Source organism: Urocitellus parryii, chromosome 13, assembly GCF_045843805.1.
Source record: "Urocitellus parryii isolate mUroPar1 chromosome 13, mUroPar1.hap1, whole genome shotgun sequence".
In the NCBI taxonomy this organism is placed as follows: Eukaryota; Metazoa; Chordata; class Mammalia; order Rodentia; family Sciuridae; genus Urocitellus; species Urocitellus parryii.
In genome coordinates this window covers 40,076,271-40,137,979 of record NC_135543.1, presented here as the reverse complement: position 1 = coordinate 40,137,979, position 61,709 = coordinate 40,076,271, and the positions used below count along the sequence as shown (strand labels likewise).

General features: G+C 36.3%; 1 protein-coding gene across 1 annotated transcript; it reads right to left on the bottom strand.

The window, feature by feature from the left end:
- Positions 1–18,354: 18,354 nt before the first annotated feature.
- Dsc2 (desmocollin 2) lies at positions 18,355–50,742 on the bottom strand. The gene is made up of 16 exons (XM_026400747.2): positions 50,526–50,742; positions 42,508–42,592; positions 41,032–41,231; positions 39,965–40,084; positions 38,280–38,435; positions 36,752–36,896; positions 35,464–35,630; positions 30,953–31,087; positions 30,297–30,482; positions 28,531–28,787; positions 28,269–28,411; positions 25,623–25,847; positions 22,030–22,266; positions 21,510–21,634; positions 19,957–20,211; positions 18,355–19,265 (listed from the first exon to the last, which is right to left on the bottom strand). Exons 1-16 carry the CDS (start codon positions 50,592–50,594, stop codon positions 19,068–19,070), a joined length of 2,703 nt encoding a protein of 900 aa, XP_026256532.2. The 5' UTR covers positions 50,595–50,742; the 3' UTR covers positions 18,355–19,067.
- Between the last annotated feature and the right edge of the window lie 10,967 nt (positions 50,743–61,709).

The window sequence follows — 61,709 nt, the reverse complement described above, 5'->3', positions numbered from 1 at the left end:
TGGACTAGAGGCTATTCATGTTTTGTTCCAGCTAAAAGGTGCCTACATTTTGCCCGTACAAGAGATCACGAAGACATGGTCCAGAAATGGTAGTTTTTCTTAAGTGTGGGGAAGGTTTTAACATACCAAGCCCCCATTTGTTGTTGTTGTTGTTGTTCCAACTACTTTTGAAAAAGGCTTATCAAATCAATAATCTAAAACAGATTAAAATTTTAGGCATCAGTAGAGCATCTGATATGAATTAGTTGTTACCACTAAGTTCTGAATTTTACTTTTTACTCCTGGATATTTAGACAAAGTAACTGATTTAGTTTTAGAGTTACATCGCTCTCATAGTTTGATGCAAGGGAATATGGAAGTTTATCTCTAGTGTTAAGATTTGTCTTAGCCTTGTATTAGCATGCTAAGAGGACTAGCATAACACAATAACACAATGAATCTAGTTTTCAATAGGATATTTCATAAGTTTTGGAACAGTGGTGTTGTGTGATGTTCCAATACTGAACATTTTAAATACAGAGGGCTAAGCATCTAATCTCTGTTCTGTGTCGAGCAATATAGCTTCTTAGTGTGGGCTGTCCTTCCCTCCTACAGTATCCCTTAGCACAGAGATCCCCTGGATTACCTCAGGAGGAAGGACCTGCCTGGGAGCCACTTAGTCCCTCATTTCTGGGTAGGGCCAACTTTTTTAAGGCTTGGTTCTTCTTATTCTCTTTAAAGGAAAAAGAGTAAGTTGACTAAATCCCATGGTAAAATATAGCAATTTTCAAGTTCCCATCAAAATGCTAAGAGTTGAGCAAGAAATTTTGTCCAAACTTTAAGAGACTTTAAAAATGCTAAAAATATCATTGGCAGTTTCTAAAGGGACTCAGGCTACAAAAACAAAGGAAACTTCTTAAGCAATTGAGTGCAGGTGACCATTCATATAAACAATACAGTAGAAGCATCAGAAAAGTTCTCCATTCAAGACAGAAGGAATTTGAATTTGTTTCTTAGAGGCCGGTTATCAGGGTCCACTTATCAGGGTCCACTTACCATCTTCACATGGGTACAGAATTAACCCTAAATCAATCTGTAATGTATATGAAGTGTTCTCCTGGTATAGGGTTGAGACCTTCTGGGAAACTGAGACAGCATGAAGGCCCCCACTTCACCCTGTTCTTGAAATCATGCCAGAAAGATTTCAGACATGTTGGCTGAGTAACTGGCATGAGATTATTAGAAGGGAAAGGCACAAAGGGATCATCCTTCCTGCCTTACAGTTTTATTGGGGATTCCAGGAAGTTTCCTGAATCCTGCCCAAGACCACCTCTTGACTTTTGACTGGAACATCATAGACTACTTCCAAGAGAGGATGGTGTGGTGTTCAGAATTGGTGTTTTTAAGGAAATTGAGTCAACTTTTTTTTTCTCAATTTTCTATTGTCCCCATAATGGGTTTTATTATGGTTCAGATATTAGATGTTCCCCAAAAGCTTATATGTGAGACAATGCAAGAAGGTTTAGAGGAGAAATGATTGGGTTATGTGAGCTTTAACACAAACAGTGAGTTAATCCCATGATAGAATGAACTGAGTGGAAACTAAGGGCAGGTAGGGTATGGCTGGAGGAGGTGGGCTATTCTGGACATGCCTTTGAGGTATATATTTTGTATCTGGCACTTGGAGTCTCTCTTTCTGCTTTCTGATCATTATGTTAGCCACTTCCCTCTGCTACACTCTTCCACCATCATGTTCTGCCTCACCTTGACCCTAAGAAATGGAGCCAGCCTTCTATGGACTGAGACCTCTGAAACCATGAGCCCCTAAATAAGCTTTTTCTCCCCTAAAATTATTATTCTCAGTTCTTTTAGTCACAGTTGTCAAAAAGCTGACTAGAACAGGTTCGCTATATGGGTTTTGCCTTAATTTCCTACCTCCTTAAAGCCCCCATCAACTTTTCCTTGTGAAGGTCTTGATGTTTTTGCTTTCAAGGTGATTTGGGGTTGTGACAAAGGAGGGTCCTGAAGGCTTGGGTACAAGACATGGTCTGTAATTTTTTTTTTTTTAATTAAGGGTGGGGAAGATTATAACATACCAAGGCCCCATCTTTTCTGTTTTTTTCTTTCCACATCTTTTTATTATAGTTGCACATAATCATGGTATGTGATGTTACATATTCATAAATGCATACAATAAAAAAACATAATTTGGACAATATCACTTCCCCCTGTTATGGTTTAGATATTAGGTGTCCCCTTAAAGCTCATGAGTGAGATATTTTGTCTCAAGTTCCATCCATATTTTTACAAAGGACATAATTTTATTTTTTTCTTTATGGATGAATAAAACTCCATTATGTATATAGACACAATTTTCTACATCCTTTCATGTGTTGACAGTCGCCTAGGCTGGTTCCATAGTGTGGCTATTGTGAATTGATCTGCCAAGCCCCCTCTTCTGTATGGTTATCTGTCAGATAAGGGGCCTGTGGTTTTCAGTCACCCTTCATTATCCTTTCCCCGCTCACCAATTCATGTCTATCTACATAGCTGCCCAAAAGCTTATGTTGAGAAAATGGAGAGGATGTTCAAAGGTAAAATAATTAGATCATGAGGGCTTTAACCTAATCTGTGGATTAATTCTTTTGGTAAATTAAAATTTGAATGGATTAATGGTAGGGTGTGGCCTTTCTTCTTTTTTTTTTCTACTTAAGTCTGAAAGGTTTTGGCAGGGTTTAGATTATTACTGTTTTTCTTGGAAGAAACAGTGCCTAATTATAGTTGTAGAAAATGAAGCTGTATCTGCAGGTTAAATCCTGTTTTCTAGGAAACTATCCAAATTCTTTCATCATTCTAAAATTTATTGTTTGGAGCCTTGTGAGGAATCAATGAGCCATATAGAGTTTTAGGGGTATTTTTCCTACAGAGAACTGTTTTTCTACATTGATTCTCATAAGATTTTTATATATGTTATGTAATGAAGAAGAATTCAAATTAACTGATGATTATGGAAACTGTGTGAGATAAGAGATCCACTACGATAATTTAAAATGATCTTTATTTTTCATTTTCTATCCTTCCCTCTTTTCTGTTCTTTTTCTCTGGTTTTTGGAAAAGAAAACATTCAACCAGCAAAGTGAGAAAGAGTACAAGATGACCCACACTTCCTCACTAAGAGGCAGTACCTATTGCTTTTGCTCCCTGTTTTCATTCCACACCCATCAAACCTGTGAATGTATGATAATGATACCCTTCGGATAATTTGTCCCTAAAATATCTCAATTTTCTTTCTGTTGCTGGAGCACAGAGGGTTTCAGAAAATTTGCAATGAGGTTCACATAGTAATCCCCCTGTTTCTACACTCAAGAAGACATCTAGTAAGTATATGTTTTTAACACAGTTAGGCATGGATTTGCAATTTTTTAAAAAAAAATATTATATTAAACTGAAACCAGCCCTTAAACTGGAGTAAGTAGGAGACCCACGCTGGACTCCCTGGCCCAGGACCACCCCTACCAACCTCTGCCAGAGCCAAGGCCAAAGTTAGCTTCAGGACTGCCCTACCAATGGACAAACCCAAGCTGGAGCCCAAGACTAGCCCACCTCCATCTTAGGACACTGCAGCCATCGCCATAGCCCTCCCCACACAGTAGCCTCCACCTTGGGACAACAGATAGGACCTGGAGACAGCTGCATCTTTAAATAGGCATCCCAACCTTTCAACATCACCTCTGAAAGTGGTTGCAGCCATCCTGGGACACCCCATCTGCTATCTTGAGTTATCTTCGCTATTGTCACCATGCATCTTAAGTTGCATTAGCATTGATCATGGGATACCAATTGGGGAATAGAAGCCCAACACCAAGGTGAGGTATAGGTAATCTGGAGGTATATTACAAGATTATAAGAAGCTGTAATACCTCAGATCTGCATTGCAAGAAAGGGGGACACATAGAAAACATGAAAAAAAGGCGGGGGGGGGAGGGGAAGTGCCCCAAACAAACCAAGATACTACAGTAATAGAATCCATGGAGGTACAGTTGATGAAATGTCAGAGAAGGAGTTCAGAATCTACGTAATTAAAATGATCTATGAATTAAAGAATGACCTAAGTGAGAAAATACAGGCAAAAATTGATCGCTCCAACAAAGAGATAGGGAGCAAATACAGGTAGCAAAAGATTACTTCAAGAAAAAGATAGAAATTCTGGGGAAAAAAATCAGAAATCCTTGAAATGAAGGAAACAATAAACAAATAAAAAAACTCAATAGAAAGCAGACAAGATCACTTGAAAGACAAAATATTCAATCTTGAAAATAAAGTTGACCATACATTGAAGATGATAAGATATCGTGAACAGAACAAACCAACACCAAAAGTAATAGAAGACAGGAAATATTTTTTAAAGGGCAGAAATCAATGAAATTGAAACAAAAGAAAAAAATTAACAACACAAAAAATAAATGAAATTGACAAATTTAGCCACCCTAATCAAAAGAAGGAGAGAGAAAACTCAAATTACTAAAATTTGCATTGAAAAAGGAAATACCATGACAGACACTATTGAAATACAGAAGACAATTAGAAATTATTTTGAAAATTTATACTCCAGTAAAATAGGAAACCTTGAAGACACTGACAAATTTTTTTTTAGTATGTGATCAACCAAAACTGAGTCAAGAGGACATACACAATTTAAAAAGATCAAATTCAAGCAAGGAAAAAGAAGACACCATCAAAAGCTTACCAACCAACAAAAGTCTGGGACCAGACAGATTTCACAGTTGAGTTCTATAAGACCTACAAAAAAGAATATAATACCAATACTCCTCAAATTATTCCATGAAATAGAAAAGGAGGGAACACTTCAAAACTCATTCTATGAAGCTAGTATCATCCTGATACCAAAACCAGGCAAAGACAGATCAAGGAAAGAAAACTTCAGACTGATAGATATCCTTGATGAACATCGATGCAAAAAAATCTCAATAAAATTCTGGCAAATCATATACAATAAGGTATTTTAAAAAAACAGTGCATCATGACCAAATGGGGTTCATTCCAGGGATGCAAGATTGGTTTAACATACAGGAATCAATAAATGTAATTCATCACATCAATAGACATAAAGATAAGAATCATATGATTATATCAATTGATGCAGAGAAAGCATTTGGCAAAATACAGCATCCCCTCATGTTCAAAAAAGTAGAAAAACTAGGGATAGTAGGAACATACCTCAACATTGTAAAAGCTATCTATGCTAAACCCAAGGTCAGCATCATTTTAAATGGAGAAAATTGGAAGTATTCCCTCTAAAAACTGGAAAAAGACAGGGATGCCCTCTTACATCACTTCTATTCAACATATCCTTGAAACTCTAGCCAGAGCAATTGTACAGACAAAAGAAATTAAAGGGATACAAATAGGAAAAGAAAAACTGAAACTCATTATTTGCCGACAACATCATTCTATACTTAGAGGATGCAGAAAACTTCTAGAATTAATTAATGAATTCAGTAAAGTAGCAGGATATAAAAATCAATACCCATAAATCAAATGCATTTCTATACATCAGTGATGAATCCTCTGAAAGAGAAATTAGGAAAACTACCTCATTCCCAATAGCCTCAAAAAAAAAAAAAATAACCCTTGGGAATCAACTTAACAAAAGAGGTTAAAGGCCTCTACAATGAAAACTATAGAATATTAAATAAAGAAATTAAAGAAGACCTTAGAAGATGGAAAGATCTCCCATGCTCTTTGACAGGCAAAATTAATATTGTCAAAATGCCCATACTACCCAAAGGACTATAAACATTCAATGCAATTCCAATTAAAATCTCATCATCATTCCTTATAGAAATAGAAAAGGCAATCATGAGATTCATCTGGAAAAATAAGAGACCCAGAAGAGCCAAAGAAATCCTTAGCAAGAAGAATGAAGCAGATGCCTCACAATACCAGATCTAATCTATACTACGAAGCTATGGTAACAAAAACAGCATGGTATTGGCACCAAAATAGACATGTAGACTAATGGTACTGAACAGAAGACACAAAGACAAACCCACATAAATAGAGTTATCTCATACTAGACAAAGAAGCCAAAAACATACATTGGAGAAAAGATAATCTCTTAAACAAATGGTGTCTCGAGAACTGAATGTCCATATTGCAGCAAAATGGAACTAAACCCCTATCTCTCACAATACAAAAAAACTCAACTCAAAGTGGATCAAGTAACTAGGAATTAGACCAGAGACCCTGCACCTAATAGAGGTAAAAGTAGGCTTTATCTTTATCACATTGGATTAGGCCCGTACTTCCTTAACAAGACTCCTAAAGCACAAGAAATAGAACCAAGAATCAATAAATGGGATGGATTCAAACTAGAAAGCTTCTTTTCACAAAAGAAACAATCAGTGAGGTAATGAGAGAGCCTACATTTTGGCAGAAAATTTTTGCCACACCCATGTCAGATAGAGCACTAATCTCCAGGATACATAAAGAACTGAAAAACTGAACACCAAAAAAACAAACAACCCAATGGGCTAAGGAGCTGAATGGACGGACCCTTCTCAGATATACAATTGATCAACAAATATATGAAAAAATGTTCAACAACTCTAATAATTAGGGAAATGCAAATCAAAACTACTCTAAGATTTCATCTCATGGCAGTCAGGATAGCAGTTATTAAGAATACAAACAACAATAAGTGTTAGGGAGGATGTGGGGGAAAAGGTACACTTATACTTTGCTGGTGGGACTGCAAATTGGTGCAACCAATCTGGAAAGCAGTATTAGATTCCTTAGAAAACTTGGTCAAAACACCATTTTGACTCAGCTATTCCACTCCTCGTTCTACACCCAAAGGACTTAAAATCAGCACACTATGGTTACACAGCCACATCAATGTGTATAGCAGCTCAATTCACAATAGCTAAACTGTGGAAGCAACCTAGATGCCCTTCAACAGAGGAGTAGATAAAGAAACTGCGATTTATGTACATAATGGAATATTGCTCAGCATTAAAAGAGAATAAAATTATGGCATTTGCAGGAAAATGAATGGGGTTAGAGAATATCATGCTAAGCAAAGTAAACCAACTCCAAATACCAAAAGCCAGATGTTCTTTGATAAGTTGATGCTGATCTCTAATGGGGGGATGGGGGCCATGGAAAAAATGCAGGAACTTTGATTGGCAAAGGAGAGGGAGGAGAGGGAAGGGGTTATGGGAGCAGGAAAGATGGTGGAATGAGATGGACATCATTATCCTAAGTACATGTATGACTGCACATATGGTGTGACACTACATCGTGTACAATCAGAGAAATGAAAAGTAGAGCTGCAATTGTATACAATGAAGCAAGAATGTATTTTGCTGTCATATATACCTAATTAAATAAAGAAATTAAAAATAAACAAATAAATAAATATTTTAAAAAACTGGAGTAAGTAGGCTTTTGAATTCCACTGAAGTTCAATTGACAATCCTTTCACCCCAATTCTATACCATGGAGAGGACCTTTGGATAGAAAAGGAATTATAACAAGAAAAGTTGCCAGCCAACTTCATATGCTATAGTATTACTAAGGTGGTAAAGATAATGACCAGAGATGAATGCCCAGAGGTTCCTCTTCCTGGTTTCCACTTAGCTCTACTGAACTCTAATTTAAATGAAGTAAGCTAAGTCTCATTCTCTGCAGTGATTCCCAAATTCCCTACATATTCCAGAAAGCCACTTGACATTTTCTTTTTAAGCCCCATTTCTGAGCTCTTCATCTTCCTTCATTAGCTCAGGTTAGTGGATGGTACATTTTCTCTATGTACTGTTCTCTGTGTTGCATCACCCCAGATGTGAAACATAACCTCTGTTTCCTAATTTCCACATAAAATCCTAAGTGCATGAGGCATCTAGTAAGTTGGATACTTATTAAAGTTTGGGAAGATGAAAGGAAAGATTGCCCACACTGGACATTCTGGTATTGGCTGCAGAGTTACACTATAGTAAAGGACAGTAAATTATCCAAAGGAAAAAATCTACCCTAAACCTTCCCTAAGAACAAGCTTCAAAGGGAAACAGTTGATTCCATAAAAAACAATCTGCCTCCAGAACCACATTCAGCATTAATAATGATGTGTGAGAGAGTAAAAGATCCCATCCCAAATACATTTTTTGGCACATTAAGAGGTGGTTTATTCAGAGGGTCTGTAGACCTCTGTAGGCAGAGGAATCGCTTGAAAAACTGTCCTTTTGTGAAAGAAATCTGCATCTATCTACACTAGAAGTGGTTTTTCTATCTGATATCTACCTCCACCCTTTTATACCTGGGAAAGAATTTTCCATAGGAAAAAGAGGTGGGAATCTGACTTCTGGTCCTGACAGAGATTATCACAGGTGGGTCTTACTTGAGAGATTCATCTGTATAACAACACAACCCTTGCCCACTGTGCACATCCTTCCCCCAACCTTGGATCAGTAGCCTGTGCCACCTTTCCTCTCCCCAAAGTATCCAAGCCCCTATCCCTTTTTTAAACTTTGTATATAGTTCCATCATTTTATCCCTCTTTGAATATCATCCTCCTGTGTTTAATAAAATCCATATACTCTTTTACTTGTTATATATTGTTCATTTCTTTTTTAAGAAATGATTTTTATTGGTGGTTTATGATTATACATAATAGTGGTACGCATGGAAAGTCTAGTTGGGGGTCTAGGTTCTTGGCCGCCTGAACAAAGAATTGAGTAAGACACACAAAGCAGAAGCCAGAGGATAGATTTACTGAAAGTGAAGGTACACTCCCTAAGGTAGAGTGGTACAGGACTAAGAAGGGTGGCTCCAAGGCCCTGGTGTCTGATCACGTCTTGCCTTATATGCTGAGCTGTGCCTCATTCCCCTTCCTATGAACCTGATTGAAGACCTTGCTGATTAATGATTCCCATTAGTTACTTTATTTTTGCAAAATTAAAATGTAGAATTTGTGGCAGATATTGCCATTGTACTGTGACTTACCATAAACAGGGACATGATGACTCCTCTCTCCATTGTACTCAGGCATGTATTTTGTACCCTGCCTCTACCATCTTGACATTCTAAACTACTATCTCAATAATGGGGTTCAATATGTCATGTTTGTACATGCACTTAAATATATAGCAGATTCACTACTGTGATCTATTTGTACATGTGTCACAGGAGAAGTGTCTCAGAAGAAGCATTCAAGGAGGAGTTCTCTGATAGAAGGGGAACTTGACCCAGGACCAGCAGGGTTCTTGGCATACTTGATAGAAAAGAATTTCAGTACATGACAATCAGAGGCATACACAGAGATTTATTTAGAAAAGTAGATACATGTTCAAGGGAGAATGTAGGCTATCTCAAGAGTAAAATTTGTGGTTTGGGGGTTATCAGGTCTTCTTGTAAAGAAAACTTCTTTAGAGGTGGTATGGAAAGTATGTAGGAATGGGATCAGTCTGGTGATATCAAGACTGGTTCTGGTAGTCTGATGAGTCTCTGGCTCCTCAGGGTGATATGGTCTTCATTATCTGATCAATAGCATTGGAAAAATCCCTTAAATTAGAGATTCCTCTAAGCATCATATCTCTATTTGCTCAATCTATTCATTGGGGTCATTAATTAACAGTGAACAAGTAGATTTGCAGTTTTCCCAAGAATTTGGGGAGTATCAGGTCTATAAGAAAGACTGACTTAAGGAGTGACTGCCCTGAAAAATTATAGGAAACTTCAGAATTAAAATATTATTTACTTGTCCTTCCTTCATGTCTCCTTTCTACCTATTTCTTATTTTCTTTATGCTACCTCACATGCACATAGCATAATTTGATAGATTTCATTCTCTGATACTTCTGCATGCCCTCCCCTCTTCTGTCCTTCTTGATCCCCTTCCTCTATTGGTCTCTCTTCTGTTTTTTATGAGATCCCTGTCAGTTTATTTAACAGACTAAAATTATCAGAACTTCAGAGAAAAAAAAAGGTAAATTTAAAACTTTCCTACAAATCTGGAAGTCCTAATGTCAGGCATAACTCTGTTTAAAATCTTTTTAAAAATCTTAAACCTAGAAACTATTTCCATAACTCTCTTTTCTGAATGATGGAGAAGCCCACAATATACCTATCTCCCAACTGAGGGAAACTCTCAGTTAATTCCTAAGGAATTTCTTACTGGTTTAAGCTGTGAAGGGATTCCCATTTCCCTTGGGGGGGGTGGGGGGTGGGGGGGCACAATTGTGTAGGCGCACGCACACACACACTTAACATTTGTAAGAACATTCCATTAATTAAGAAGACTCCTGGGGCTGGGGCTATAGCTCAGTGGCAGAGCACTTGCCCAACATACGTGAGGCAATGGATTCGATCCTCGGCACCACATAAAAATAAACAAATAAAATAAAGGCATTCTGTCCATCTACAAATTTAAAAAATATATTTTTTTAAAAAAGCCTTGTGTGGAGCCTGGCATGGTGGTGCATGCCTGTAATCCTAGCAGCTCAGGAGCCTGAGGCAGGAGGATCGCAAGTTCAAAGCCAGCCTCAGCAATTTAGAGAGAGCAACTTAGCAATACCTCAAAATAAAAAATAAAAAGATTTGGGATGTGGCTCAGTGGTGGTTAAGTGCCCCTGGATTCATTCTCTGGTTTAAAAAAAAAAAAAAAACAAAAAACAACAACAACAAAAAACTTCTATGGCACTTATTAATAGCACAACTCTGTGAATGTTTTATCTAGTTCTTAAGACTACATATTTCTTTAGAGCAGAAGCCTTATCTTAATTATCTTGTATATAGTGGATACTGAATAAATTTTAATGCCCAGTATTTACATAAAATTATGTTTCTGCTGCTGTTTTGAGTGTTTTATTTGTATGAACTTCTTTAATCCTCAATTTTCTCTGAGATAGGAGTTACTCTGTTTGCAGATGACGAGGCCAGAGGCCAAGAAGCTTGAGTTCTCCCAGGTAGTTGGCAACACAGCCCAGGTTGGACCTTAAGGATCTGACTCCGGCTACTCCAGAGTTCAGGCTCTGGCCCAGATCACCTTGTTATATTGTTTAAGGACTAATGGAGACCGGCGTATTATTCATTGGACAAAGATTTAAAGAAATAATGAGTAGCTTAGCTTGCAACAAAATGAACAATGTAATTGGTTTAAGGTTACATTTATTATGCAGATACTCTTTGAAGTATTTCTTTTGACATTCCTAATAAATTATTGCTGAATCTAAGCTGTTGGTGAAAAGTTAAAGATGCCAAACCCTAAATGTGTTAAAGTAAAATTTTAAGATAAAAAAAAAATGAGTGCACTTGAATATAATGTGAGAGAATGCAATATTTTCTTTTTTTTCTTGCTTCAGTTCAATCATTCCCTGTGAATGTGTTTAGGGTAAGCTTCATATACTAATATGGAAGGGTTTTTCTTTACAAATCTGTAAGACTTGGAAAACCTTAAATTCCGAACTTTTTCTTGTTCCATATTTCATTTATATTAACCTCTTCCTCAACTTTATAAATAAGATATGTTCATTATAAAATAAAAACACAGAAACACATAAAAGATATATTTCCGTGACCTTGAGATAATCACTCAATATTTTATTATATTACACATGGCCTTATGTTTATTTAAGTTTGGGATTGCACTGACCCAATAATTTATTCTCTTTTTATTAATACTATGCTTTGACTTTTCCATTCCGTTCAAAATAAAATAACTGCATGATATTCAATCATCATCATCCTTATACCAAAAATAATAACTGTGATTTATTAATCTTTTGATAAATCAAACACTAAGCCAGGGTTTTTTATTGTACATTTGCTTCAAAAGTTTATTCAGTGAGAACAAGCTGTGACACTGATCTGTATCTGACTACAAAGTCAGTGGCCATGATAATTATATCCATTGTCCTCAATTGTGGTCATTGTCTCACAATAACATATTATAAATCATTTAATTATTTCTCTGCCATGGGACATTTAGTTCAATTCTTCACACATTTAATGCCCCTGAGACAAACATCCTTACAGGTGTGTAGCATCATTCATTCTTCTCTTACTTCTTGAGATCAATCTTTTCCCTTGTTTGAATGGTAATTTTGCCTCAGAGTTTGTATATCAAGACCCTCAGACACTTTCAGCTCTGGCTTTCCTAGCCTCTAATTTCCTCAGGTTCTTGATTCCTAGAAATTTTCCAGTTGACCTCTTTCCCATGGAAATATATTTTAAGCAGAAAAGACTTGGTTCTGCCCCTATCCACCTCCCTGTTCATAGGCCCCTCTCTGAGTCCTGACTATACAGAAATCATTCAATGGAGATCATTTGTCACCTTATCCCACATGGCCTCCACAGGATGGCATAGCACAACCGAACAGCTGTCACCTCCTGGCCAGTCACCAATTTCATCTGGAGTTGACCTTTCTAGTCCTATTATCTCCGAAGATTTGATATTCCCACTTGGACTTTGGAATATATGCAACACAATGTGCATGCATCTTATGGACTAAGAGCAGCAATGTGGTAAAGTTAGTTCCTTTTTATTATGATTATTATGTGGCCTGGTTATGTTCCAAGAGTATGCCTCCAGTTCTCTCCCATATGGTAAATAGAAGCCATGAGGGAAAATATACTTTCTGAAATAATTTATTGAGGTTGTGGGATTTTATTAATAAGTGCGTATAAACTCTTACATTTCTAACGTTATGCTTAACGTATCTTATATATGAAGAAGCTTCTAACAGCAAACTTAAAACACTTTCTTCATAAACCCTCAAATAATCACATAAACCAATGGACTAAATCCCTATCAATGGTACTCATGCTTCAGAGTGTGCAAATATGATCTAGAAAATATTAAAAAGTGAAGAATTCCATTTCTCCCCCACCAGTCTGTTGTCTCTGGTTTTGATGCAATATGGAATCTTTATTTTAATAAACACCACAAGTGATCCTGATACAGATAATTGTGAACTGCACTATAAAATAAAATTTAAGCAAAAGCAATTTAAGTTGCTCCTAAGACATAAAGAGGCAGGGAGAGACCTCAGACCCCCAAATCTCAGAAACCCAAACCAGTGGAGAGAAAATTATTAACAGAAATTATCATTGTTATTAAATTGTAATAACAAGAATGCATAGAAATGTAGAAATGATACCCCCCTAAAGGGAAGAAACCAGGCACATAGCTGTCTGCTGTGTATGAAACGGAAAGCTTCCCAGCATTATCTGGACAGGTCTGTCCCTCATGTGGTAAGAGAACAGGAAGGTGGGGCCCATTGAAGCCTTTCTCTCTGGGCACACAGGAGTTCTGAGATGCCCTGCCACAGTGTCCTCCCCGTCTAACTCAGAGGAACCTCTTAAATCTGTTTGCCCCTTGCCTGATTTCTGGCTTCACAAGACAATTCTTGAGTTGAGGACAGCACCAAAATAATTAATGGCGAGGCTGGGGTTGTAGCTCAGGGGTAGAGCGCTCTCCTATCATGTGTGAGGCACTGGGTTCACTCCTCAGCATCACATAAAAATAAATAAAGGTATTTTGTCCATCCACAACTAAAAAAAAATATTTTAAAAAATAATAATTAATATAGCTTTGGCAAAGTCAAGAATCATTTCTTAAATCCCCCATGCTGTGTTCCAAAAGATGACACACAAGATATGGGCCCAATCTTCCTGTTCTTTTACCATATGAGGGACAGTCCCGTCCAGCTAATACTGGGAAGGTTTCTGTTTCATTCTTAAGTTGTTTTTTTTTTTCTCACAAGTGCTTCTTTAGTTAAAAAATAAATACATAAAATAATCACTATAGCGTTAGAATATGAAGGAACAGTTGCAAAAGTATTTTCATATTGGCCAATGAGGGGAAAAAAAGGCAATGTTGAGATCTAATCTTGGTCCGGTACCTAATACATTCACTCACTCATTCATCCAACAAATCTGTGGAGTGTCCACTCCTCTATGTGCTGGCATACAGTGAAGAAGACAGACAAGAGCGCTTGGTGGTTATATTTTACTGTGGTGCAGCTGGTTACAAGCAGGATTGTGCAATTATTGGTGGTAGGACTCTTTCAGCTGACCCAAACCACAATGCTGGGGAAGTATTTCTGCTGTCTGCCAAACACCCTATGCACCAGAAGGAAAGTGTTCCAGAACCTCAGGACTTTGCTTTCTTGTACAAAGTTGCAAAACTTCAACTCAGTATCTCTGCATTAGAGAAAGAATTCAATGCAGAATCTTATAAGCATTATGTCTACAATGGAACATTAATGCCAAGGGAAAGTAAGGTAGGAACCACCAAAAATCCTAGTTTTTCATCTTCAATAGTTTTTTTTTTTCATTGTGAATTGGTCAATCCAATTTTATTTCATCAAAATGTATTGACAGGCCAGGAGCAATGGTGCACACCTGTGAACCTAGGGAGGCTGAGGTAGTACACTTTCAAGTTCACAGGCAGGCTCAGCAACTTAGGGAGACCTTCAGCAATTTAGCAAGACCCTGTTTCAAAACAAAAAATAAAAAGAACTGGGGATACCTGGCCCAGTGGTAAAACGCCCTAAGGTTCAATCTCCAATACTTGAAAAAAAATGGTGGGAAAAAAATATTGCCAGATAGTATCGTAAGGATATGCATCTTTATTTTTTTTCAACCTCAGTGAGCTTCCTATATGAGGAAAGACACGCACACACACTTATACATATAAGTTTGTAAGTGAAAACTATATCAATGAATCTTCTCTAGACATACAAATTCTTTTTACAGGAGATGTATTTGATTGAACTAGATCTTCAAAAAGTCATATTTTTCAAAGGAAGAAATAAACAATAAGTGAGCCAGAACATTGCAGATGTAGGATCCAACATAAGCAAAATGGAGAGTATGTATGGAGGTGCCAACCACGTATTGTGGTCCAGTTAAGCTACCTGGACTACCACCTACCCCCTACCACCAGGAACTGTGTAAATGTGCCTGTAACCAGTTATACCACAGGTAGCTGTGTATGGGGTACAAGGAGATGGGGGTTTGAATGTGATTTTGTTTCCAGTTTATCCTCCAAAGCAAAAGTAGCCTGTAGGCAGTAGAACGCCATGATGATGTCTGTTCTTTGGGGGCAGTTGTATGAAGAAAAGAGGGAAGAAATTGGAGGCATAAATACCAGTGGAGCTGAGACATGTGGAGGGCTTGCATGGGTTACTGGTGGGAGCATAATGAAGAGAGGAATGGGAAATACATGAGATAGGATACAGGTCATCAGTAGGAACACCTGGCTTGGGAGGAGTGGGGCACAAGTTCACACACTACAGTATTAGTTGTTTGGCATCATCTGGAATTTTTTTCACATGTGTTGAATACTCACTATGTGCCAAGCATCATATAACATGTTTTACAGGCATTTGTCCACTCCTTGCTCAATCTACCATGTCAAGACCTGCATTAGAGTATGCGAGTATGCGGGTGGAAAGAGAAGCTGATTCATCTTGTGTCATAGAAGCACAGGCTTTATAGTGCATATTAGGAAGTGCATGCATGACTGCACTGGGAAAGCATTAAGTGACTGTCATAGAAATGAATTTTTTAAGGAATGAAATTGTGTTGAAAATTCGAAAAAACATTGTTGCAGTTTTGGACAACAAATCTGATGAGTTATGCAAAGAAGAGATAGAGATCAAAGATTCAAGTCTAAGTAATTAGGAGCACATGATTCAGATGGGAAACTCAGAAGAATCTGATCTGGTGTGTAGAGTAACGTATTTGTTTTTTACTTAATGAGCTTGAAATCCTAGAGGATTAACAAGAACCTCACAGAAGAGCTCAATTAGAGCTGTAAGTCTTCATAGATATCATGTATCATGTAACTTCTTAGGACTTTTTTTACTGAAGGAGGGTCTAAGCACATAGAAGAAAAAGTATTTTTACACTCAGGATGTTGACCAGAGCAAAATAAGTTGTCAAGACTTCCACCAGTTTCCCAGGAAAAGGGATAGAGATGAAGACTAAGGAGGAAGCCTGTAATCAAAGTCAGATTTTGCATGAGGGAATCAGGATCCAAGATAAAAAAAAAAAAAAAAAAAAAAAAAAAAAAAAAAAAAACAGTAAGTAAACTTATCTTAAGATAAGGATTTTTTTTTTTCCAAAAAAGCAGGAAATAATTATAGGGAGAAACCAAATAGGACTGTATTGAACTAATAACGCTTTCCTCCTGTAAAGAAGCACCACCTATTACTTTGGGGAATCCTAAGATTTGGCCTCCTTGAGGCAAAATATGGCTGATCAAAAATTGCATCACACTGACTCCTGATTTATGAATAAGATGTAGCTTTCTCAATACCAAGAATGAGAGACCTAGAAGCTATTATGAACCATGAAGTTGCCAAAGGCCATCACAGGTCAAATGCTGGTTGGGCTTCTGGGAAAGGTGAAGCCAAGTGACAAGGCAAGCAAACAGCTATAAAGCAGAGGGGGTACTAAAGACACATTGACAGCAACTCGGCACCAATTCCTATGAATTAACTCTTTTAATACTGACAGGAATCCATTCAAGTAGTCTTTTCCACCCAGCTCAATACAAGTGAGGAAACTAGGCAAAAAAGGTATAATGACTTCTCAAATTCTATCAAGAGTGTGTTGCAGACTTGTATCAGGGAATCTTACCCTGGAGTCTTTGCCCTTAGGGTTATTATGGCAACCACCAGAGAGACATAGACTTTCAAAAAGTGATTGCTAATGTTTAGCAAGACAGCTAGGAAAGCAGCTAAGGAATCTTAAATGTGTAATTTTTTTTTATAGGGCTCCAGAATTAGCACCCAGTTTAAGAAGAGGTTTTGTTTTCCATCCAAGTTCAACTTTGTAATTTCATAGTATCACAAACTAGGTCATCTTACATGGATGCATCTCAGCAATCTTTGCAATATATGTTCTGAACAGCTGAGACCCAATCTAAGACCCAGTCATCAAGCGATCATTATGAAGAGACATATTCTTGATTGACATGTTGTAAGATTTTTTTTTAAATCTCCCCACTATCCTATTTTAATTGATTTTTTTGTTAACATGAATTGGTTGTGCATTTGACTTATTTAAAATCATTTATCATGTGCCTTTTTAGGTGGACCACTCTATATGACTTTCATGCTTAAAAACCATTTTTTATTCAAGTGTCTTACAACCATCATAGGAAAGGAGTTCTAGTATATTCCCCACTTTAAAATGATAGAAATACACACAAGAAAAAAGTACGCAATTTAATCAGGACCCCAGCTTCACAGTTCTTATAATGGCATGAACATAAATGTGTTGAGACAAATAAAACAGTGCTCCAAAGATCTCTCTGAATCAAACTTGAAGTTCTAAAAATGTATAACAGGAGTCTATAAAAAGGACTCAATTTCTCTATATCAGAAAAGCATGGCCCTTTAAATTCATATCAGACCCAAAGTATTCACACTCATTTTAAAAAATTGCATAACTAGTAATACACAAGATTTTTAAACATAATTTATTAAAAATAATTCTGGGAAATTGTATTTTTGACTGAGTAGTAATGAAACTTTTGAAAAGATAGATGGTTACTGAATAATTATCCAATGCTAATTTTGAAAAATAATTGTTATAAGCCAACCTTGTACATTTAAGGCAGGCACATTATTAACAATATTAAATATTAGAAATATATTTAGAATGTCCATGTATTTGCACACATAAAGAATTCAATGAAGTAAGCCATAAATCTGAAATTTGCTTGGCTATTAAGTTTAATTTTGTCTTATTGTTTTAAAATTTAAGCTGTCTGGTTCATTTGTATATTTGCTAAAACTGTAACTGTGTAATATTAAAAAAAACAAAAAACCTTTACAAACAGATAGGACTAACCATCTTATCTTAAAAAAAAAATGCAAAATTGTCATCCTAGAGAACTTTCAAGATCCCTGTATTTTGAAGCTTATTTCAAACAATCAACACTATTTGGCATTTATAAACTGTATCCTTGCTTTAAAGATATGAACTATAACTGTGCTACCGCACACACTAAATATCCTCATCCCAATCTAATTACACCAGTCCTTTTGTTAACATAGAATGTTGCATCTAAAACATCATAACATAGTTCTACAGTTTCAATGGCAAAATTCTTTGTTGAGGAGGTAATGAAGCAATCACCAAGATATTCAAAACAATAAAGTTAACACACTGATTTTTCAGAAAAAAAAGAATACATATGCTTACATAAAACAAAAAGAATTCACTTTATACAAAAGGAAAAAGAGAGACAACTTTGAAAAATATCTGGATTCTCTAACCTAAGTAGAAGTTTTTGAAAAAAAAATAGAAGACAAATAGGAGAGAGAGAGAGGGAAAGACAGACAGACAGACACCACTGGGCATTTCAAAGACAAAAAATCTGCAAGAGCAAAAACATTCTGAAAGCACTTTTGAAACAAATTTCACTAACAGAGTCGGTAACAGGGAAATTATAGACTCAGTATAAGATTCTACATGGAATAAAATCTAAAAGTGAGCTCCATCAAAATGGAATTGTAATAACAATCAATATCTAGTTAGAAATCTCCCTGCCCATTATGAAGAAAGGTCATGCTACAAAATAAAGCAAGGTAAAGTATATACACTTTAGAATGTTTAGAAAAACAACAGTTTCCAAGCACCACACAAATAACTAAGTAATTAATTAACCAGAGATAATATTCTCTACATTCTTCTATTAGGTTATATTTCAAGTGGTCTTTAAATACAGATTTGAATGAATTAAATTTTATTGCATTATGAATTGGCTGTTGTCATTATACCCAAATGTAAACAATAATGCAAGTTTCCTGTTTGTAAATAAATGTACTTGGGAGCATGTAATCAAAAACTACATGGAAGTCCAAACAATTGTGTACTTATTTGGTTTCCCGTAAATATGCATTTGGCCAAAGAGATTGTGCAAAATAAACAGAGAAAAGTTCCAAACATAACATCTTCTGTTTTGAAAAATCCTTGTTTGTAACTAAAAGGAAGAGGAACACAAATTAAAAGATGATAAGCCACTGGCTTTGGTTGACTTAATGAGACCATGTTCATCTCTTTATGCATGCTTCTGCCAGTGTCCTAAATTTGGGCTCCAAATGATCCAAAAATTCAAGCCCATCTTCATCTTGTCGTTCACTGCAACAGCCCACAGAACCAGCTGACGATCCTTTTCCTTCATAGTTATACGTAAGGACATAGTCTTGAGCGTGCTTGTGACTGTCATCCTGATTACACTGATGCACTTTCTGTCAAGGGGAAAAACACAACACATTTTATTATTATTATTTTAAACACCAAAACGTACTAACATAAAAATAATTGCTTTGATTTACCTTTCATTGTTTAATTTTTAATCAGAGTGTGTCCTCTAATGGATTCCTACATATAAAAAATGCACATGATTGGTCCGTATGATCAAGAATCACACTATCAATTCAGTAATATAGCAAGTTTCTATTTGTCACACACAAGGCAGCAAGTAACTAGTGTTCATTTTAGGTAATCAGACATTTCCCCTTTCAAATATGATGGCGAAAAGTGAAAATGCATGTATTAAACTGAACCCACATGGATATGAGTTCAGATATCCACAGACAGGCACAGTGGTGAAGCACATGGGTATTGTCTTGTACTACACTTCTGGATTCTAAGACATGAGTCATCAGATGTGAAATGTTAGCACAAAGTCTTGAGAGAATAATTTAAATATTGTCACATCTGATTTCATGAAGAAGAATAAAACCCAAACAACATCTGAGGAAAAGTAAATAACTACTCAAATCGGAACCTAACTAAATCAGAATTAAGAAGAAACTACTTCCAATGAGCAGATTCATAATTAAATAAAAACAGAGATAGAAATAAACATAAAATCTTTATCATTATAAAGTTTAAGGGAAATTAAAATAGATTTGTAGAACATCTAGGGAAACTCACTTCTCCAAGTCGGGGCTGAGTGAAACTGTGCCACTCGGAGTAAGTGTATCTGCAGTTGTCCACCTCCACTTGTCCTCCCCTGCAGGAATCCAGCGTGTGATGATGCCCAACCCCCCGGCAGGAGTCCAGGGTCTGGTGTCCTTTCACCATTTCGATGGTCTCCTGCCCTCCGTTTTTGACTCCGGATCCCACGGTGCCACAGATTCCCTGACCAGAAGCACCCACAGCTTGAGTTGTGAAGCCATTTGTGGCATACTGAAATGAAAACAATTTGCGTTGGGGAAATTACAGAAAAGAATAATAATAACAACAACAACACACACACGAAAAAAAAAAAGGACAAAGAAAAATCAACATCATTACTGAAATTTGCCTTGATTTGTTTTGTGTCCTAGAAAGTAGTAAGCTCTCTGGGGACAGAAACTAAGCCTGTTTTGTCAATCCCGAGCACCTGACTATGACAATTGCAATATTAAATTTAGGGTCTTATCATAAAAAACAAGTTGCAGTTGTCAGTGGCACCTGGAAAAATTGGAAAGCTTGATGTATAATTCCTTCTTTAAAAGCTTCTTATAATATTGCACAACTTCAGTTGTTACCTCCTTCCTGCATCTCACACCCCAAAGCATCACTACGGTCTCATATATATTTGCTTTCATAGTTAAATTATGAAATGTTACTTTCATAGGTAAATCCATCCCCTTTTATCTGCCAAGGCAGAAACAGAAATAATAATCAGCCTTTTTGTTCAGCAATTCAGTTCACTTCAACTAAATAACAAGAATAATGTTGCTGTAAGAATCTTAGCTGTAATAATATATTCTTGCAATCCACATAAATGCAAATAATAAACCAAGCAGGGAAGATACCAAGAACATCAAAGCTCTGGCCACTAATGTAATTTAAGTTTTATTTCTTTCAATCCCTCCTTAAATACCTCAGGCTTTTATTTTCCAAATTTTTTTCTGCTCTGATCATTAATTACGCTTTTTATAAGGAATTTACTTGCTCCTCTTTCACATATGGGGCTAGAAAAAAGTCAGAGAAATGTTTGTCACTTGCTAGCACTGCTCTTTTGGACATTCAACCTCAGGCTCTTCTCTAACCCACATTACAGCCAGAAAAAAAATCCATTAAACTTCTTCCCACGATGATCAAAGCTTGTAGCAATTTTATTGCTGTTGCCAGAAAAAAATTTAAAACAATTATCCTGGCGATCTGTGACTAATTAAATGCAACATGTTTACAGCAGAAGCAGCAATTTAAATAGATGCAGAAAACTAGGCCTAACACTGAAACCATGAAACATCTGAAGTAGAAAGTACTAATGACATGCTAAAGGATTTTTACTATAAACTCACACTACATGGCCAAATCAAAATACCATGTGTCCTCAGAGGAATCAGTCATTTTTATCTGTTCCATGAGGGAGATGACATTTTATGGTAAATTACCTGATCTCAAAAGAACTTTGCTCAGAAAAGATCATTCTAGAAAGAATCTACATTATACTCTAATTCATCCTTTGTATTTATTTAAGACAAATGACTTACCACTTTGTCATCTCCAGGAGCTTCGGTGTTCGACACAATGAGGTTCTGCTGGGCTAAATCATCAGGCAGTTCTTTTGGTTGTTTGTTTATCACAGAAGTCCCACAGACTAATGTAAATAGTATACCTGGAGGAAGAAAGAAAGAACTCTACTTAAGTCTATCATAAGATAATGTGAAAGTATGAATTTACAATGATTCATACGCAAAATAAATCATAACTTTCTAGAGCATATAAGTGAGACTGCTTATGTCAAAGCAGTATACAAAAGTTTGCTCTAAATACATGTGGCAAGTGCATGCCACATGCTGTTATGTCTACACTGAAAGTTATGTCTATGTTAATTGAGGAGACACCAGAGCTACACATAAGTGCACTTAAAATATGCACTACAAATATTTATGTGTTAAATAGAAACTAAGCTATATGCAAACGATCAGCTATAGGTGAGAGTGCTGGTTATAAGAATGTGTCTTGGAAGTTACCTTAGAGACTGTTACTGAAATTCAAGAAAGGACTTACAAAATAGCAATGCTATGCCCAACAATATTGCCAGGATGGCCCACGTTCCAAGTTTTACTTCGCCGTTGCCAGTCCTTCCACTTGCGCGAAAGGTGCAGTCATTTTCGGTAATGCAGTTACATATAACAACATTCAGAGAAGTGACTGCAGAGAAGCCGAGTCTATCTGTAACCTGAATTGGTACTACATAGGACCCAAATGGAGGATCGTTCTGATAAGAAAGACTTGCCGCTGTATCTGAGAAAGAAATAAAACCAAACATTATAGAACATCGCTGATTTGTCCTGGGCAAAAATAACTATTTACGAAATAAAACCAAACATTATAGAACATCACTGATTTGTCCTGGGCAAAAAGAACTATTTATCAGACAGTTATCATATTTCCCTACAAATGGATATTCAATGGGATAGCACAACTGCTAGCAGACTGTAAATGTGAATGGTCTGAATAGTTCTAACCTACAGCCATTGCATATTGCATATAAAAGTTGGTCTTGAAATAATATATTTTACCTGTTCAAAAACAAACCCTTTTATCATAACTAAGGGGCATAAGAGGTTGGTTTTTATCATATCAGTAAAATATTCAGTTAAAACAGTCAGTGTATATTTCCTTTTCACTGACTTTATCAGAAAGGAATGATCTGAAATTCTGGGTATCTCCCTTTATTTTTTCTCATATACTGTGCCGAGTAAACACACACACTTGTGATTTATTATCAGAGACAGATCCTAACAACTTAGAACACACCTGACTTTGAACATATTAGTAGGTCATAGGTCACACTGCTGGAACTACATCTCCTGAAGGACACTGGGTCCACCTACACAGATTTTTGTTTTGACCTTTCTTTTTTTTTGTTAGATCAAAGGTAGAAAGAGATCTAGACCACAAGCCCAATTTTGGATTCAGAACCAAAGACATGATACTAAATATGGTTGTCACATGCCAAAGGACAATCCCTCTCTCACTTAAATGCCCAATCTGACATTCTGATTTTTTTTTTTTTTCGGTGCGATGTTTGAGGCTCTCAATGTAAATTGGATGTTTAGGTGAGAAAATTATTAAGATTTTAAGATAAACCATGGTTAACTTGTCAAGTTTATTATACAAGGAATAATAAAAATAATAAGACAAACAAAACCAAAACTCATGATTCACAGTGTGCTATGGTCTATTTCATTCATGATCTCATTTACTTTCTGAAATAATCCCACTTTACACATGAGTAAATTGATACTCAAACAGAATAAACAGTATGTTCAGATTTACAGAACTAATAAATGGTGAGGCCAGCATTTGACCATATGACTTCAAAGTCTTTTCTTGGTGTTTCTTAACTTGTTGTTTCCCTGGTTTGGGATGAACTCACAGACCAGTAACTCTAAAATAATAAAATTTGAGGGCTTGGAGTGTAGCTAAGGGTATGGAACCTTTCCGGCATGTGCAAAGCATTGAGTTCAATACTCTGAACTACAAAACAAAACAAAACCCACAAAGTTTTGGACAAACATACTTCTGCCAAAGTATGGAGATGTGTGTGTGTGTGTGTGTGTGTGTGTGTGTGTGTGTGTGTGTAGATTAATGGATCTATCTATCTATCTATATATGTGTATATGTGTGTATATATATATATATCACTGATAACCATATATATATAAATATATTTTGGGGGCAGGGTACTGTGGATTGAATCCAGGGGTGTTTTACCACTGCTACATCCCAGCCCTTTCTATTTGTTTATTTTTAGATGATATGCTAAGTTGCTGAAGTTCTCACTAAGTTGCCGAGGCTGGTTTCAAACTTGTGATCCTTCTGCCTCAGCCTCCTGAATCATTACAATCACCAGTATGCGACACTGCACCCAGCAAGTAGGGATATATATTTTTAAAATCATCATTTCCTATCAACATTATTTAAAACAATGATGTTATGACACCAAATGAGTAGAAAAGTCAAAAATCTAAGAATAAGGTCAATTCTTCTTAGGAAAGAATACACACAAAATGGAATACTGTTTTAAAGCCATCTTGTAGGTTCACAAGACAGGCTTCAAGCCACAGTCAGTAGCTTACTTATTTTTATGAGTCCTTCTTTTCCTTTCCCCATCCCATTCCACTTTACATTTTTCTCACCTTTCTTTTCTAATTTGTCCTAACAGGAATGTGAGAGTCAGTCACTGAAAAGGTGGGATTTAAAGATGGTCAAGGATATTTTAAAGCAAACTTCACTGAATTTACAGAGGTTCTTGAGTCATAAAAACTGGCAGAGCATGACATTGAAGCCAGAATTAGACAAGCAGATAGGCAAGGGTCAGATCCAGAGAATGGAGGGACTGAACTGTTACTTCCTTCAGAGCTCTCCTCCACCCTTATCAAGATAACCTGCCCCTGCTCCAACCTGTTGCTAAGGTAACCTCTCCCAGGGATCATCCCTCCTACAGGGAGTAGTTAATGAGTCCCCTTCCTGCCCAGATCACTTCACTTTGGCCCCTCCAGTCCATCTACTTCTCACCTAGTCACCTAGTCACCTATGCAGGAAGGAGAGAGATAAGGGGAAGGGAGCAGGAGAACAAAGGAAGCCTAGGACATATAAAAAGGCCAAACGCTCTCACTTCTGTGGATACCAGGATACCACCTATGGCCCTGTTCTCCCTCCCAGAAGAAATCTATGTTACCCCTTTTTAAATAAACCCTCTTTTATATGCTTGCCTTAGCGTGCCTCTCTAATATTATACTTCAACATGTGAGGGAGCAGGACTCGTCCTTGATAACCAGCAGTACCAACATCATGGTCCACAGGAAGGGCAAGCAGGAGATGGGGAATTGCTGATGTAGAGAATGACGGGAAGGTGAAAATGTCACCTTCCCTTTCACCATTCTTGTCACCAAAGACCATTATGGGCTGAAGTCTAAAGGAAAGACTGGGAACCAAGTTGAGGAAGGATCCCAAGAAAAACAACAGACACAAAATGGTCAGGAGTCAACACAGGGGTAGACAGGAGTGATGGCATGGTGGACACTGTCTCGGCACCAGATCCCCATGCAATGAAGGACTGCCATCAGCGTCTTCTGTGAGTATCCCTTTTACTCCAACTCATATCCCTTTGGGCTGCCTCCTCCACCCATGGAGCCATGACAGAGAACGGGGAATCGACATGGAACCAGTGTGAAAGGACCTGAGCTCAGACTCCCCATGGGATCAGCTCAGCTGTTACTGGTCTGCGCTGCACCTCCATTTCTCCTTTTCCCAGTCCTTCCTTTCACAGCTGATTTCAAGCAAATTTCTTAACACATATTCTGCTTGAGTGACTGCCTCAGACTCCACTTCCTAGAGGACGAATATGCAAAAGAGAGGGATTCCCTTATAATGTAGGATATGATTGTCATGTAAAGAATTCATGTGGATGGGTTCTTAGAGTGGGAAATGCAAACTCATGAAACTTTGCCTAAAGAAACTCTGGCATAGAATTACAGGCAGACACTGGAGAGGCCTAGTGCCCGCCCAAACTGAGAACTGCGTTATTCTATTTCATCAAGAAACATCTAGATGACATTGAAAAGAAAAGGGCAACGTTTCGAAACACATACCATTAATTTTCATCAGTCTCCACATTCTCCGTACTTCTGAATCGGAACTCCTAAAACTAAAATCAAATGGTGGGCCATTTATGGGTTCATCAGGATCAACAGCAACAATCTCCGCTGAGGACATAGTAGGTTTGCAGATTACTACTGTCTGCTTAGGTATGTATGGGCCATTATCATTCACATCTTCAAGTATAATCCCCAGTGTCCCTGTACAAGTTCTCCCATCTAGGAAAATCAAAGTAAAAATACATTTTTAATGTTTGAAGTTTTTGCCAAGAAATAATAATACACTGAAAATTTTTAAATACTTGTTGAGTACCTATAATGTATAAGTTACTGTCACAAGCACAGCCACAAGCTAAATCCTCAGGGAACGTTAAAAGAATATTATGGCCAGGTGTAGTATCACAGGAGGCCTTTAATCCCAGCAGCTTGGGAGGCTGAGGCAGGAGGATCACAAGTTCAAAGCAAGCCTCAGCAATTTAGCTTAAGCCCTAAGCAACTTAGCAAGACACTGTCTCTAACTAAAAATATAAAATGGGCTAGGGATCTGGCTCAGTGGTTGAGCCCCCTTAAGTTCAATGCCCAGTACTCAAAAAAAAAAAAAAAAGGAAGAATAAGAATAAGAATACTATATTCAAGTGGATTGCAGAGAATAACTACTATATTAGGTACGTTCACCCAATTCAAGAATTCACTACAATAAATATAGAAATCTTTATAGAGGTGAGTTTTGATTGGTTTTTAAGAGGAGAAAGGAAAAGAGTATGAACAATAGTACTTCTGGGATGTTTGAAAGCATGGGAAAATTCAAGGAGGTTGCAAAGCATGTTGAACACATCCCTGACCTAGAGAAAATAAAGGAAGAAGCAGAGAGCAGGGAGCAGGAAATTGAGAGTGGAGAAAAGGGCTGGGGATCTTTGAAAACCATACTAGAGAGTGTAGATTTCAATATCCATTTTTACAAGAAGCGCTTAAGGTTTTCCAAGAAAAGTTAATGACAGAAGATAAATATTTTGGAAAATAAAACAAAAATAGTATATGAAAATGCTCTAAGAATGGAAAATCATTTGCAAACTGAAATAATCACCATGGGTGTAGTTTAAGTAATTAATCTATATATTTGGCAAAAACTTACTGAGTAAGTACTCTGTACAAGGCACTACACCGACAAATCTGGAAGAGTCAAAGACAAAGCAGACAGAAATAAATCTGGGACACAAATTAGTAATGACGTTATTAGGTATGAAGTTGAAGAGCATGGGTCAGGAGTCCTGTCTCTCAATCAGTTATTCCTTCTAATTATTAAAGATGCCTTGAACACTGAGACGAAGAAGAGGAAGAAGAAAACCTGAGGCTCTGTCTCATAGGGAGCTATCAACATAGGAAAGCCAGAGGACCAGGCAGATCCCGGAAGTCATAACCAGCGACTGGACCTGCAGTAGTTCCAGTGCCATTATGGGCCAGGAATACTTGGGACTCCAGATTCAAAACTGGTCCTGAACCATGGGCCAGAAAAAAAGCAGGTACAAGCAACTACAAGACTGCTAGCCGAGATGGGGTACAGTAGAAGAGGAAAGAAAAAAAATAGAAGCAGAAAGCAAACCAAATACCTCCCATTTAATATGAGCCTGCCAATTAAAATTCCCAAAGGAGCAATGTTAAAATCCAACAAAATCACTGTTAGATTAATTCTATGTAAGACTTCTTTGAAGCAGGTATAGTTAGAATCTTCCAAGATTTAAAGAAAATGCATTAATTATTTAAAAAGGAAATTACAGCTCAAATTCCAGTAGAAATAAAATAGCAATATTCATCTAATGGGAATTCTAGAAAAAAAAGAATAGCAGAAGAACAATATTTAAGGAGACTAGTCACTGAGTATATTTCAGAATTCATTCAGAGAGAATTGGAATACCTAAATCATCTTCCAAAATCATGGCTGAATCCTAATTTTGCAAGTGAGAGCATAATAACGTATTTATTATAGTTAGCATATTTATCTTACAAAAGATCAAAGTTCAAATGTATGTATGGTAAAAGTGTATTTTGTGCACTAAATGAGTCTTACATATAATCACTCTACTCATATTCCTCTCAACTTTATAGGAGGCACAGAACATAATTTTACATTTTATATGATTTTACGGATTCATAGTGTTGTCTAATTTTATAACTATATCATTTACTGTGAGGATGATTTATCTTTGTATAATGTGTTTAATCACAATTCTAGCCCCTCAGTATACTGTTAAATTCCTGTAAAAGTTATAATTGCTTTCCAGAAGTGTGCCATGTGGCAATAAGTATGTTCTCCCTGTAATAAACTTTCCCAATAAAATGAAGATTTTAAGAGAAATGAGTAGATAAACTGAAGCTAGTTTTACCAAAGTCATTTTCTCAATTTTTCCTAATTAATATTAATATGTTACAGTTTCAAGTATGTCTGTGACTAAATTGCTTTATAATTACATTTAACCCTGGAAATGCTATTAGAAAGCAGACATGAGTTAATAAATTATAGCAAATCTCTCAATTACTTTATATGTCATTTTGGGAAAAAATTAAAAGTGTCTAGAGTCACTTTTGAAAATGGAAGTATATTGCCAAAGATGTATGTAGCAGGCTTAAAAACACATTTCTTACTTTGATCTGACGCAAGGACGGTAACGTTATATACACCACTTGGGATGGCCTCTGCCTCTCTGTCAAGGCTTCGGAAAACTGTGATTATTCCTGAATCTTCATTAATGGTGACCCACCCTTTTGGATCACTTATTTTCCTATACCTATTTAACAACAATGAATTAAAGGCATAAAAAGTATTATAAGTGAAATGACAATAAGTAAATTATAATTCTTTAGAACACAATAAATTTGGAGTGAACAATAGAACAATGATAAATACCTTATTCCAGTGCTACTTTTTGTATCTGGGTCATATGCTTTGTATCCACTGCTTCTTGTCCCTGCTGGTGCATTTTCTTTGATTCGAACAGTCTGGACTAGAGGGCTGCACTCAGGGCCCTCGTCCTGATTTTTCACATTAACAGTAACCGTTGCTGTACTCATGGCAGATCTTGAGCTAGTCTCTCTAGAATACGGAGCTTCATTAACTACTCCAATTTGTAGGGTCACCTGTTGTGTTTCTTCATAATTCAGTGGCTGGCAATTGAAATGTGTTGAAAATCAGATCAAGATATTTAAGAGTTGGCAATGTTGACAAGTACCAATCACTTGTTAAATTTGGAAATACGTAAGTACTATGTTGGAAACAGTCATGAGAATATGAAACATATATCTAAAATCATGGTGGTGGTAAAGAGAGGGGAATTCTTCAACTCATTCAGATTTGAGTGCAATTGACACAAACTAAACAAAAAACTCTTCCTCAACTACAAATTTAACACAGGCAGTATAAAAGGCCTTGGAAATGATTTCAGGAAGAATTTACTAAAATCGATGTTAACAAATAAGAATCCTCCTTTAGTGGTTTCATATCATAACCAATGTTCATTTACTATACCATTCCCTTTTTGAGGACAGGTTGTCTTACACTCTTGAGATGAATAAAAATTACTTGGACTTGGTTTGTGTAGAAAAACTGAGCCAAACTTCGTAAAATGTATTTAGGAGGGGAGACACAGATATAGAAAGTTTAAGTACATGACCCTTTCTTTTTCTATCTTTCTGCCCTCCACCCCCTTTCTTAAAAACTGGAAGTACCAAGTTTGATAGAAGATTTTATTGTATTTGACCTGATTTGTACTTGTAATGAAAATGAATAAAAAAAAATTTTTTTCAGGTTTTAGACTTCACAAAAATACATTTTCTTAGGATTAGGGCAAGGGGTGGGTAAAACAGAGACAGGATTCAAAAATAATTTTTTTTGCCGTTTTGAAAAATAGAAATTAACTCACAAAGCACAGCTAATTTTCATCACTGCAAGGAAAAAAATTGCCCTTTTTGGTCCATACTAATTGAGAATAAGTACAAACAGAAAGTTCTATAGATCCACAAGAGAATCGTGTTCTAGTTATTAAAAATACAGCAGAAATGTGTATGACTTTGCCCAAGGTCAAAATAGCTCAGTTTGTTTTATGTGCTATCTCTGGCTCCTGAATTAGCACTGAGTTCTCTTCAGATATAAAAAATGATATTAGAAAGAAGTCTTAGAATGGTTTGAATGGTTTAGGATTCCCATACTGAAACTGGAAGTTATGAATATATTGTATGCTGGATATATATGAACAAACCTACAGATAGCTTCTCTATGGGTCTGACTAGGAGTAACTCATTTAGAAAGTTTACTAAGTGGTGATTTCTTAACCCAGCTACAAGAAAGAATAGTCTAGAAAAGCTTGACTCTGTTCAATTAGCCTCAAAGCTATGCTAGCTTTTGAATTGTTGAGAGATATTGGTGACAAGATGGATACTATATCAAATTAATTGAATACATATAAATGGTCTTTTTAAGCCATGACTTTATAAAGATCACCACAACTGAATATATGTGTGTGTGTGTATGTGTGTGTGTGTGTGTAGGCATTTACATTTACCTCTGTATGTATGTTATTCCTGCATCTACATAATTTCTTTGTTCCTATTAAGCCCCAATATGCTGTTCCATAATATTATAAATTACAAACAACTGATTTACTAATTTATTATTACCTTAACTACACACAGAACTCCTTCATTGGTTTTGGGATCCGTTGCAATTCTAAAATTTCCATTTTCATTGCCCTTTAAAATGGTATAATTAGCTCTCCAATTAGGAGTATTAATTAAATCCTTATCCTCAACTGTAACACGCAAGATTTCCACATCAATTGTATTTTCTTCCACTGATGCCACATACTAAAAATAATAAAAAGAAACAAAATATTTCATTAGTTAGCCCTCAGAAAAATAAACCACCATATGAAGAAAGCTATGTTCTTCCAATTTCTTGAGAGTGTTTTTGGAGGTTCTACCAGGAAGCACAGCAACTCCTATACCCTTGACCCAAGACTGGTCCTCCTCTATCTCCTCTATCAGGAAAGGTCACCCCCTTCAACTAAGTGCACAGCAACTTCAGGAGGGATGCACGTGGTCAGGGAGGAAGGCCACATCTGCCTAGGCAGTCAGATCAGTCAATCAGTGGGTGACAGACATCATAGCCAGATCACCTTCACATCCTGTTCTTCCAATTTCTAAAGAATTATGTTGACAACACCAAACTAGTATGTCATTGTGGTACTTCATTTGAAATCATGAGGCACAGATGGAGATGTGCATATTTAACAGCACTGTTACATATTTGTCTTATATAAATACCATATACTTACAGAAGTACGGGTAAATGTTGGCAAGTTGTCATTCACATCTCCAATATTAATGATACAAGTTGCAGTTGTGTGCAAGCCAAAATATTGACCATCCATGTCTTGTACTTTTATTTTCAACTGGTATTTATCAATTAACTGAAAACAAAGAAAGAACTTAATTACTGGGTGAAAACAGCAACCTTATAAATGAAATCTTTGTTTATACTCTAAAAAAAAATTTTCCATTCGTTAATAACCTGAGGTACATTTAAATCTAATGGTACACATGTAATTAAGAAAAACTTGAAGGAACTTCAGTTTGTGTAGTGGGGAGGGAGGGATGGGGCTGTGGGAATGGGGAATGGTAGAATGAGACAGACATTATTACCCTATATACATATATGATTACACTACTGGAGTGATGTTGCACCATGTACAGCCAGAGGAATGAGAAATTGTGTATAATATGTCAAAAATGCATTCTACTGTCAAATATAACTAATTAGAACAAATTAAAAAAGGAATCTTCTTCACTCTAGTAATTTTCAATTTGTGAAAATTGAGTAATCTCATGTACTTTAATAGGAAATAAATTGATCTTATCATTCTGCAGTAGAAAAAAAGAAGGTCTATAGTTATAAGTACATTTAAAATTGTTTGGCAATTAATCAAAATCTTGCTCTTCTATCCAAGTAGATTCTTACATTAAAAATATATAGAGCAGTGACTTTTACAATAGTTCCGAAATAAACAAAATGAAATGTCCTCTTGAGAGAAAAGATAAGATTTTAGGGATTTACTTTACATTTTTTAAAAAAGATCATTCAATGAGTAAGAAGGTAAAGGTCTGGGGCAATGTAACATGGAACACAGAATACAGCTTTTAGGGTTTTTCATCAGATGTTACAAAAGGCTCATTTATTTCCTTAAAATATGTGCTTCTCCTCGTAATGGTTCCATTTATCATGAGTAACTGAGATACAGAAGGAATAAAACAGCAAGATTATAATAGCTTCTGGACTGGACTGGACTTTAGGAGACTTGGGTTCCGTTCTCAACCCCAAAACACAACATGTGCAATCTTGGGCAGTGGGATATATGTCTTTGCCTAGTTTTCTACCATAAATTGATTGTAATGATTATTTTCCTACCTAATGTATATCTTTTTCCAAGACAAAGTAATTTGTGAAAATCTATCCACCTAAAATGTTCACCCTTCTTTTACAAAGCCACCTTCTTCCCATAATTTGACACATGTAATTTTCTTGATTTACTCCTCCCTCATAAACTATGTGTAGACTTAAAAAAATAAAGGCCTATTTCGAATGAAACGTTTATAAGCCTTGTGCTACTATGCTTTCAACAGGAATTATATATTTTCTTTGCAGTGAACTTAGAAATGTTGGAAATAATCAATTGGCTGATAAAGAAATGAAGTTTTAGCCAGGTGGGGTGGCACATGCCTGTAACCTAGCAACTCAGGAGATAAAGGCAGGAGGATTTGAATTTAAGGTCCACCTCAGCAACTTGGTGAGACCTTACCTCAAAATAAAAAAGAAAAAAAGGGCTGAGGGTGTAGCTCAGTAACAAAGCACCCTGGGTTCAATCACCAGTGCCAGAAAGAAAGAAAGAAAGAAAGAAAGAAAGAAAGAAAGAAAGAAAGAAAGAAAGAAAGAAAGAAAGAAAGAAAGAAAGAAAGATGAAGTTTGGTTATCCTAAATACTCGTGATATATTCAGATGGCAGGGAAATTCTGGTGCATTAAAGTTATAGACAACAGATGAAACTGGAATCCTGAAGTCAAAAAGTCATTATAGAGCACTACTGGGTAAACTCAGTGGTAAAAAATGCTTTCAAATGATTCTACAAGAAGCATCTATTTAAGGTAAAGTACTTGTGTGATTGTTTGACTTACAAGCTGAACCAGCCATTGTGATTTTTAAAAATTGTTTTGGGATTTTTTTTTCCCCACAGAATATTATTTTTTCATGTAGTTATTTAGAATATTTGGAAGGTACTTTGTCAAATCACTTAACAAATAATTATTTTTTGTAAAGGATAAATTAGAGTTTTCAAGCAAAAGTAAGAACCTGGGAAAACTTCTATCAACCATTGAGATAATAATGGAAATCAAGAAGTTATTTCTTTAATATTGTTTAATGAAATACATGAACATTTGGAATATCTATATAATTCTGAACCAATGTTTTCCAAATGACTAATGATAGTAAATATTATACAACAGTGAAGTATCCACTCATAGTACGAGACAGATTAATGGACTTTATTGGAACAAAGTAAAAAAGTTCATTGATGAGACTTCAAAGTCTGCATTGCCAAAAATGTTTAGGTAAGAACCATTTATTAAGTTTTGATTTAATACTACAGAACAGACACAATTATCTTCAACTACTATTGAAATCTCCTATTTTCTCACGTCATATAACGTCAAATGTTCTTTGTACACTTCTGCTACAACTACCTATTTATTATGACAGAAAGCAGGAGATTGAGAATCCACTTGTCTTATATTAAGCCAAATAGTAAAGATATTTATTGTTTTGGAAAATTTACTTATTTTTATGCAAATTTTGCCTGTGTTAATATGTAGTACTTTTGTTGTTATTTTAAGTAAGTTAACACATATTTTAAACTATCCTTGGCTTTTAATATTAGTGGATTAAAAAGCAATAAATACAACCCACATAAATATAAGGTCTTCAGGATCTTCAACAATACTTAAGAATGTAAAGGGGCCATAGACCAAAAATTTGAAGATTACTGCTCTCATTCACAAGGGGATAAGGAAATAGAGAGGAAATGAATCTATAGGAAGCTTCAAGAATCAAAAAAATACCAGATAATCACATATTACTATGTTTTGAGATTAAGGAATATAAATTAGCACACAAGACAAATTACTATAAAAATTCAGAAGCATAATGTGGTGGAGAAGTAATAGTTGAATAAGTAAATGTATAATTAAAGGAGGGTAGTTACAGTGGAAACAGACAATATGAAAGTAAAATAGTCAACATACTTTGGAAAGTGATTTGATTGAGAGGGTACAAGTAAAAATCAAATAGAACTTTGAAAATATGACTCCCAGGTAACAATAGAAAATTATGAATAGGTGATTCATTAATATTATTTTATCTAAAAAATATGGGAAAGCGAGGATGTTTAGAAGATGAGTTAAATTTTAGATACATCAAAGAACATGTGAAACATCAAAATAAGGATTTCTAGCAGTCAATTGGACATGGCAACCTAAAGTTAGAGAAATGAAGTTTTCTTTTTCCATCTATGTAAGAAGAAGAACATTGATTAGACCCCTGAAGAGGGCATGAGATAAGAGGAATATCTCTCTCATAGATAACAAATTTCTGCATGTTACCAAACGGTTCACTTTTAATATTTGACACTCCCTATTATGTTTAATGCTGTAAGTATTTTTTTTATTTGAAATTTTGGTTCATGAAACATTAAATTCATAGGATTAAAAATTAAGATTAAAAATTAGCACTCTGGAAGATTAAAACTTACTTTAAATAACAATTTTCCTAAAAGTGGAGGGATAGATCAATGATAGAGCTCTTTCCTGGCTGCATGAGGCCCTGGCTTCAATTCTAATAATAATAATAATAATAATAATAATAACAACAATAACAATAATAATAACAACAATATTTTTTCTAATTTTTTTTTCACATCATACTTTTAAAAAACACATTTAGGGCTGGGGTTGTGGCTCAGTGGCAGAGCATTCACCTCACACATGTGAGGCACTGGGTTCGATCCTCAGCACCATTAAAAATAAATAGAAAAAATAAAATGTATAAAAAAAGAGAATATATCTTTAAAAAAAACCACACACTTAGAGATGGTATACAGAGATAACCAGATACAGGTAGAATGTCCTTTTCTGAAATAGTTGGGATGAGAAGTGTTTTGTTTTTCAGATTTTTTTAGATTTTTGGAATATCTGCATACACAGGATTTGATAACTTGGTGATAGGACCCACATTAACCCAAAATTCATTTGTATTTCATTTTTACATAGCTTGTGCCTGTGGGTTTTTTTTTTTTTTTTGGTTGTTGTTGTTTGTTTGCTTTGTTGTTGTTGTTGTTGAGTTTGTATATTTGAGGGCACTGGGGATTGACCCCAGGGGCATCTACCACAGAGCTACCTCTCCAATCCTTTTTTATTATTATTTTATTTTTAGACAAAGTCTCATAAGTTGCTGAGCCTGACCTCCAAATTTGAAAGCCTCCTGCCACAGCCTCCCAAATCTCTGGGATTGCGGGTGTGTGCCACTATAACCTGCTTACTCTGCACATATTACTATGCCTCTGTTTTGATGGTGATCTATCCCATGAGATCAGGTATAGAATTTTCCACTCGTGATCTCTTTTCGTTTCTCAAAACAGTGTGAATATTTCAGATGTCAGATCTTCAGATTAGGGAAAATTAACCTGTACTATGAAATAGCCACATTACAATCAAGTAGTACTTGTTAATAATTCTGTTACCTCTCTGTCAAGCTGAGATGACAATGTGGTGATCACCCCTGTAGATGGATGCATAGAGAAGAGTGTGGGTGAGGACGGGAGCTGCTCCAGGATGGAGTACCTCAGGCGTGTGTGCATTGTGTCGGGCTCATCTTTGTCAGTTGCAGACACCTGTCCCACGATGGAACCTAATTGTGAATAAAACAACCTATTTAATTGTCAAAGCTTTCATATAATCAAATTCTTACTGACTTCACTCTTCACATAACTAAAAAAAAAATTGTTTTCTCTGATATGCAAATGCTAATTCACAATAAGAGGGGGTGGCTAGGGAAAAATAGAGGTACTTTGGATTAGGCAGATGGGAGTGAAAGGGGGGAGGGGGTATGGAAGTAGAAAAGATTATAGAATTAATTGGACATTATTACCCTATGTACATATATGATTGCATGGTCAGTGTGATTCTACAACATGTACAACCAGAAGAATGAGAAGTTATACTCCATTTATGTATGTATATCTAAATGCACTCTATTGTCATGTGTAACTAATTAGGACAAATTTTTAAAAAAACAGCATTGCTACATTGTAGTTTGGTAATTAAATCTATTTAATTGTACTTCACGTATGAATTTATAAGTGTTGATATAACACCTTATGATCTTTGCATTTCTAAACTAAAATATTCTAATTATGCCCTAGCCTTTTTTTATTTGCAAGCTTATATTCAACCACATGAGCCAGTTTTCTTTGAAAATTGATGGTGCAGTTGGGTCTTTCTAAAGAAAAGCTCATTCTGATTTCCAGATAAAATGGACTGTTTTTGCAAGATTGAGAAAACGTTTGTATTATTCTCAATGACTTTCATAACCACCCCCAGAATATCATCACTCACTTAACCATTATAGAACACCAGTAGACACCTTTAGGACTATGTCCAATTACTCAATGACTCATTTTTTGGAGTATGCTCTCTTACAAGCATTTATTTGCCCTACTATAAAAAAAAAGGCAAAAAAACTTTTATTAACTCCTGTTTCTGAGGCACTGTGATTTCCATTCCATTTATGTTATGCTTCATTTAATCTTCACAGTAATCTGGCATACTGAAACCCCATTTTACAGATCAGGAAATTAAGGCTTGTCAAAACTAGGAAGCTTGAGCAAGGACAACTAATGAAAGGTAAAGTAAAATTCCACTCAGTGTTCCAACCACCACTATATACTGCTTTCTAGTGGCCATAGTGAAACTCAGTTCATGAGCTGAAATGCATTAAAATTGTCTTCTATCATCAAAGTGGATACTCACCAACTTTGCAGCTTTCAAGAATCATAAAAGTGTATGTTGTTTCTGTAAAAATCGGGGCATTATCATTTTCATCCTCTACTTTGATTATCAGAGGCAATGGATATTCTGGTGTATAACCATCTGGAGTTGTTGCAAAGGCAGTTAGCTGTGAATTGAGTGAAAATAATACATTTTGTGTGTATAGTGCTGGAGATCATATGCATTGCATATGCTAAATGCATGCTTTACCACTGAGCTATACCCTCAGTTCCCCAAATTATTCTCTAAAATAAAGTATGGCTTCAACTTGCTTGGACTTTAATTTGGAGATTGTTCAGAACTGCAATGTTTGTCTCACCACTTGTTACTGATTTTGAATGTGGACATAACTTTAAGGCCAAAAGAGGTTGCTAATTCCTTGGTGAAGTTGAGCACTTGATGCTTAAATTTATCTAATATAGAAACATAGATCATTTTAATTTCCTCACCATTGCTATATGTTGTTCATAAGTATAACTTTCTTGTTATTATTTTCAAAAAAGGCTTGAGGATTTTGTTTTGTTTGAAAGTTTTGGGTGCAAGGATTTTAATACAACTTTCTGGGTCTTTCTTAACTTAGATCATCAGGACTATAAATTCTCTAGGTGGATTTAACTATATATTATCTTATTTTCTACTAATTAAAACCCTATGCATATCAATGTTTATACTTAGATTAGTATTTTCCTAATCATTTTTTAATTTGAAAAGCAAGATTCAGAAACAGAACACATGAATGGCTATAAATTATGTATGGAACATATTCCATTCTTGTGATTCCATAATATGAATTTCAATTCTAATTTTTTTTCATAATAGATATCATAGACATAGAGCATCACAAATACTTAGAAGGTCATATCATAGAAATCTTAAACCTAAACACTTAATCCAAAATTTATCTATCTGGTGGGTTAATTTGATTTTCTGATGAATATTAATTCATCTAAAATAGATGTAAAATAATAAAAACTGAGTTAAGCAAGAGGACCAGGTCCTGTTGGGAAATAAAACAAGCATGAGGTCAAGTTCTCACACGTGAACTCACATTGCACCACAGGAAAGAGATACAGAGACTGGAGAAGACTGAATGAAGGACATTAAGCACAGGCCACACTCCTTACTTGATCCCATGGATCCTATTGCAATGGTTCTCAGGTATATGTCACTTCTGAGCCTCATTTACCTCCCATGTTACCTCTGTACTATAAAGAGGTTCACGAATCTTTTCTACCAACTCAAGACCTGTTCTCAAAATGATACTTATTTTTTTTCTTTTGAAAGAAAAACAACAAAAATCAAAAACAAAGAGTAAAACCATAATCCTGGGAACAATCTTATAGGATTGTCATGAAAATTCTTATGTTTCAAGTCACTGCTGTGCTATCAGATAAAGCCAGAGTATTAATGACAAATTCACAAAATAGAAAAGGGTAAATGAATTAGAGATGTGAGAAACAATGGCCAAGCTTAATAACCATTAATATAACACACAAACTTTAAGTTTTACCTCAAAAGATTCATATTGCTCACGATCTACCCGTTGAGTACAATACAGGTTTCCAGTATCCCTCTCCACATAAAATAAATTTAGAGGTTCTTGGTCAACTCCAGGCCCTTTAATGGAATAGTATATGGTGTAGTTTTGGGCTACGTCAGATTGGACCTAGAGAGTAGATATAATTATGAGACAAGTTTTTATTTCAGCACAACTTTTACCTGCATATTTGTACAATCACATTCTCAATTTTATCACAATAAATATTACCCTCTTTAATTTATGATTATACATATAAAAGCCTCATGATTGAGAAGTTTTAAGAAAAAGCCAAGAGCAAAATGATGTAGTAGAATCTTGGTTTCCAAGAATAACTAATAAATATATTAATGCTAAATGGTATGTATGTGAATCAATATTTAAAAGTTTTTCCTGTATTAGAAAACAAAATATTCTGAGCATGAAAAATTACTTGGCTATTTTAAAAAGAAAAATTTATTTTTTTATAAGTGACAAAATAAGAAAGTGGGTTTAAAGTATACTACTTCCTTGCTGAGTTTTAGTATTTGTTATAATAAGGAAGATAATAAGAGCTAAGTGAAAAAAAATATGTGAAGGAGAATAAAAATGGTATAATATCCAGGCAAGGGTAATATTTGGTCCTTGATTCATAAAAAATTTCTTCCAAGCTGTTTTCATTTTCTCTTTGAGATCTTGACTGTCATTATCTCAGGATGACTAACACAATTATTTCCTAACAAATTTTTCTCCACTTTAATTTGTTCTCCTCTGAGCTGCATTCAGTTTGTTGGTGGGGTATAAAGGAAGAATCTCCCTCACCATTTCAGAAATTAAAGGAAAAGAAACCCAAGTCATAGATTGAGTGATAGTGGCCACTAATAGTGGAAGAAGGGAAGAAGATTGACTGGGGTGTCCACTAAATGTTAAAAAGGAAAAGAGAAAATGTGCATTTGGTGGGATTTAAGAAATGGACTTGATAATGGAAAGGCAGATGTATCTTCCTCTTTCGTGGCATTTGCAATTTCATTCTTTATTATGGAAGACACCTGGAAATTTTTCTAGGCTGTGCCAAAGATCTGTGATTCCTCTGTTGATTAAAAAAAGAAATCATTAAAGAAATGTGCTTGAAAGAGCTAGATGGTTTTTATAGTTCGAGAGCTAGCCTCTGCATAACTCAAGCTACAAAAAAAGTGTTTAACGGTATAAAGAAATATATTTGGGGCTGGAGATGTGGCTCAGCGGTAGCTCGCTCGCCTGGCATGCGTGCGGCCCGGGTTCGATCCTCAGCACCACATACCAACAAAGATGTTGTGTCCACCGAGAACTAAAAAATAAATATTAAAAATCCTCTCTCTCTCTCTCTCTCTCTCCTCTCTCACTCTCTCTTTAAAAAAAAAAAAAAGAAATATATTTGTATCCATATGCTGAACATGTATACATATCCCCATGCAATCAAATATTCATATGATATCACTTTTATATGACTTTTTTTTTTTTTTTTTTTGCATAGCTGGGAACTGAACCCGGGGTCTTGTGTATGCTAGGCAAGTGCTCTGCCACAGAGGTACATCCTACACCCTGACACAATTATTTCTAAATAACTGCATGATCAATGTCAAATTTTGATGTTAATATGGAAACAATGGATTTTACAGCAGAGGGAAAATATACTGTACCTGTTGAAGAAAAAGTGGGAAAGGACCCAAGGAATTCTCCATCATGGAACAAGGAATAGGAGCCCATCTTCTCTTGCCACGTCTTAGAACTTTTTCTTTAGAATGTCTTCTCTTTTGTACCTCAATTTAGAAGATAGAAATACATCAACAAATAAAGTCAATGACCACTTTAGTCTCAAACATTAGAAGTCAGACACATCTTCTCTCATGAGGATTAGCTGGGGAGGTATAAGACAGTAGTGCTTGAAAACCAAATGGAATATCAACACTGCATAAAGAGAATAAAAAAAAAACAAATAGCTGCATAGCTGTGATGACAATAATCCTTTTTGAGAGAATAACTTGGTGGAAATGTGGAAGAAAGAGAGATGGAATTGGAAACCTAGAAGCAAAACTAAAAAGAAAATGACTGTTGCCACATTGCCATGCCAAAACACAGGAGGAGGCATATGCAAAGAAAAGAAGTGAGTATGTGCCCTTCCAAATTTAGCATAAGCATCTTCCACTCACCAGCAACTAAGCAGAGCCAGGGGGCCAACAAAGAGATCTGTGTCAGAATGAGGAGAGAAATATGGTGACACCTCTCAATTACTGCAGTAAGGAACGATCAATGCTGAATCGAAGACACCTTGATTTTTGGTGTCACAAGATAATAAGCATGCATGTGGTCCATCCTCCTAAAACAGCCATCTATTTAAGACTACAAGTTATGCTAAGATGCATGAGAAAAAAAGGAACATTTTTCTTTACTAGAGACAGAGTTTCAAATTTTGCTTTTGGAAATCCATGCTATAGAAAAAATCAGCAAATATTTCTTTGTGTCTAATCTCAAATTCTCATGCTGTAGCTTATCCCAATTTCTCCTTTCATGTCCTAAATGAGAAGGAATACAACCTTTAACAAACTACCTTATACAGCCCTTTTTCACTTACACACTGTTGTTTCATTGTTTTCATTATTCAAACCAAACCATTCCATATCTTTTCTGATTCCACTTCTACCCTGTCAATATTATAAAACCTAAAGACGAGACATCATTATACTTTGTTCATATTATTTTCATATACCTGTGTTTCTTTCTCTAAAAGGACAGATATTTCCTTCTCCTCTTGGCTGTCCGTGTTAAAAAGTAATATGGTAAAACTCCTTGTTTCTGAGGACAGGAGAACAGCATTGGTTGTATAGACTGAACCATCTTCTAAAATTTGGAAATCAGGATCACTTGAGTGAATGATATTTGCAGATTTAAAGCACTCCTCCAGGTTAACTGTATAAAATAAACATTGCAATCATTTTTAAGGTGAAACACAATGATATATAGTTTTAACAGTAATGCATGCTTGTGTAGGAAGCCACTTAAATTACACTCCCACTAGTACATTTAGCATTTTTTAAACGACATATGAGGCTGGGTGCCATGCATACACCTGTTAATCCCAGTGGCTCACGAGGCTGAGACAGGAGGATTGCAAGTTCAAAGCCAGCCTCAGTAATAAGCAACTCAGTGAGACACCGTCTCTAAATAAAATACAAAATAGGGCTGGGGATGTGGCTGAGTGGCCCAGTGCCACTGAGTTCAATCACTGGTACCTGCCCCCCAAAAAAGGATATATGAAACTATGTGGGTTACACTGTGCATAAACACAAACATCACTTCTAATGCTTATTTAATTTAATTTATTTATTTATTGGTACTAGGGATTGCACCCAGGGATGCTTAACCAATGAGCCACATCCCCAGCCCTTTGTATATTTTATTTACAGACAGGGTCTCACTGAGTTGCTTAGGGTCTCTCTAAGTTGCTGAGGCTGGCTTTGAACTTGTGATTCTCCCGCCTCAATCTCCAGAGCCGCTGAGATTACAGGTGAGTGCCACTGCACCTGGCTTACTTTTTACATTCTTATTTTAAAATGTCTGTCCTGAAACAATGTTTGAATGTTTAAGCCAACAGTGAAAAAAATGTTTTTATTAACTGAAATTAGCTGTAGAGGAATAAGAGTACCTGAAGTATGTCTAACACAATCTAATTGATTAAAAGCAGTGGTTCTTAAATTAAAATAACACAGAACTCATAACATCTATTGTGAAATACTCATCAAATTCTGTGTTCTCACTAGTTTGATCTTTCCTTATATAAGTGAGTTATATAAAAAGCTTAAGCAATAAAAAACAGTACATGGAAATAAAATATAATAAGATGTCAAAATATTTCATGATGAAAATTCAAAAACAATATCTTTAAATTCAAGAAATAGTTTCAATATATTTCTCAATTTCTTAGAAGCATATTTAGCCTATACCATATCTTTCATCTAATATTAAAATTATTTCATTACTCAAGCTAAAGCTTTTTATCTTCAAATAATTGCACACTTTTAAAACAAAGACTAATATTCTTTCACTGACATGATACAAGGATTAAAAATGATAAAGGACTATTAGTTTTAACTATTCCCTAATAAAGTTATAGTTTTAAAAATTACACTAGCTTTTAACAGATCACACAAATTAGGGTAATTACATACTTTTAGTAGTATCTTACCTCTGCCAACAAATTTTTCAGCATCTAATTTTGAAGGAACATGTAGTATCACCTGTTTGCAGGCGTCACAGGCAAATGATAAGATCTATTAAAAAAAACAAATCCAGATTATGCCTTAAAAAGATCCTTTTAATGAGTACATTGTTTATATAAATTTTATTTATATTTTAAGTAATATACACTTAATTATATAGATAAAATATTAGATATGTAAATATATGTATTATTGAATAAAATTTATATAATTTTGAATCAGTCTATATAATTAGCAAAATAAAACCAAAAACACGCTAGAGTAACAAATCAGAAGAAAATTTTATCAAACGGGTGAATGAAACAATAAAAGTCCTATCTCCCTCCTTCACAAAGCACATAAACTCAAGAGAATTATGTACATTCTTAAGCTTTGTTTCCTATTCTATAAAATTTATTTACTTGTAACAGCACTGAATAACTTAGTGGGTTTAGTAAGGATTCAACAACCTATGTGAGAGAGTACTTAAAACTAAAGACAGTTTTAAAGACAGCACAGGGATATAAATAGGAATGAGGAGTAAAAATGAATTTAATGACCCAGCAAATTGTTGCAGTAAATTTTTAATCGACTATGAGCTATGATACCAAACCCATTATCTCCAAAATCTCTAATATGAAAATATGGTGCTTTTAAAGAAAACTCCAGGGAGTGATTTGGTGAGTATTTATGTGTAATTACTTCACACAAACAATGCAACTTTTCGATATGGGAACTTACTGTGAAGATGCATCTTCTCATAAGTCAAAGTTAATTTAAGGTTATTTTAGAAAATAGTTTTACTTAATAATTTTTTTAATGATTTATGATGAACCCATCCCAGTACAACATATATTTGAATATGTTGAAATTTAATTCGGTTCTCTCTGAAACTTGACAATGGCTGCTTCTGAAATATTTACATTCTTTTTTCCTCAGTTTTGAAAAGGCATTTGACCAAAGCCAAAACCAACACAGCTAACTGGCATTTACACTGTGTTATCTACAAAATTCATAAATATAAGCTATTACCATCTAAGTTTGGAAGGAAATTTTTATTTGCAATACATACTAAGGAACCTGTAATCGTGCAATTTACATAACATATAAAGGATCAGATAAGAGATTGTGTTTTACTTGGAAATTAAAGACGGACACAATGAAGAGATTATATTTGAATTGAAAATTAAAAAATGAGAAGAATTTCCACTGGCAGCAAGTTGAGAGCTCGTAGGAGCAGGATCAGATGATTCCAAGGATTCTAGTTCAAGGTGATTGACAGAACACATCCTTATTCGTTCAACCAACATTTATTGGTTGGTAACTAGGTGTTCAACAGAGTTAAAGGCTATAGGCAGTGAACAAAGCAAAGTTCTTTTCCTTGTAAAGATTACATTGTAATAAGAGGCAAAAAAATAAATACACAAATCTCACATAATCCCAAGGCAAAGAAAGATAAAGGTTATGAGGAAAATAGATCAGAGAAAGAAGATGACAAAGAGAAGACCAGAAGCCTAAATGAAGTGAGGAAACAAATCAGTTCCTACATTGGGGAAGTCTTCCAGGTGGGGCTAAACACCAGAACAAAGGCCTTGGAAGAGGACTTCCCCAGAGCTCATGGTAGCCCTGCAGAGCCAAGAACAGAATGGGGAAGAATGAGGAGATAAAGCAAATGGTCAGTCAGGGCATATCATGTACAGTCTAAAAGGCCAGGGTAAGAAACAGATTTTTGTTTTAATGCAAAAAGAAGCCACAGCAGTTTTAGAGCATGGGGAGTGGTAAATACATCTGCTAAGTTTGTGGAGAACAGATCATGAATAAGGAGAAAGTGGAAGCCAACAGGCCAATTAGGAGGACATGACAGGACTCTAAGAGGGACAACAGTGAAGTGGATGAAGGTAATCATGGTGGAGAAACTGAAAAAATGGCTGGATTCAGACAATTTGGGGAGGGAGGTGTAGTGGCATCCTGGCATCCATTCATTCATATGCTCAACAAATATTTATATACATCATTCATGTGATTCCCTGATATGTACTTCCCATGTCAGGGAAGTGCGGGACACTGTGAAAAAGTGAGAGAGTTGGGGATAACCTGGGCTGAGAGCCATATTAAATTACCTGAAAAGTGGCAATAAGTTAGCCACGGCAAGAGCAGAGCTTAAATTCAAAATACAGAAACAACATAATATAAAGTCCAAAAGATATGACACAGACCTGAGAAAGAAACCTAGAATGGCTGATATGTATAATACAAAGAGGAAGAGGTTTAAAATGAATTCAGGATTTAGGTGAGGAATAGTTTCTAAATGATGTCAACCAATTATATGAATTTTTCTCCCTAAAGATAATAAGAAATCTGTGAGCTCAGTGGCACATGCCTATAATTGCAGCAGCTTAGGAGGCTGAGACAGGAGAATTCCAAGTTCAAGGCCAGCCTCAGCAATTTAGTGAGGTTCTCAGCCACTTAGTGAGACCCTATCTTTAAAAAAAAAAAAAAAAAAAAGACTGAGGATGTAGTTCAGTGGTAAAGTGAACCTGGGTTAAATCCCCAATACCAAAAAATAAAAAATAAAATAGAATAATAATGAGAAGAAACCGAAGATTTGTTCAAGCAAATAAATTGCATTTGCATTTTTATATTTGAATATAAGTCTAAGCAATGTACAAAATGGATGGAGGGAACAACTTTCATTTCTAATGCAGGCAAAGTGAGGTAAAACTCCAAACCAAAACTAACCAGAAATGCTGGATAACATATTTTTAAAAAATAATAAGGAATGGCTAGGCAAAAACTGAAGATAAAGCTAGAATACAGAGCAATAAGAGGAACCCAGAAACAAATTCCAATCTGCAAAGATTCTATTCTAATTTGCTGACTTCTACAGAGAAGGAATGAAATCAAAGCAGAAAAATCACCAACAATCAAAGAAAAGACCATTGCCACAGTAGTCTGGGCTTCCCAAATGCTAACTCCTCATTCTAAAGCTGAGCTGAAAGAAAATTAGACCTTGTGTGGATTTCTGATCCACATTCACAGCACTTGCTTGGTCTAGAATCCTGGAGCCATGAATTGGGCCTGGCATATGGTCACCACCTAGTGACCTAAAGGTACTTGACCAAATTCAATATCATTCTTATCTTTGAGCTCAACAAGAAAATAACTTCATTTGTATGATAATGAATTTGAAGATTGAGTAATAACCTTTAAAGCTAATCACTAAAACAACACTATCAAATTAAATGAGGGCAAAACAATGGTAACAATAAAAGTGAGGTCTCAGTCCACTTTGAAAAAAAAAAAGCCTCAAAATCTAGGAATCAATGAGTGCTTCTGCAATGTGATTTTTATATATTATAACCAATGGGAATAGCACCAGAAGCAACTCTGCTAAACTTACAAGCAAAATAGATTTTCCAAGCTCATCATATATAGTTCACATTACATTGAAGATATATTAGGCAAGAACATATGAATTGCAAAGGAAGAGGGGAAATGAATATCTTCATTTACTATCACTTTACCTGGAAATGAACCAATAAGTTACCATAAAGAATAACAGAATTCAGTCAAGGCAGCAGAAATAGCTATTAAAATATAGACAACTTTACTCTTCTTACCCATAAATAAAACCAGTTAGATGACATGATAAGACATTTTCAAAAGCAATAAAATGATGTTAGAATGACAAGTAATGAATTTAACAAGAAACTTGCAAAACCCATTTGAAGAACACCTGAAAAAGTATTTCTTCAGGTCATAAAAGTAGAGTTGCACAAAAAGAAAGAAAGAAGTATCATTATCTCAGATTGGAAAAATCAACAACATAATACATCAGTTCTCACTAAGTTAAATCATAAATTTTATGATCCAAATAAAACCCAAAGCCTCAACAGAATATTTCCTGAAATTAAAGAAGTTAATTCAAAATGTCATAGGAAAGATTAAAATTAGACAAAAAAAATTATGAAAAAGAGGAGCCACAAAAGAACATTAGCTCAAACATATATTAAGAGATTCTATAAAGTCTCAATAATTAAAATAATGCAGTTATCAGTAGGAGAATAGGCAGATATTAGAGGCATGAATTGGAAAAGATACAACAATCCCTATTTGCATTTGATATGACTGAATACAGTCACCTGAAAAAAATTTTTGATGTCCTGGCCTGGTTCACGTTGATTTTTTCTTCTTTTTTTTTTTTTTGTGTGTGTAGGGGGGCAGTACCAGGTATTGAAGTCAGAGGCACTCAACCACTGGGCCACATCCCAGCCCTATTTTGTATTTTGTTTAGAGACAAAGTCTCACTGAGTTGCTTAGTACCTCCCTTTTGCTGATGCTGGCTTTGAACTCACGATCCTCATGCCTCCAGTCTCCTAAACTGCTGTGATTACAGGTGTGCAACATACCATCTGGCTAATTTTTTCTTCTTAATTTATACAAACACTTTATACTAGACTAGCCTTTTAAAACATGGTTTGCAAATACTTTGTTCAATTTATCAACTACATTTTAACTTTAAAAAAAAAGGTTTATGGTGTTTCTTCTTTGTTTAGTTCGTATTTTTTGCTATGGAAACTGTGTTTATGTGTATGTGTGTGTGTGTTATATAAATGATTTTCCCAATTTTAAAAACAGCTTTTGAAGTAAGTCATAAATGGGCCTACTTGTTTGTTTGTTTACTTATTTATTTCAGGACTGGGGGTTGGATCCTGGAGCATGCTCTCACTGAGCTACATTTGCAGCCCTTTTTATTTTCATTTTGAGGCAGGATCTCGCAAAGTGGTTAAGGCTGCTCTTAACTTGGATTCTGGCAGGGGACCCAGGTGGATTATCCTGACACAGCCTCCTAAATAGCCGGAATTACAGACATGCACCATCATGTCCAGCTTGACTCCAAATTTATAAGAATTCATTGTGTTTGCTTATATAACTCACATGCTATCATATTTTACATTTAAAAATTTCATCTATTTAGTTTTCTATAGTGTTATGCATAAAGCATGAGTTCTACTTTATCTTTTAGCCAATTTCTAATGAGTTCAGGTAGTGTTGTTCTTATTTAATAACATCATACATATTAGTGACATGCCATGTATTATAAAAAAGCTTTTCATCTAGTCATACACAACTTTATTGTGTATGAACATAGTATCTGCCACAATTATAGAGTAATTTATACTTTTTTTCCTACCAATTCCATTTTGGTATTCTATTGTTATACTTTCCCACAGTGAAATAACTTACCAGGCTTATTCACTGTGACATTATTTGTAATAGTAAAAACTAGCAGCAGAAGTGATAAATACAAGTAAACAGATCAATGAGATACCTTTGAATGCAGAGTTATCGAGAGGGGAGGAAAGCAGTAAAGAAGAAAAAATAAACAGCTTCCAGTCTTCTACTTGAGGAGAAAGGCATATAGGAGTGCCATACATTGAAACATAGGACACTAAAAGAGAAGCAACATTGTCTGGGAAGTCAATGAATGCTGCATCACACCTAGTAGGTAGACATAAAGGCCTATTGTTCAGTGATGACATCTGAACTAGCAATTTAGGATTTGTTGATATCCTAAATATCATCCTTGTGATATTTTAAGCAACACAAGTGAATGAAATGGTCTAAGTAAGGGTGTCAATTTCAAGGAATAGGACCTAAAATAAGGCCAGAAGAAAAAATCACCATTTAAGATTGGAGGAAAAAGCAGTCAAACTCATGGAAGCAGAAAATAGGAGGGCGTTTGCCAGGTGCCGTGGTGTGGAGAAAATAGGGAGTTGCTTATTAGGTATAAAGTTTCTGTTATATAAGATGAAAAACTTCTAGAGATCTGCTGAACAAGACTGTGCTTATAGTGAAAACTGCATCATTAGCACACTTAAAACATTGCTAAGAGGGTAGATCTCATGTCATGTCTCTTTAAACACACACACACACACACACACACACACACACTAGTGGAAAAAAAAGAAACCAGGTAGCTTCAGATTCTGAGTGATCAGAAAGGTCAGAAAAGGGAGGTGGGGGTGAATTTCAAGAATATATATGTAATCTACAAAGTGGCATTGTACAAAGAATGGAAAGTGTCTCTTATTTGGGCCAGGGACATCCCTGATGGCCTGTGAGATCTCTGAGAGGCTTCATTAGGTGTTTAAGCATAAGAAAGTTCAAGTGGTTAAGTGGAGGTGAACAAATATTAGGAAGTCGGAAGAAGCTGATTTGTGGAATGGTGAAGGATTACTAAATTGCATGGGAAGGACACAATGCAAAGGGTGCCCCACCCCTTAATGTCATTCTTACTTAATATCTCACACTTAGTCTGCACACATTGCTCACAACCACACCAACCACCCGAGGCTGGCAGGACTTTGAACAGATATGCACTACAACATGGAACAACACTTGAAAGTACAATGAGGAGTTCAGGCAGGGCCAGATTTCTCTTTGCCTCACTCTTGGCCTATCAAACTCTGAAACTAAAGGAGATCTTGGAAGGGAGGGTGGATTCAATTTCAGTTCATTCCGTCAAACTGTGCTTTCTTCTATAAAGGATCTAAGATGACACACAGAAAGCTTTGAGTGCAGATATCTGCAAAGCAACGCTATTTACTGTGGTACCTGAAGCATACCTTTTCCTTTAAATAATAATGACCAGTGGTTGAAAAGGAAATGACAACTTAATTAAGAACCAAACCAAAAATCATCTCTTTGTCATCAGCAATATATTTTGTGACCGTTATTTATTCTTAGTTTCTTCAACTATAAAATGTTAACTGCTATGTGCTAAATTATTAATAATGCCCTCGGGATTTTGGTTAGGGGTTTAAAGTCCAAAAACGTTCTAATAATAGTAAAACCTACAATTTAAAAATTTAGAAATCCTTTGTGAAATCAGCGTAGTGAAGAGGAGGTTATTCGAATATTTCTGCCTCTCAATTCCACCACTCCCAGAAGGAATCGCTCTTCCATTGTTCCCTGAGGTCCTCCCCATGTCTTTAAAAGTTGACTTGCGCCCAAGCTGAAGGCTCAACACGAAAGGGCAGTATTGAGCACCTTTTCGCACCTTGCTGAATTAAACTTTTTTCGTTTTCTGGCAGGAAACCCAGGAAAAGCCCCGTCTGGGGCACCTTTGATTCCAAATTTCCTCAAGAGCTCCTTCCCCACTTAGGAGTTCAGACTTTCCCGCGAAATCCGGTCTTTTCTGCCTGAGAGGGGGGAACTGTCCTGTCCAAAATAAGGCCATCTGCTTTGGCTGCCAGCTCTGGGAAGGAGTGAAGTCGACGTTGTTGTACATGTAGAGGGAAAAAAAAAGTTGGAGCAAGGGAACGATAAGTGGGTGGGATCCAGACGCCTCTGAGAACCAGAGATCAGTACCAGGATGACCTTTTCCCCCAATGATGTGGGGGACGGAAGCCTCCTACGCTAACAATGGAAACTATTCAAAGGGTCACCTAGTGTCCGCCTGGGTGCCTGTCTTCAGGAGCAGAGTGGAACCTCTCCTTTTCCCTAAGATCCCCCACATAGATCCAAACGCACACCAAGATCAATCCCCTCCCCCTCCCCCAAAGACCAGGAGTCCCCTCTTCCACCCAAGGACACTATTTCAGTCGGGTCCGCCCAGCGGCTGCCCTGTCCCTGGCCTGAAGCCGGCACTGAGGCCGAGGGGATGCGCACTCCCCCGACTTGGGAGAGGCGCACCCGGCTCCCCGGCGAGCACCCAGAGGCTACGCTTTTGGATGGGCGTTCGCAGCTCACGCCTCCCTCTCGATCTGCTCGCGCTGATTACATCTACCCCAGACGCCCTTCCCTCCCCTAGGGATCCGGGCGCCCAGGTCGCGCTCCTCTTCCTGTCTGCCCTCCCCCCACCCCCTACTCCATGTTTAGCAACCACCACTAGATCCCTTAACTCCAGCTTCGCTGGCCAACCCCAGCTCCCCAAGTTTTCTCCCTTTTTCCCAGGGGATCGAACCGCCCTCCCCGAGCCAGTGGCCTTGGAGGCACTCACGGAGAGGGTCAGCAGGAGCTGCCGACAGAGGGCTCCGATCCTGGAGCGTGTGGGTCCAGCTGCCGCCATGGAGAGGATAGGTCCGGTCGCCGGCCAAGGCACCCGAGGGCCGGGGTAGGAGAGCTCTGCCGGGTGAAGCGGCTGCAGGCTGGGCCCGCGCAGGAGTGCGAGGCGAAGCGGTGCTTTTCTTAGTTTTTCTGAAGCGCCTGCCTCTCTCCCAAGGGGCTTTTCCTGTGGCCGAGGGTGGGGCTCCAAAGACACCGATCAGCCCCTCCTTGCTATTTTCTTAAGTCTTCATTTCTTTAAGAACTCAACAGGTGGGAACTCCCTTGGGCCGCCACCCTTTTACCTGTGCTAGGTGTTTCTCACCAGCGGACGCCACCTATATGCCCCATCTCCCCCTCCCCCGCCCGGGTGTCCGCCCGGCTGGATTAGCGCTGGCCCTGCCCAGCAGAAGCCCTGACTGTACAAAGACTCACTCCCCAGCTTGCTGGCCGCTCAGGCCCCGCCCAGCCCACTGCCCTCGCTGTCCAACGAGGTCCCTGCCCTGGGGGCAATTAGACCCAAGAAAACAGCCCAGAGCTGGAGAGTTTGCAGTATTTGTCACTGCTGCCTATCACCCACCTATTACAGGGTTGACTCCAGGGAGAATTGTGTACTAATCTTTACTGGAATAAAATGCCTATGGACATCTGATTGAGGTTCAGACTGGACTCTATCTGGACACACCATTCTTCAGGGTCTCTTGTTTTAGAAAGTTCCTGGTATGACAGTGATAGGAAAAAATTGCTGTAACTTAGGGACCTAAGTAAGTAAAATTAAGGAATCTGGACTACAGGAAAATAATGAAACCAAAGATGAATTACTATGGAAAACGCATCCGCGGAGATCCTAGACCTGAAATCCTAGGCGTTAGCTAAATGTAGCCTGCGTATTTCCTCCAAGAATCTCCCCTGTCACAAATAAAGCCAAGCCAAGTCTATCCCACCAAGTTTCAAATTTTCTAATTTCAGAAACCAGAAACTTTTTTATATTGGACTCCTTTCCTATATTGGACTCCTGTAACATTGTCTCTCTCTTTACTGCCATCTAAAACTGTTCACTGTGAGAAGTGAAAAAGAATGGGGTAATTGAAATTTTGAATTGAAGTGCACTTAAACTGGATGTTTAAGTGCATAACCAGGAAGATTAAAGTATACACGCTGTGCACTTTCAGCTCCTCAGAAAGCAATGACATGGCATTCTGACTCATCCTCCTGAACCTCTTTTCAATTACTGACTTAAACCAGGTAAGTCTGACCACAAAGGAGAAACTTCTAACATTTTGTTTGGCTTAAATCTCCTCAGGGATATTTGGAAGAAACTTGTTGGTAAAGCCAATCATGTCACTCACATCATTCCAATTCTTGAACATGATGACCATGGTAACACTATTATGCACAGAGTCAAACATACTGTACTATTGAGCACACTTTCAGATTCAAAATTAGTGCCTGGGTTGCCTTGTATGTCTTCTTTCCATGATATGTTTATTAGCCAATGCCACATAATGAACTAGACCATTGTCTCCACATCTATAAATTTGTCATTGAGCCTTTGCTAGTAAAATCAGCCTGGCTCATGAGCATGAGACTGGAATTGCCATCCATCCATTTCCGTATTTTTAAATCCTTGTGTTATTGCAGGTATGACTTCATAAATACCCCTCATCCTGTTAATGACTTAATGATGACATCATGGTCTCTAGCGTGAAGCTTTTCAGAAGCAAGAAGCAAACTAGTTTCAGGTTCCAGAAATCTACTCAGACTGTCATCATAGCTTTGACAATAGGATGTTTCCAAACTCCTGCCTGTCCCTCAGCCTTAAGGATGGCTCATGTTTTTCCTCATTCCAAAGAAGGCAGAGGACAATTTGACAAGAAGTCATCATAGATATTTATTGTCATCTTTCATCCTAGGTAACTGACTGGGCAATTAAAATGGTGGTTTTGTTTGTTTCATGATAAAATTTTTTAAACAAAAGAGTGAAATATAAATTACTCTAAATAACAAGCTCTCAACTTATTGACTGTATTTTGATTAGACTGTATAGCCACTGAAATGTATTCCTCTATTAAATAGGTTTGAAGCATCTGACATAAGTTTAAAGAGACAATGAAACATGCCTAGATGTGATTCTTTTTAGGAATGTCCTTTGGCTATGAATGTAATTCCACTGATATGAACAGGTTTTCCATTGCACTAAAATAAAAGGTGCATCAGACCAAAGCAAGGAGCAACTTTCTGTATGTCTTGGGCCGCTCCAGTAACCTCTCAGGTTTGATTCATTAAAAGATTTCCAAAATATTCCTAGATGCTATCTGTGGTACTTTCCGCATGCAAAAGTAATCCACTGAGAATGCTTATGACAGGTTTATAGAGAAGTTTGGCTGTTTTTATTTCATAGACATCACAGAAAGTCAGAACCACAGGGTCCTTAAAGAGGTGAAAAGTCTATAGTCCAAAGCGTATGGACCAAGTCTATCCCACCAAGTTTCATAATTTTCTAATTTCAGAAACCAGTAACTTAATATATTAAGGACAACATAAAAATCCCACTTACCACTGATGTACACATATGGGCTGCTCTTACTGAGCCACATGATTTCTGCCAGTCCTTGCCCTCTGCCAGACCCTCTGGAAGAGGGACTCACATGGAAAGATGTGGTCTTTAGAGGATGTCTGTCTATGGGGGAACTCAAAAGCAAGAGAGACACAAATCTAAGGGGGAAAAGAAACAAGATTAAAGGACGTTGTATTTAAAGGTGGAAGTAGAGATAAAACAGGCACAATTATTCACCTCCAAGAATTGTCACAAGGATTAAATTATATGTTGCATCAAATATACTCAGAACAAAACCTGGAGCATTCTAAGTGCTCTCTAAGTCAATCACTACAGGCATCTCACTTCCCTGCATTGTGTACTTCCATGCATCTGTGGTCCTCCATCACCCACCCTAACTCCTCCTTGTGACCCTGTGTTTTCAGTACCTCTCCACCAGTGGCTCTCTGTCTTGGTCTCCTACTGAACTTTAGTGTTAAGTCACTCCTCACTCCCAAGTGCTTCAACTCCCTTCCCTTAACACTGATTCCAGACTTTATGTGGCAAAGTTGACTTAACTACAGATCTCTAAGAAGAGATTTTGCAATTAGTGTCATTTTTTTATGACACCAGTTGGTTTGCACCAATTCTTAAAAAGGAATCCTTTCCAATGTGTGAAAAATATTTAAATTTTTGCATTTTCCAATAAGTGAAATGTTTTCTAATGCTGTGCATATTTCTTCAAAACTTGATTTTCAAAATTGACCTCAATGAAATGTAGCGTATGCAGGTCTGACAGTGTTGCTCTGTAATAGAGTGCATGCTTAGCATGAGGAGGCCCTGTATTTAATACCAGTGCAAGAAGAAAAGGAGAAGACGGAGAAAGAAAAGACAGAAACATAGTGTACTAATCAAATGAATTTTTGATCATATTTCAAAGTATATTTTTAAAATAAATGAATGGTAAAGTAAGAAATAAACTATAAATCAATCCTTACAATTAATATTTTATTAATTAGACGCTGAGTAAAATCAAACCATTGACAAGTTCAATAAGAGTTATCAAAATCACAGTAAAGAGTAGAGAAATTACTTCTGTTTTTTTTTTCTTTTAGCACAGTAGGGAAATTATTTATTTTATAGTTTGGATATGAGTTGTGTCCCCCAAAAACTCTATGATAATGCAGGAATGTTTGGAGGTCAGTCCGGCCCAGTTTAAATGGAGTGACTGGTTAGTAACTGTAGGCACATGGAATGTGGCTGGAGAAGGTGGGCTGCTGTGGGTGTGCCTTAGAAGCATTCATCTCCCTTGTGGCGCCTCTCTCTCTCTCTCTCTCTCTCTCTCTCTCTCTCTCTCTCTCTCTCTCTCTCTCTCTCTCTCTCTCTCCCCTTCTTGGCTGCTGTGAATGGAGCAGCACTCCCCCACTATGCTCTTCCACCATGATGTGCTGCCTCACTTTGGGCCCTGAGCAATGGACACAGTCAACCATGTTCTAAATCTCTGGAATCTTAAGCCAAAATAAATTTTGCCTCCTCTAAGTTGTTCTTGTCAAGCATTTTGGTCACAGCTATGCAAAGCTGACTAACACAATTGCTTGAAACTTTTCAAACTATCTAGAAAGGAAGAGTATTATCATTCCCAATACCTAACATTGATTTAATGCTTGATGAGAAGGAAACGCTTATTACTCTAATTTGTTTATTTCACATTGTAGATGTAAACTGAGTTATCATAATATACCCCATAAAAATACATACAAATATTACGTCTCAATTTTTTAAGACAATCAATAAATGAATGAATTCTGAGGTAATTGAATTGAATAAGAGTGGAGAAAGTTCACAATGTCTGATCTGCCATGAATAGATGTAGTTGATATGTTCACATGCTGCTTGCCTAGAGTGCTATGAAAGAATATGTCCCTAAAATTATGAAAAGTTCACTGATTTTTACAAATTAACTAGTCTAACAGATATTTATTGAGCATCTATTATGTCTTGGGCTTTGTTCTGGACACTGACAATGATGTGGTAAACAAGGCAGAATGGCACCTGACCAAGGGCAGCACTTAAGAATGGTAAAATAGCTAGTCAGGACAACAGTATTCTCTACCTGAGATTTAGATCATGTTGATTTCTTTGGGAAAAAAGCAATTAATAAACAGCATTCTATAAAGATGAGCAATTACCAATATGAAAATTTTTGTTCCTATCTCTTTGTGGATCATGAATTGTTACTCTCTTCTTAAATGGGTTTAAAGATGAGAAACACACTGGACAGGGAACATATTCTAGAACATTTATGTTCTTGGCAATTGAACTGCAACATCTTCCTGTCTTCTTTTCCTTGCAGCTGTTTTCTTCTCTGGTTGACTGTGTCATTTTGGCCTCTAGTCCCCTAACTTGCAAATATCTCTGTGTCTCTAATACTGCCACGCACATATGTATTGTTTCACACCCTTGCACTCATGAAGTTCCTTCTCCCATAAGTGCTGTGCATGTACTCTTTCCTCTGCCTAGAATCTTCTTCCACCTCTCTGGCCCAGTTCCCTCCCATTCACCTTATAAATATCAGTTATTTTCTCCTCTGGTCAAACTCATTAAATGATTGATTCTCTTTTAAAGTACTTGTCACAGGCACAATGTTAAATTTCTTTGTGTAATTACTTGATTAATAGCTTTTTCTTTCTCACCAAAGACTACATTTTTCACTACTGTAGTACTCTGTCTTTTGGGGGTCCACCCATGTCTCCCTTGCACTATCATCGTGATTCCCAGTACACAGCAGACAATAAGTATTTGTTCAAGGAGTATGCAAATGAAAAACGATTACAGGGCTAATGAACAGCCCAGGTAGTAAACATTTTTTGGAATGTCATTCTTTGCTTTTCATTTTCTACTTTCAATGTTTGTTGACATTTTAGAGTGATGCCCAAGGTCACATTTAGCAGGGTAAGAATTCTTTAATCTGATACCAAACATAATGGACATGTAGTAGAATGTATTTGATACAATGGGAGATGGGCCAAATAGAATTTCCATTGTTGTTTTTTGCACACTAATATGCTAATACATTTTAACTCATAACTCAAAAAGAAAAAAGAAAGAAACTAGTGCATAAATAGGAATTAATGTCTGATTAAAGTGGTTGCAGATACCACAAAGAAACAGAGAGATGATTACATGGTAGAACTGAAAAGCAGACATTCTTAGAGAAAAATAAAACTGCTTCCTACCTAACACCGAAGTGGCCTCCACATGGGTTAATCTTTACTGTAGTGACAGAGACATAAAGTTAACAGAAGACAACATAGGAAAATATCTATATCACCCAGGGGTAGAAAAAGATTTTTGGAATAAAATCCAAGCAGCATATATTATAAAGAAATTTTTTAAAGATGCAGTTGACTATGTTTAAGTCATGCTTTCTATTTAACAAAGGATACCATTTAGCAAAGGCAGATTTTAGATTGAGAGAACATATTTGTTATAACTAAAACAGAGAAGGGAAAATGTTTAAAACATACAAAAAACTGGTACATTGTTTTAGAATTACAAATTTGACCAACTATTCAGGAGATAACGTAGTTGTACTGGTTCAAGATAATACCTTGTCATATCCTATAATCCAGCATTTTCTTTCTTGCTTATAAAACCCAAAGAAATTCCTGTTGACATCTACAAAGGGTTGTTTATGGTATAGGGAGGTGGGAGCAACCTGGTGGTCATCTTTGGGGAGTAAATAGGTAAAATCTGATGGCAGATCCACCCTATGAGTCACTGGGAACTGATAGTCTACATGTGGCAGCATGAATGAATCTTAAAAACATACAATCTAGTGAAATAACTAAAATAGAATGTACAAATACAAATTTAAATACACAAAAAATTAGTTCCACAAAACAAAAGCATATCTTATAAAAATAAAACTAAAAGACATATTTTAAACACATCTGACAGATCCTTATTTCTCTTCAAAATAATCTTTAGGATGGGTGCAGTGGCACATGTCTGTAATCCCAGCATCTTGGGAAGTTGAGGCAGAAGGATCGAGAGTTCAAAACCAACCTCAGCAACTTAGTGAGGCCCTAAGTAATTCAGCAAGACCCTGTCTTTAAACAAGAAAAAATATATATATAATAGGGACGGATTATAGGATATGATAAAGTATTATCTTGTTTCAGTCCCTGGTACATCTCTCTCAAAAAAAGTAATCCTTCTAGCATATTGTTTTAATTTTCATAACAAAACTGAGCAGAGGAAAAAAAAAAAGATGTTTGGAGTATCCCTATAGGAAGAAGTATTCACACTACCAGTCACTTAGTTAAATAAAAGGTGGCTGGTGTCCTAAATGGGCTCCCAGTACTGGGAATGAATTGCATGAATGCCTAAATAACAAAAGGAGATGCTTTTAATACATTCTTTATTTCCATCTTGTGAAATATCCACAAATATCTCAAGTTCAAAATATTCCAAGCTGAAGTGATTACCTTCCACAGCCAAACTGTTTTGCTTCTCTCCTCATTGTGGTTAATGTTTCATGATCCTCTCATGTAAGCAAGAAGGAAACTAGGGAGTCATCCCAGGCATCCTCTCCACCTCCCCCTCACATCCTGTTAATCTTCAGATTCCCATCTTGATTGTCTCCCAGCTCCATAACACCTCCAACCAATTCTGCATAAAGTTTGTTTTCAATCAGTGTCTTTAGGATCTCATGTGATTCTTGTTAGCTTGCTTGTTTTGTTCTACTTTAGATTTTTTAGTTTGTTTTCTTTTTCTTTTCTTTTTTTTTTTTTGGGGGGGGGGGGTACTGGAGATTGAACTCAGGAGCACTCAACCATTGAGTCACATCGCCAGCCCTATTTTTGTATTTTATTTAGAGACAGGGTCTCACTGAGTAGCTTGGCTGAGGCTGGCTTTGAATTCATGATCCTTCTGCCTCAGCTTTCCGAGCCACTGGAATTACAGGTGTGCACTACTACACCCAGCTAGAGTCTTTACTTCTACTTCAACTAGAATACCTACTTCTCCCCTGCATAGGTCGTCACTGACTTTTCCATGTTGGAAAAAGCACTCGATTCTTCCATGAACACACACAACTTTGGCATGTACTTCTGTTATCACAGCTGACCAAATTGTTGTAATTATTTGATTTATAAATCTGTCTCTTCCACAGTACATTAATTTTCTATTTTCATTTGCTCGAATAATTGCAGAATGCCAGATTAATTATATGTTTGGATAATTGGTGGATGATGTCATTGGAAACAATGGTAGGGACCGAAAGAAAATGCTAGTCTGTAAAGGAGTTAAATAATTTAAAAATATTGAATGGGATTTCTGTGGACAATAAAAATGGAAGTAATCAGTAAACAATATGAAAATGGAATTCAGAAGAAACATTTGATTTGTGCACATACAAATTTGATTGTAAATGTTTTTTTTTCAGATAACTAATTAGAGCAATCTATTTAATTTTAAAATTTTTAATTTTATTTTCAATTGACAAATAATAACTACTTATTATTATTAAGGTACATGTGATGTTATAATATGTGTATACATTGTGGAATGATTAAATCAGGATATGTATATTGCCTCATATACTTATAATTTCTTTATGGTATTAACTCATTGGTTATATCAGGGAGAGGATTACTCACTGATAGTTTTATATTGAAGGTATAAAATATGTTTTGATATGTATATTTTTAGTGAAATGATTACACAGTCAAGTAAATTAACATATCCATTATCTTCCATTGTTACATTTTTGGTATATGGTGAGAACACCCAAAATCTAATGTAATGGCAAAATTCCAACACAGGATACAATATTAAGCATGGCGCTGTAAATTAGATCTCTAGAGTTATTCATCCTGTAGAGCTGTAGGTCGTACCCTTTGACCTTTTCTCTCCTTTACTCGATCCCTGCCCCAGGTATCTTCTACTCTCTGTTTCTATGTGTTCAACTTTTCTTTAGATTCCACATGTAAGTGAGATTTTACACTATTTTTCTTTCTACCTCTAGCTTATTTCACTTAGTAATTTCTTACGAGTTCATACCTACAAATGGCAATATGTCCTCATTTTTAAAGACTGAACAATATTCCATTTTATTTTTTTTTCTATTCATCCATCATTAGCTAACTAGATTATTACCATATTTTGGCTATTCTGAAAAATGCTGCAAATATATGGGCATGCAGACATCTTTCATTTCCTGTGGGTGCTAGCCCTGCCTAGGGGTTGCTTAGTTGCATGACAGTTCAATTTTTGATTTTCTGAGGAACATCATTATTTTGTACAATGACTATAAAATTCTCAGGGAGAGTTTTGTGAATGGAAAAATGATTGTGTTTTGCTTTTCTTCTTCCCGCAGTAATTTGTTAGCTGAAGACCAAATTCACATAGTACAAAGGTATGAATTGTATGAAATATTTAACACAAATTCATAAGAAATGAATTTCAGTTATGATTAAGAAGCTGTAAGCATCTTCTTCTATTGTATTATGGATCTGAGAAGGCCAGTCTCAAGAAATGTTCAGGTGGCAATCATTAGTTAGAATTGTATTTAAATCCTGGCTCAGGGAAAATCTACCAATCTGATTTTAAGGAAATTAGCATCTCTCAGCTTTGGTTGTCTTATTGGTAAATAGGAATAATAAATTAAGACCTAAATTTCAAAGTGGATCATTAACTTTTTAAAAGAGAAAACACTTGGGAAATATTTCTGTAATGCTTTCCCATAGTAGCTACCCCTCAATTTCTTCAACAAACATATACTAACAAACGTATGGCATGCACTGTCCTGGGCCCTTTTCTCATGAAATTTGCACTCTAAGTCAGAAGGGGAGAGAAAATAATATAAAAAGAACATGATAAAGAAGTGCATTATAGTATATGCCAAATGGCAACATAATTCATTTTATGCTGGAAATTCACATAGTGAGAGTAGTCACCAATATCAGTCCCCTAGGGTCTAGAAAAATAATAAAAATGACAGGCTGGGTGAAAAGAGCAGTTTTTTTCTTTTCTTTTTCTTTCTTTTTTTTTTCGTGTTTTATTTTGTTATGTTTTGTTTTTGTTTCTGTTTTTTTGGTTAGTTTTTGTTGTTGTTGTTTGTTTTATGATTGCACTTTTGATAAAGGTAATAATACAGAAAGTATGCCCCCCTTTTAAAATTTCCTTCAGAAAACCATCATACAAATGTCATAATAATGTAGCAAATAGTCCTTTCTCTGTGATATGAATGGCAAGATGCAAAGTCCACTGTCTAAATGGAGGTATTTGTTACCTCCAGTCAATTGGTGTATCCTTCTGGAATATGGACTGTTACCAGGTCTTCTAATTTTTCAAAAGAAGCCAAAATTTTGCATTTGGGTGAAATGTTCTCATTTTTATTGAATTGATTTCTTCTCGGTTTTTTAAATTGTAAAAGGCCTGCCCCAAGATAATCCTTTAAAAAAACTCAAGCCATATCTGGCCTGGTAGTCAGGTTTTAATTTCTGAAAAATACTGAGATTTTATTTATGTAACTTTCAAATAGGTATTTATTCTGCTATATTTAATAAAACTTGGCAAGTGAAACATCATGCTTCTCCACTCTAAGTATATAGTCCCTTACCTATTATATAAAGAATGAACATTTTGCAACAAATTATAATGACCTGGGACAGTGTTACATTGGTAAAGAAGATTTGTATCTCTCCCCTTGAATTACCTGATAGCCTTAGTTACAGTGTGGTATACTCATCTGAAAACTCACATTTCTCACTTGGCCTTTGCAGACAGAGCTGAGCATGTGACCAAGTGCTCCCAAGGATGTTGTTAGACAAGGACTCAAGAAAAGACCACTGACTCCAATTAAAATCAAATTAAAGCAAGCTTATTATTTTGACTGGCAGGGCTGCCTCTCCCAACAAAAACCGAGGGAACAAGACAGCCCCGCATCTTTATTGCAGCCCAACTTTATAGCCCAGAAAATTACACAAAGTGGGGTTACAGATAACAAAAAAAAAAAAAAAGACTAGTTTACATTTTAGCTGGCCCCAACATCAGAATTTATGAAGGCATCAGAGCCTCAGAGAAGGTCGTTATCTGGCCAGGGAAGGCCAAGATTTAGGAGGCGTCACTAAAGTTTCAGAGAGGGCTGCTCTCTGGTCAGAGAGCCAGGCATGGGTGAGTTCAAGGCATGGGCAGGCATTCCAAGCAGGTTCAGAATTTGCTGTAATTTATAGTAAAGCCGAAATTATCTTTTCATGGCTTTGTGGTGAGATGGCTCCCAATTTAAAGAGAAAATCAGGCTGGGTCTATCAATGTGTGGCAACCAGAAGTTGTTGTGGGGAGCTTCTGGAAAAGTTCTATAAGAACAAGAGATCCCCTTTCTCTCCCTTTTTGCTTTAGACACACATGTGATGGCAGGAGTTGAATTAATCATTTTGTGACTGTGAAACAACTGGTACAAAAGATATTTGGGCAGAAAAAGAGAAGAATCCTAGGACATTGGATAGCATTAAGAATATCTGCATGAGCCCCAAATGCAACTTGTTTTACATTAGAGAAAAATAAACTTGCATCCTGTTTAAGCCACTGTTATTTCTG

Coding starts and splice junctions, on each gene's coding strand:
- Dsc2 (XM_026400747.2), bottom strand. CDS start 50,594: ATGGCGGCAGCTGGACCCACACGCTCCAGGATCGGAGCCCTCTGTCGG. Junction 31,088..35,463: donor CATCTCAGCTTGACAGAGAG/GTAACAGAATTA, acceptor CTTTGTTTTCAG/TTAATTGATAAATACCAGTT. Junction 25,848..28,268: donor CGTCCTTGCGTCAGATCAAA/GTAAGAAATGTG, acceptor TGATTTTCCTAG/ATGGGAGAACTTGTACAGGG.